Genomic DNA, 71,844 nt, shown 5'->3' with positions numbered 1-71,844 from the left:
AGAAGTGGGAAACACACGAGGCGAAGAAACAGGGGAGAAGAATACGAGGAGCAAGAAAAAAAAAGCAAAATACAAAAACGAGGAGAACACAAGGGGCGAAAATCAGAGGAGGATCAACAGTATGCCACTAGGTGGAGTAAGAGAAGTGTGAAAAACCCGTGGCGAAGAAACAGGGGAGAAGAATACGAGGAGCAAGAAAAAAAAAGCAAAATACAAAAACGAGGAGAACACAAGGGGCGAAAATCAGAGGAGGATCAAAAGTGTGGCACTAGGTGGAGTAAGAAAAGTGTGAAAAACCCGAGGCGAAGTAACAGGGGAGAAGAATACGAGGAGCAAGAAAAAAAAAGCAAAATACAAAAACGAGGAGAACACAAGGGGCGAAAATCAGAGAAGGATCAACAGTATGCCACTACGAGGAGTAAGAGAAGTGTGAAAAAGCTGATGTGAAGAAACAGGGGAGAAGAATACGAGGACCAAGAAAAAAAAAGCAAAATACAAAAACGAGGAGAACACAAGGGGCGAAAATCAGAGGAGGATCAACAGTATGCCACTACGAGGAGCAAGAGAAGAAGGAAAAACCCGAGGTGAAGAAACAGAGGAGAAGAATACGAGGAGCAAGAAAAAAAAGCAAAATACAAAAACGAGGAGAACACAAGGGGCGAAAATCAGAGGAGGATCAACCGTATGCCACTACGTGGAGTAAGAGAAGTGTGAAAAACCCGAGGCGAAGAAGCAGGGGAGAAGAATAAGAGGAGCAAGAAAAAAAAAGCAAAATACAAAAACGAGGAGAACACAAGGGGCGAAAATCAGAGGAGGATCAAAAGTGTGGCACTACGTGGAGTAAGAAAAGTGTGAAAAACTCGAGGCGAAGAAACAGGGGAGAAGAATACGAGGAGCAAGAAAAAAAAAGCAAAATACAAAAACGAGGAGAACACAAGTGGCGAAAATCAGAGGAGGATCAACAGTATGCCACTACGAGGAGCAAGAGAAGTGTGAAAAACCCGAGGTGAAGAAACAGGGGAGAAGAATACGAGGAGCAAGAAAAAAAAAGCAAAATACAAAAACGAGGAGAACACAAGGGGCGAAAATCAGAGTAGGATTAACAGTATGCCACTACGAGGAGTAAGAGAAGTGTGAAAAAGCTGATGTGAAGAAACAGGGGAGAAGAATACGAGGAGCAAGAAAAAAAAAGCAAAATACAAAAACGAGGAGAACACAAGTGGCGAAAATCAGAGGAGGATCAACGGTATGCCACTACGAGGAGCAAGAGAAGTGTGAAAAACCCGAGGCGAAGAAACAGGGGAGAAGAATACGAGGAGCAAGAAAAAAAAGCAAAATACAAAAACGAGGAGAACACAAGGGGCGAAAATCAGAGGAGGATCAAAAGTGTGGCACTACGTGGAGTAAGAGACGTGTGAAAAACCGAGCCAAAGAAACAGGGGAGAAGAATACGAGGAGCAAGAAAAAAAAAGCAAAATACAAAAACGAGGAGAACACAAGGGGCGAAAATCAGAGGAGGATCAAAAGTGTGGCACTCCGTGGAGTAAGAGAAGTGTGAAAAACCCGAGGCGAAGAAACAGGGGAGAAGAATACGAAGAGCAAGAAAAAAAAAGCAAAATACAAAAACGAGGAGAACAAAAGGGGTGAAAATCAGAGGAGGATCCAAAGTGTGGCACTACGTGGAGTAAGAGATGAGAAAAACCCGAGGCGAAGAAACAGGGGAGAAGAATACGAGGAGCAAGAAAAAAAAAGCAAAATACAAAAACGAGGAGAACACAAGGGGCGAAAATCAGAGGAGGATCAACAGTATGCCACTACGAGGAGTAAGAGAAGTGTGAAAAAGCTGATGTGAAGAAACAGGGGAGAAGAATACGAGGAGCAAGAAAAAAAAAGCAAAATACAAAATCGAGGAGAACACAAGAGACGAAAATCAGAGGAGGATCAACAGTATGCCACTACGAGGAGCAAGAGAAGTGTGAAAAACACGAGGTGAAGAAACAGAGGAGAAGAATACGAGGAGCAAGAAAAAAAAAGCAAAATACAAAAACGAGGAGAACACAAGGGGCGAAAATCAGAGGAGGATCAACCGTATGCCACTACGTGGAGTAAGAGAAGTGTGAAAAACCCGAGGCGAAGAAACAGGGGAGAAGAATACGAGGAGCAAGAAAAAAAAAGCAAAATACAAAAACGAGGAGAACACAAGGGGCGAAAATCAGAGGAGGATCAACAGTATGCCACTACGAGGAGCAAGAGAAGTGGGAAACACACGAGGCGAAGAAACAGGGGAGAAGAATACGAGGAGCAAGAAAAAAAAAGCAAAATACAAAAACGAGGAGAACACAAGGGGCGAAAATCAGAGGAGGATCAACAGTATGCCACTAGGTGGAGTAAGAGAAGTGTGAAAAACCCGAGGCGAAGAAACAGGGGAGAAGAATACGAGGAGCAAGAAAAAAAAAGCAAAATACAAAAACGAGGAGAACACAAGGGGCGAAAATCAGAGGAGGATCAAAAGTGTGGCACTAGGTGGAGTAAGAAAAGTGTGAAAAACCCGAGGCGAAGTAACAGGGGAGAAGAATACGAGGAGCAAGAAAAAAAAAGCAAAATACAAAAACGAGGAGAACACAAGGGGCGAAAATCAGAGGAGGATCAAAATGGTGGGACTACGTGGAGTAAGAGAAGTGTGAAAAACCCGAGGCGAAGAAACAGGGGAGAAGAATACAAGGAGCAAGAAAAAAAAAGCAAAATACAAAAACGAGGAGAACACAAGGGGCGAAAATCAGAGGAGGATCAACAGTATGCCACTACGAGAAGTAAGAGAAGTGTGAAAAAGCTGATGTGAAGAAACAGGGGAGAAGAATACGAGGAGCAAGAAAAAAAAAGCAAAATACAAAATCGAGGAGAACACAAGGGGCGAAAATCAGAGGAGGATCACCAGTATGCCACTACGAGGAGCAAGAGAAGTGTGAAAAACACGAGGTGAAGAAACAGAGGAGAAGAATACGAGGAGCAAGAAAAAAAAGCAAAATACAAAAACGAGGAGAACACAAGGGGCGAAAATCAGAGAAGGATCAAAATTGTGGCACTACGTGGAGTAAGAGAAGTGTGAAAAACCCGAAGGGAAGAAACAGGGGAGAAGAATACGAGGAGCAAGAAAAAAAAAGCAAAATACAAAAACGAGGAGAACACAAGGGGCGAAAATCAGAGGAGGATCAAAAGTGTGGCACTAGGTGGAGTAAGAGAAGTGTGAAAAACCCGAGGCGAAGAAACAGGGGAGAAGAATACGAGGAGCAAGAAAGAAAAGCAAAATACAAAAACGAGGAGAACACAAGGGGCGAAAATCAGAGGAGGATCAACAGTATGCCACTACGTGGAGTAAGAGAAGTGTGAAAAACCCGAGGCGAAGAAACAGGGGAGAAGAATACGAGGAGCAAGAAAAAAAAGCAAAATACAAAAACGAGGAGAACACAAGGGGCGAAAATCCGAGGAGGATCAAAACGGTGGCACTACGTGGAGTAAGAGAAGTGTGAAAAACTCGAGGCGAAGAAACAGGGGAGAAGAATACGAGGAGCAAGAAAAAAAAAGCAAAATACAAAAACGAGGAGAACACAAGGGGCGAAAATCAGAGGAGGATCAAAAGTGTGGAACTACGTGGAGTAAGAGAAGTGTGAAAAACCCGAGGCGAAGAAACAGGGGAGAAAAATACGAGGAGCAAGAAAAAAAAAGCAAAATACAAAAACGAGGAGAACACAAGGGGCGAAAATCAGAGGAGGATCACCAGTATGCCACTACGAGGAGTAAGAGAAGTGTGAAAAAGCTGATGTGAAGAAACAGGGGAGAAGAATACGAGGAGCAAGAAAAAAAAAGCAAAATACAAAAACGAGGAGAACACAAGGGGCGAAAATCAGAGGAGGATCAACAGTATGCCACTACGAGGAGCAAGAGAAGTGTGAAAAACACGAGGTGAAGAAACAGAGGAGAAGAATACGAGGAGCAAGAAAAAAAAGCAAAATACAAAAACGAGGAGAACACAAGGGGCGAAAATCAGAGGAGGATCTGAAGTGTGGCACTAGGTGGAGTAAGAGAAGTGTGAAAAACCCGAGGTGAAGAAACAGGGGAGAAGAATACGAGGAGCAAGAAAAAAAAAGCAAAATACAAAAACGAGGAGAACACAAGGGGCGAAAATCAGAGGAGGATCAACAGTATGCCACTAGGTGGAGTAAGAGAAGTGTGAAAAACCCGAGGCGAAGAAACAGGGGAGAAGAATACGAGGAGCAAGAAAAAAAAAGCAAAATACAAAAACGAGGAGAACACAAGGGGCGAAAATCAGAGGAGGATCAACAGTATGCCACTACGAGGAGTAACAGAAGTGTGAAAAAGCTGATGTGAAGAAACAGGGGAGAAGAATACGAGGAGCAAGAAAAAAAAAGCAAAATACAAAAACGAGGAGAACACAAGGGGCGAAAATCAGAGGAGGATCCAAAGTGTGACACTACGTGGAGTAAGAGAAGTGTGAAAAAGCTGATGTGAAGAAACAGGGGAGAAGAATACGAGGAGCAAGAAAAAAAAGCAAAATACAAAAACGAGGAGAACACAAGGGGCGAAAATCAGAGGAGGATCAACAGTATGCCACTACGAGGAGTAAGAGAAGTGTGAAAAACCCGAGGCGAAGAAACAGGGGAGAAGAATACGAGGAGCAAGAAGAAAAAGCAAAATACAAAAACGAGGAGAACACAAGGGGCGAAAATCAGAGGAGGATCAACCGTATGCCACTACGTGGAGTAAGAGAAGTGTGAAAAACCCGAGGCGAAGAAACAGGGGAGAAGAATAAGAGGAGCAAGGAAAAAAAAGCAAAAAAAAAAAACGAGGAGAACACAAGGGGCGAAAATCAGAGGAGGATCAACAGTATGCCACTACGAGGAGCAAGAGAAGTGTGAAAAACCCGAGGCGAAGAAACAGGGGAGAAGAATACGAGGAGCATGAAAAAAAAGCAAAATACAAAAACGAGGAGAACACAAGGGGCGAAAATCAGAGGAGGATCAACAGTATGCCACTACGTGGAGTAAGAGAAGTGTGAAAAACCCAAGGCGAAGAAACAGGGGAGAAGAATACGAGGAGCAATAAAAAAAAAGCAAAATACAAAAACGAGGAGAACACAAGTGGCGAAAATCAGAGGAGGATCAGAAGTGTGGCACTAGGTGGAGTAAGAGAAGTGTGAAAAACCCGAGGCGAAGAAACAGGGGAGAAGAATACGAGGAGCAAGAAAAAAAAAGCAAAATACAAAAACGAGGAGAACACAAGGGGCGAAAATCAGAGGAGGATCAACAGTATGCCACTACGAGGAGCAAGAGAAGTGGGAAACACACGAGGCGAAGAAACAGGGGAGAAGAATACGAGGAGCAAGAAAAAAAAAGCAAAATACAAAAACGAGGAGAACACAAGGGGCGAAAATCAGAGGAGGATCAACAGTATGCCACTACGAGGAGCAAGAGAAGAAGGAAAACCCCGAGGTGAAGAAACAGAGGAGAAGAATACGAGGAGCAAGAAAAAAAAGCAAAATACAAAAACGAGGAGAACACAAGGGGCGAAAATCAGAGGAGGATCAACCGTATGCCACTACGTGGAGTAAGAGAAGTGTGAAAAACCCGAGGCGAAGAAGCAGGGGAGAAGAATAAGAGGAGCAAGAAAAAAAAAGCAAAATACAAAAACGAGGAGAACACAAGGGGCGAAAATCAGAGGAGGATCAAAAGTGTGGCAATACGTGGAGTAAGAGAAGTGTGAAAAACTCGAAGCGAAGAAACAGGGGAGAAGAATACGAGGAGCAAGAAAAAAAAAGCAAAATACAAAAACGAGGAGAACACAAGTGGCGAAAACCAGAGGAGGATCAACAGTATGCCACTACGAGGAGCAAAAGAAGTGGGAAAAACCCGAGGCGAAGAAACAGGGGAGAAGAATACGAGGAGCAAGAAAAAAAAAGCAAAATACAAAAACGACGAGAACACAAGGGGCGAAAATCAGAGGAGGATCAACAGTATGCCACTACGAGAAGTAAGAGAAGTGTGAAAAAGCTGATATGAAGAAACAGGGGAGAAGAATACGAGGAGCAAGAAAAAAAAAGCAAAATACAAAAACGAGGAGAACACAAGTGGCGAAAATCAGAGGAGGATCAACAGTATGCCACTACGAGGAGCAAGAGAAGTGTGAAAAACCCGAGGCGAAGAAACAGGGGAGAAGAATACGAGGAGCAAGAAAAAAAAGCAAAATACAAAAACGAGGAGAACACAAGGGGCGAAAATCAGAGGAGGATCAAAAGTGTGGCACTACGTGGAGTAAGAGACGTGTGAAAAACCGAGCCAAAGAAACAGGGGAGAAGAATACGAGGAGCAAGAAAAAAAAAGCAAAATACAAAAACGAGGAGAACACAAGGGGCGAAAATCAGAGGAGGATCCAAAGTGTGGCACTACGTGGAGTAAGAGAAGTGTGAAAAAGCTGATGTGAAGAAACAGGGGAGAAGAATACGAGGAGCAAGAAAAAAAAAGCAAAATACATAAACGAGGAGAACACAAGGGGCGAAAATCAGAGGAGGATCCAAAGTGTGGCACTACGTGGAGTAAGAGAAGTGTGAAAAAGCTGATGTGAAGAAACAGGGGAGAAGAATACGAGGAGCAAGAAAAAAAAAGCAAAATACAAAAACGAGGAGAACACAAGGGGCGAAAATCAGAGGAGGATCAACAGTATGCCACTACGAGGAGCAAGAGAAGTGTGAAAAACACGAAGTGAAGAAACAGAGGAGAAGAATACGAGGAGCAAGAAAAAAAAGCAAAATACAAAAACGAGGAGAACACAAGGGGCGAAAATCAGAGGAGGATCAACCATATGCCACTACGTGGAGTAAGAGAAGTGTGAAAAACCCGAGGCGAAGAAACAGGGGAGAAGAATAAGAGGAGCAAGAAAAAAAAAGCAAAATACAAAAACGAGGAGAACACAAGGGGCGAAAATCAGAGGAGGATCTGAATTATGGCACTAGGTGGAGTAAGAGAAGTGTGAAAAACCCGAGGCGAAGAAACAGGGGAGAAGAATACGAGGAGCAAGAAAAAAAAAGCAAAATACAAAAACGAGGAGAACACAAGGGGCGAAAATCAGAGGAGGATCAACAGTATGCCACTACGAGGAGTAAGAGAAGTGTGAAAAAGCTGATATGAAGAAACAGGGGAGAAGAATACGAGGAGCAAGAAAAAAAAAGCAAAATACAAAAACGAGGAGAACACAAGGGGAGAAAATCAGAGGAGGATCAAAAGTGTGGCACTACGTGGAGTAAGAGAAGTGTGAAAAACCCGAGGCGAAGAAACAGGGGAGAAGAATACGAGGAGCAAGAAAAAAAAAGCAAAATACAAAAACGAGGAGAACACAAGGGGCGAAAATCAGAGGAGGATCAACAGTATGCCACTACGAGGAGTAAGAGAAGTGTGAAAAAGCTGATGTGAAGAAACAGGGGAGAAGAATACGAGGACCAAGAAAAAAAAAGCAAAATACAAAAACGAGGAGAACACAAGGGGCGAAAATCAGAGGAGGATCAACAGTATGCCACTACGAGGAGCAAGAGAAGAAGGAAAAACCCGAGGTGAAGAAACAGAGGAGAAGAGTACGAGGAGCAAGAAAAAAAAGCAAAATACAAAAACGAGGAGAACACAAGGGGCGAAAATCAGAGGAGGATCTGAATTATGGCACTAGGTGGAGTAAGAGAAGTGTGAAAAACACGAGGTGAAGAAACAGAGGAGAAGAATACGAGGAGCAAGAAAAAAAAAGCAAAATACAAAAACGAGGAGAACACAAGGGGCGAAAATCAGAGGAGGATCAACCGTATGCCACTACGTGGAGTAAGAGAAGTGTGAAAAACCCGAGGCGAAGAAACAGGGGAGAAGAATACGAGGAGCAAGAAAAAAAAAGCAAAATACAAAAACGAGGAGAACACAAGGGGCGAAAATCAGAGGAGGATCAACAGTATGCCACTACGAGGAGCAAGAGAAGTGGGAAACACACGAGGCGAAGAAACAGGGGAGAAGAATACGAGGAGCAAGAAAAAAAAAGCAAAATACAAAAACGAGGAGAACACAAGGGGCGAAAATCAGAGGAGGATCAACAGTATGCCACTAGGTGGAGTAAGAGAAGTGTGAAAAACCCGAGGCGAAGAAACAGGGGAGAAGAATACGAGGAGCAAGAAAAAAAAAGCAAAATACAAAAACGAGGAGAACACAAGGGGCGAAAATCAGAGGAGGATCAAAAGTGTGGCACTAGGTGGAGTAAGAAAAGTGTGAAAAACCCGAGGCGAAGTAACAGGGGAGAAGAATACGAGGAGCAAGAAAAAAAAAGCAAAATACAAAAACGAGGAGAACACAAGGGGCGAAAATCAGAGGAGGATCAAAATGGTGGGACTACGTGGAGTAAGAGAAGTGTGAAAAACCCGAGGCGAAGAAACAGGGGAGAAGAATACAAGGAGCAAGAAAAAAAAAGCAAAATACAAAAACGAGGAGAACACAAGGGGCGAAAATCAGAGGAGGATCAACAGTATGCCACTACGAGAAGTAAGAGAAGTGTGAAAAAGCTGATGTGAAGAAACAGGGGAGAAGAATACGAGGAGCAAGAAAAAAAAAGCAAAATACAAAATCGAGGAGAACACAAGGGGCGAAAATCAGAGGAGGATCACCAGTATGCCACTACGAGGAGCAAGAGAAGTGTGAAAAACACGAGGTGAAGAAACAGAGGAGAAGAATACGAGGAGCAAGAAAAAAAAGCAAAATACAAAAACGAGGAGAACACAAGGGGCGAAAATCAGAGAAGGATCAAAATTGTGGCACTACGTGGAGTAAGAGAAGTGTGAAAAACCCGAAGGGAAGAAACAGGGGAGAAGAATACGAGGAGCAAGAAAAAAAAAGCAAAATACAAAAACGAGGAGAACACAAGGGGCGAAAATCAGAGGAGGATCAAAAGTGTGGCACTAGGTGGAGTAAGAGAAGTGTGAAAAACCCGAGGCGAAGAAACAGGGGAGAAGAATACGAGGAGCAAGAAAGAAAAGCAAAATACAAAAACGAGGAGAACACAAGGGGCGAAAATCAGAGGAGGATCAACAGTATGCCACTACGTGGAGTAAGAGAAGTGTGAAAAACCCGAGGCGAAGAAACAGGGGAGAAGAATACGAGGAGCAAGAAAAAAAAGCAAAATACAAAAACGAGGAGAACACAAGGGGCGAAAATCCGAGGAGGATCAAAACGGTGGCACTACGTGGAGTAAGAGAAGTGTGAAAAACTCGAGGCGAAGAAACAGGGGAGAAGAATACGAGGAGCAAGAAAAAAAAAGCAAAATACAAAAACGAGGAGAACACAAGGGGCGAAAATCAGAGGAGGATCAAAAGTGTGGAACTACGTGGAGTAAGAGAAGTGTGAAAAACCCGAGGCGAAGAAACAGGGGAGAAAAATACGAGGAGCAAGAAAAAAAAAGCAAAATACAAAAACGAGGAGAACACAAGGGGCGAAAATCAGAGGAGGATCACCAGTATGCCACTACGAGGAGTAAGAGAAGTGTGAAAAAGCTGATGTGAAGAAACAGGGGAGAAGAATACGAGGAGCAAGAAAAAAAAAGCAAAATACAAAAACGAGGAGAACACAAGGGGCGAAAATCAGAGGAGGATCAACAGTATGCCACTACGAGGAGCAAGAGAAGTGTGAAAAACACGAGGTGAAGAAACAGAGGAGAAGAATACGAGGAGCAAGAAAAAAAAGCAAAATACAAAAACGAGGAGAACACAAGGGGCGAAAATCAGAGGAGGATCTGAAGTGTGGCACTAGGTGGAGTAAGAGAAGTGTGAAAAACCCGAGGTGAAGAAACAGGGGAGAAGAATACGAGGAGCAAGAAAAAAAAAGCAAAATACAAAAACGAGGAGAACACAAGGGGCGAAAATCAGAGGAGGATCAACAGTATGCCACTACGAGGAGTAACAGAAGTGTGAAAAAGCTGATGTGAAGAAACAGGGGAGAAGAATACGAGGAGCAAGAAAAAAAAAGCAAAATACAAAAACGAGGAGAACACAAGGGGCGAAAATCAGAGGAGGATCAACAGTATGCCACTACGAGGAGTAACAGAAGTGTGAAAAAGCTGATGTGAAGAAACAGGGGAGAAGAATACGAGGAGCAAGAAAAAAAAAGCAAAATACAAAAACGAGGAGAACACAAGGGGCGAAAATCAGAGGAGGATCCAAAGTGTGACACTACGTGGAGTAAGAGAAGTGTGAAAAAGCTGATGTGAAGAAACAGGGGAGAAGAATACGAGGAGCAAGAAAAAAAAGCAAAATACAAAAACGAGGAGAACACAAGGGGCGAAAATCAGAGGAGGATCAACAGTATGCCACTACGAGGAGTAAGAGAAGTGTGAAAAACCCGAGGCGAAGAAACAGGGGAGAAGAATACGAGGAGCAAGAAGAAAAAGCAAAATACAAAAACGAGGAGAACACAAGGGGCGAAAATCAGAGGAGGATCAACCGTATGCCACTACGTGGAGTAAGAGAAGTGTGAAAAACCCGAGGCGAAGAAACAGGGGAGAAGAATAAGAGGAGCAAGAAAAAAAAAGCAAAATAAAAAAACGAGGAGAACACAAGGGGCGAAAATCAGAGGAGGATCAACAGTATGCCACTACGAGGAGCAAGAGAAGTGTGAAAAACCCGAGGCGAAGAAACAGGGGAGAAGAATACGAGGAGCAAGAAAAAAAAGCAAAATACAAAAACGAGGAGAACACAAGGGGCGAAAATCAGAGGAGGATCAACAGTATGCCACTACGTGGAGTAAGAGAAGTGTGAAAAACCCAAGGCGAAGAAACAGGGGAGAAGAATACGAGGAGCAATAAAAAAAAAGCAAAATACAAAAACGAGGAGAACACAAGTGGCGAAAATCAGAGGAGGATCAGAAGTGTGGCACTAGGTGGAGTAAGAGAAGTGTGAAAAACCCGAGGCGAAGAAACAGGGGAGAAGAATACGAGGAGCAAGAAAAAAAAAGCAAAATACAAAAACGAGGAGAACACAAGGGGCGAAAATCAGAGGAGGATCAACAGTATGCCACTACGAGGAGCAAGAGAAGTGGGAAACACACGAGGCGAAGAAACAGGGGAGAAGAATACGAGGAGCAAGAAAAAAAAAGCAAAATACAAAAACGAGGAGAACACAAGGGGCGAAAATCAGAGGAGGATCAACAGTATGCCACTACGAGGAGCAAGAGAAGAAGGAAAACCCCGAGGCGAAGAAACAGGGGAGAAGAATACGAGGAGCAAGAAAAAAAAAGCAAAATACAAAAACGAGGAGAACACAAGGGGCGAAAATCAGAGGAGGATCAACCGTATGCCACTACGTGGAGTAAGAGAAGTGTGAAAAACCCGAGGCGAAGAAGCAGGGGAGAAGAATAAGAGGAGCAAGAAAAAAAAAGCAAAATACAAAAACGAGGAGAACACAAGGGGCGAAAATCAGAGGAGGATCAAAAGTGTGGCAATACGTGGAGTAAGAGAAGTGTGAAAAACTCGAAGCGAAGAAACAGGGGAGAAGAATACGAGGAGCAAGAAAAAAAAAGCAAAATACAAAAACGAGGAGAACACAAGTGGCGAAAATCAGAGGAGGATCAACAGTATGCCACTACGAGGAGCAAAAGAAGTGTGAAAAACCCGAGGCGAAGAAACAGGGGAGAAGAATACGAGGAGCAAGAAAAAAAAAGCAAAATACAAAAACGAGGAGAACACAAGGGGCGAAAATCAGAGGAGGATCAACAGTATGCCACTACGAGAAGTAAGAGAAGTGTGAAAAAGCTGATATGAAGAAACAGGGGAGAAGAATACGAGGAGCAAGAAAAAAAAAGCAAAATACAAAAACGAGGAGAACACAAGTGGCGAAAATCAGAGGAGGATCAACAGTATGCCACTACGAGGAGCAAGAGAAGTGTGAAAAACCCGAGGCGAAGAAACAGGGGAGAAGAATACGAGGAGCAAGAAAAAAAAGCAAAATACAAAAACGAGGAGAACACAAGGGGCGAAAATCAGAGGAGGATCAAAAGTGTGGCACTACGTGGAGTAAGAGACGTGTGAAAAACCGAGCCAAAGAAACAGGGGAGAAGAATACGAGGAGCAAGAAAAAAAAAGCAAAATACAAAAACGAGGAGAACACAAGGGGCGAAAATCAGAGGAGGATCAAAAGTGTGGCACTACGTGGAGTAAGAGATGTGTGAAAAACCCGAGGCGAAGAAACAGGGGAGAAAAATACGAGGAGCAAGAAAAAAAAAGCAAAATACATAAACGAGGAGAACACAAGGGGCGAAAATCAGAGGAGGATCACCAGTATGCCACTACGAGGAGTAAGAAAAGTGTGAAAAAGCTGATGTGAAGAAACAGGGGAGAAGAATACGAGGAGCAAGAAAAAAAAAGCAAAATACAAAAACGAGGAGAACACAAGGGGCGAAAATCAGAGGAGGATCAACAGTATGCCACTACGAGGAGCAAGAGAAGTGTGAAAAACACGAGGTGAAGAAACAGAGGAGAAGAATACGAGGAGCAAGAAAAAAAAGCAAAATACAAAAACGAGGAGAACACAAGGGGCGAAAATCAGAGGAGGATCAACCATATGCCACTACGTGGAGTAAGAGAAGTGTGAAAAACCCGAGGCGAAGAAACAGGGGAGAAGAATAAGAGGAGCAAGAAAAAAAAAGCAAAATACAAAAACGAGGAGAACACAAGGGGCGAAAATCAGAGGAGGATCTGAATTATGGCACTAGGTGGAGTAAGAGAAGTGTGAAAAACCCGAGGCGAAGAAACAGGGGAGAAGAATACGAGGAGCAAGAAAAAAAAAGCAAAATACAAAAACGAGGAGAACACAAGGGGCGAAAATCAGAGGAGGATCAACAGTATGCCACTACGAGGAGTAAGAGAAGTGTGAAAAAGCTGATATGAAGAAACAGGGGAGAAGAATACGAGGAGCAAGAAAAAAAAAGCAAAATACAAAAACGAGGAGAACACAAGGGGAGAAAATCAGAGGAGGATCAAAAGTGTGGCACTACGTGGAGTAAGAGAAGTGTGAAAAACCCGAGGCGAAGAAACAGGGGAGAAGAATACGAGGAGCAAGAAAAAAAAAGCAAAATACAAAAACGAGGAGAACACAAGGGGCGAAAATCAGAGGAGGATCAACAGTATGCCACTACGAGGAGTAAGAGAAGTGTGAAAAAGCTGATGTGAAGAAACAGGGGAGAAGAATACGAGGAGCAAGAAAAAAAAGCAAAATACAAAAACGAGGAGAACACAAGGGGCGAAAATCAGAGGAGGATCAACAGTATGCCACTACGAGGAGCAAGAGAAGAAGGAAAAACCCGAGGTGAAGAAACAGAGGAGAAGAGTACGAGGAGCAAGAAAAAAAAGCAAAATACAAAAACGAGGAGAACACAAGGGGCGAAAATCAGAGGAGGATCAACCGTATGCCACTACGTGGAGTAAGAGAAGTGTGAAAAACCCGAGGCGAAGAAGCAGGGGAGAAGAATAAGAGGAGCAAGAAAAAAAAAGCAAAATACAAAAACGAGGAGAACACAAGGGGCGAAAATCAGAGGAGGATCAAAAGTGTGGCAATACGTGGAGTAAGAAAAGTGTGAAAAACTCGAGGCGAAGAAACAGGGGAGAAGAATACGAGGAGCAAGAAAAAAAAAGCAAAATACAAAAACGAGGAGAACACAAGTGGCGAAAACCAGAGGAGGATCAACAGTATGCCACTACGAGGAGCAAGAGAAGTGTGAAAAACCCGAGGCGAAGAAACAGGGGAGAAGAATACGAGGAGCAAGAAAAAAAAAGCAAAATACAAAAACGAGGAGAACACAAGGGGCGAAAATCAGAGTAGGATCAACAGTATGCCACTACGAGGAGTAAGAGAAGTGTGAAAAAGCTGATGTGAAGAAACAGGGGAGAAGAATACGAGGAGCAAGAAAAAAAAAGCAAAATACAAAAACGAGGAGAACACAAGTGGCGAAAATCAGAGGAGGATCAACGGTATGCCACTACGAGGAGCAAGAGAAGTGTGAAAAACCCGAGGCGAAGAAACAGGGGAGAAGAATACGAGGAGCAAGAAAAAAAAGCAAAATACAAAAACGAGGAGAACACAAGGGGCGAAAGTCAGAGGAGGATCAAAAGTGTGGCACTACGTGGAGTAAGAGACGTGTGAAAAACCGAGCCAAAGAAACAGGGGAGAAGAATACGAGGAGCAAGAAAAAAAAAGCAAAATACAAAAACGAGGAGAACACAAGGGGCGAAAATCAGAGGAGGATCAAAGTGCGGCACTCCGTGGAGTAAGAGAAGTGTGAAAAACCCGAGGCGAAGAAACAGGGGAGAAGAATACGAAGAGCAAGAAAAAAAAAGCAAAATACAAAAACGAGGAGAACACAAGGGGTGAAAATCAGAGGAGGATCCAAAGTGTGGCACTACGTGGAGTAAGAGATGTGAAAAACCCGAGGCGAAGAAACAGGGGAGAAGAATACGAGGAGCAAGAAAAAAAAAGCAAAATACAAAAACGAGGAGAACACAAGGGGCGAAAATCAGAGGAGGATCAACAGTATGCCACTACGAGGAGTAAGAGAAGTGTGAAAAAGCTGATGTGAAGAAACAGGGGAGAAGAATACGAGGAGCAAGAAAAAAAAAGCAAAATACAAAAACGAGGAGAACACAAGGGGCGAAAATCAGAGGAGGATCAACAGTATGCCACTACGAGGAGCAAGAGAAGTGTGAAAAACACGAGGTGAAGAAACAGAGGAGAAGAATACGAGGAGCAAGAAGAAAAAGCAAAATACAAAAACGAGGAGAACACAAGGGGCGAAAATCAGAGGAGGATCAACCGTATGCCACTACGTGGAGTAAGAGAAGTGTGAAAAACCCGAGGCGAAGAAACAGGGGAGAAGAATACGAGGAGCAAGAAAAAAAAAGCAAAATACAAAAACGAGGAGAACACAAGGGGCAAAAATCAGAGGAGGATCCAAAGTGTGGCACTACGTGGAGTAAGAGAAGTGTGAAAAACCCGAGGCGAAGAAACAGGGGAGAAGAATACGAGGAGCAAGAAAAAAAAGCAAAATACAAAAACGAGGAGAACACAAGGGGCGAAAATCAGAGGAGGATCAACAGTATGCCACTACGAGGAGTAAGAGAAGTGTGAAAAACCCGAGGCGAAGAAACAGGGGAGAAGAATACGAGGAGCAAGAAGAAAAAGCAAAATACAAAAACGAGGAGAACACAAGGGGCGAAAATCAGAGGAGGATCAACCGTATGCCACTACGTGGAGTAAGAGAAGTGTGAAAAACCCGAGGCGAAGAAACAGGGGAGAAGAATAAGAGGAGCAAGAAAAAAAAAGCAAAATACAAAAACGAGGAGAACACAAGGGGCGAAAATCAGAGGAGGATCAACAGTATGCCACTACGAGGAGCAAGAGAAGTGTGAAAAACCCGAGGCGAAGAAACAGGGGAGAAGAATACGAGGAGCATGAAAAAAAAGCAAAATACAAAAATGAGGAGAACACAAGGGGCGAAAATCAGAGGAGGATCAACAGTATGCCACTACGTGGAGTAAGAGAAGTGTGAAAAACCCGAGGCGAAGAAACAGGGGAGAAGAATACGAGGAGCAATAAAAAAAAAGCAAAATACAAAAACGAGGAGAACACAAGTGGCGAAAATCAGAGGAGGATCAAAAGTGTGGCACTAGGTGGAGTAAGAGAAGTGTGAAAAACCCGAGGCGAAGAAACAGGGGAGAAGAATACGAGGAGCAAGAAAAAAAAAGCAAAATACAAAAACGAGGAGAACACAAGTGGCGAAAATCAGAGGAGGATCAACAGTATGCCACTACGAGGAGCAAGAGAAGTGGGAAACACACGAGGCGAAGAAACAGGGGAGAAGAATACGAGGAGCAAGAAAAAAAAAGCAAAATACAAAAACGAGGAGAACACAAGGGGCGAAAATCAGAGGAGGATCAACAGTATGCCACTAGGTGGAGTAAGAGAAGTGTGAAAAACCCGAGGCGAAGAAACAGGGGAGAAGAATACGAGGAGCAAGAAAAAAAAGCAAAATACAAAAACGAGGAGAACACAAGGGGTGAAAATCAGAGGAGGATCAAAAGTGTGGCACTAGGTGGAGTAAGAAAAGTGTGAAAAACCCGAGGCGAAGTAACAGGGGAGAAGAATACGAGAAGCAAGAAAAAAAAAGCAAAATACAAAAACGAGGAGAACACAAGGGGCGAAAATCAGAGAAGGATCAACAGTATGCCACTACGAGGAGTAAGAGAAGTGTGAAAAAGCTGATGTGAAGAAACAGGGGAGAAGAATACGAGGACCAAGAAAAAAAAAGCAAAATACAAAAACGAGGAGAACACAAGGGGCGAAAATCAGAGGAGGATCAACAGTATGCCACTACGAGGAGCAAGAGAAGAAGGAAAAACCCGAGGTGAAGAAACAGAGGAGAAGAATACGAGGAGCAAGAAAAAAAAGCAAAATACAAAAACGAGGAGAACACAAGGGGCGAAAATCAGAGGAGGATCAACCGTATGCCACTACGTGGAGTAAGAGAAGTGTGAAAAACCCGAGGCGAAGAAGCAGGGGAGAAGAATAAGAGGAGCAAGAAAAAAAAAGCAAAATACAAAAACGAGGAGAACACAAGGGGCGAAAATCAGAGGAGGATCAAAAGTGTGGCACTACGTGGAGTAAGAAAAGTGTGAAAAACGCGAGGCGAAGAAACAGGGGAGAAGAATACGAGGAGCAAGAAAAAAAAAGCAAAATACAAAAACGAGGAGAACACAAGTGGCGAAAATCAGAGGAGGATCAACAGTATGCCACTACGAGGAGCAAGAGAAGTGTGAAAAACCCGAGGTGAAGAAACAGGGGAGAAGAATACGAGGAGCAAGAAAAAAAAAGCAAAATACAAAAACGAGGAGAACACAAGGGGCGAAAATCAGAGTAGGATCAACAGTATGCCACTACGAGGAGTAAGAGAAGTGTGAAAAAGCTGATGTGAAGAAACAGGGGAGAAGAATACGAGGAGCAAGAAAAAAAAAGCAAAATACAAAAACGAGGAGAACACAAGTGGCGAAAATCAGAGGAGGATCAACGGTATGCCACTACGAGGAGCAAGAGAAGTGTGAAAAACCCGAGGCGAAGAAACAGGGGAGAAGAATACGAGGAGCAAGAAAAAAAAGCAAAATACAAAAACGAGGAGAACACAAGGGGCGAAAATCAGAGGAGGATCAAAAGTGTGGCACTACGTGGAGTAAGAGACGTGTGAAAAACCGAGCCAAAGAAACAGGGGAGAAGAATACGAGGAGCAAGAAAAAAAAAGCAAAATACAAAAACGAGGAGAACACAAGGGGCGAAAATCAGAGGAGGATCAAAAGTGTGGCACTAGGTGGAGTAAGAGAAGTGTGAAAAACCCGAGGCGAAGAAACAGGGGAGAAGAATACGAAGAGCAAGAAAAAAAAAGCAAAATACAAAAACGAGGAGAACACAAGGGGTGAAAATCAGAGGAGGATCCAAAGTGTGGCACTACGTGGAGTAAGAGATGTGAAAAAGCTGATGTGAAGAAACAGGGGAGAAGAATACGAGGAGCAAGAAAAAAAAAGCAAAATACAAAAACGAGGAGAACACAAGGGGCGAAAATCAGAGGAGGATCAACAGTATGCCACTACGAGGAGCAAGAGAAGTGTGAAAAACACGAGGTGAAGAAACAGAGGAGAAGAATACGAGGAGCAAGAAAAAAAAGCAAAATACAAAAACGAGGAGAACACAAGGGGCGAAAATCAGAGGAGGATCAACCGTATGCCACTACGTGGAGTAAGAGAAGTGTGAAAAACCCGAGGCGAAGAAACAGGGGAGAAGAATACGAGGAGCAAGAAAAAAAAAGCAAAATACAAAAACGAGGAGAACACAAGGGGCGAAAATCAGAGGAGGATCAAAAGTGTGGCACTAGGTGGAGTAAGAGAAGTGTGAAAAACCCGAGGCGAAGAAACAGGGGAGAAGAATACGAGGAGCAAGAAAAAAAGCAAAATACATAAACGAGGAGAACACAAGGGGCGAAAATCAGAGGAGGATCAAAAGGGTGGGACTACGTGGAGTAAGAGAAGTGTGAAAAACCCGAGGCGAAGAAACAGGGGAGAAGAATACGAGGAGCAAGAAAAAAAAAGCAAAATACAAAAACGAGGAGAACACAAGGGGCGAAAATCAGTGGAGGATCAAAAGTGTGGCACTACGTGGAGTAAGAGACGTGTGAAAAACCCGAGGCGAAGAAACAGGGGAGAAAAATACGAGGAGCAAGAAAAAAAAAGCAAAATACAAAAACGAGGAGAACACAAGGGGCGAAAATCAGAGGAGGATCACCAGTATGCCACTACGAGGAGTAAGAGAAGTGTGAAAAAGCTGATGTGAAGAAACAGGGGAGAAGAATACGAGGAGCAAGAAAAAAAAAGCAAAATACAAAAACGAGGAGAACACAAGGGGTGAAAATCAGAGGAGGATCAACAGTATGCCACTACGAGGAGCAAGAGAAGTGTGAAAAACACGAGGTGAAGAAACAGAGGAGAAGAATACGAGGAGCAAGTAAAAAAAGCAAAATACAAAAACGAGGAGAACACAAGAGGCGAAAATCAGAGGAGGATCAACCGTATGCCACTACGTGGAGTAAGAGAAGTGTGAAAAACCCGAGGCGAAGAAACAGGGGAGAAGAATAAGAGGAGCAAGAAAAAAAAAGCAAAATACAAAAACGAGGAGAACACAAGGGGCGAAAATCAGAGGAGGATCTGAATTGTGGCACTAGGTGGAGTAAGAGAAGTGTGAAAAACCCGAGGCGAAGAAACAGGGGAGAAGAATACGAGGAGCAAGAAAAAAAAAGCAAAATACAAAAACGAGGAGAACACAAGGGGCGAAAATCAGAGGAGGATCAACAGTATGCCACTACGAGGAGTAACAGAAGTGTGAAAAAGCTGATGTGAAGAAACAGGGGAGAAGAATACGAGGAGCAAGAAAAAAAAAGCAAAATACAAAAACGAGGAAAACACAAGGGGAGAAAATCAGAGGAGGATCAAAAGTGTGGCACTACGTGGAGTAAGAGAAGTGTGAAAAACCCGAGGCGAAGAAACAGGGGAGAAGAATACGAGGAGCAAGAAAAAAAAGCAAAATACAAAAACGAGGAGAACACAAGGGGCGAAAATCAGAGGAGGATCCAAAGTGTGGCACTACGTGGAGTAAGAGAAGTGTGAAAAACCCGAGGCGAAGAAACAGGGGAGAAGAATACGAGGAGCAAGAAAAAAAAGCAAAATACAAAAACGAGGAGAACACAAGGGGCGAAAATCAGAGGAGGATCAACAGTATGCCACTACGAGGAGTAAGAGAAGTGTGAAAAACCTGAGGCGAAGAAACAGGGGAGAAGAATACGAGGAGTAAGAAGAAAAAGCAAAATACAAAAACGAGGAGAACACAAGGGGCGAAAATCAGAGGAGGATCAACCGTATGCCACTACGTGGAGTAAGAGAAGTGTGAAAAACCCGAGGCGAAGAAACAGGGGAGAAGAATAAGAGGAGCAAGAAAAAAAAAGCAAAATACAAAAACGAGGAGAACACAAGGGGCGAAAATCAGAGGAAGATCAACAGTATGCCACTACGTGGAGTAAGAGAAGTGTGAAAAACCCGAGGCGAAGAAACAGGGGAGAAGAATACGAGGAGCAATAAAAAAAAAAGCAAAATACAAAAACGAGGAGAACACAAGGGGCGAAAATCAGAGGAGGATCAAAAGTGTGGCACTAGGTGGAGTAAGAGAAGTGTGAAAAACCCGAGGCGAAGAAACAGGGGAGAAGAATACGAGGAGCAAGAAAAAAAAAGCAAAATACAAAAACGAGGAGAACACAAGGGGCGAAAATCAGAGGAGGATCAACAGTATGCCACTACGAGGAGCAAGAGAAGTGGGAAACACACGAGGCGAAGAAACAGGGGAGAAGAATACGAGGAGCAAGAAAAAAAAAGCAAAATACAAAAACGAGGAGAACACAAGGGGCGAAAATCAGAGGAGGATCAACAGTATGCCACTATGTGGAGTAAGAGAAGTGTGAAAAACCCGAGGCGAAGAAACAGGGGAGAAGAATACGAGGAGCAAGAAAAAAAAAGCAAAATACAAAAACGAGGAGAACACAAGGGGCGAAAATCAGAGGAGGATCAAAAGTGTGGCACTAGGTGGAGTAAGAAAAGTGTGAAAAACCCGAGGCGAAGTAACAGGGGAGAAGAATACGAGGAGCAAGAAAAAAAAAGCAAAATACAAAAACGAGGAGAACACAAGGGGCGAAAATCAGAGGAGGATCAAAAGGGTGGGCCTACGTGGAGTAAGAGAAGTGTGAAAAACCCGAGGCGAAGAAACAGGGGAGAAGAATACAAGGAGCAAGAAAAAAAAAGCAAAATACAAAAACGAGGAGAACACAAGGGGCGAAAATCAGAGGAGGATCAACAGTATGCCACTACGAGGAGTAAGAGAAGTGTGAAAAAGCTGATGTGAAGAAACAGGGGAGAAGAATACGAGGAGCAAGAAAAAAAAGCAAAATACAAAAACGAGGAGAACACAAGGGGCGAAAATCAGAGGAGGATCAACCGTATGCCACTACGTGGAGTAAGATAAGTGTGAAAAACCCAAGGCGAAGAAACAGGGGAGAAGAATACGAGGAGCAAGAAAAAAAAAGCAAAATACAAAAACGAGGAGAACACAAGGGGCGAAAATCAGAGGAGGATCCAAAGTGTGGCACTACGTGGAGTAAGAGAAGTGTGAAAAACCCGAGGCGAAGAAACAGGGGAGAAGAATACGAGGAGCAAGAAAAAAAAGCAAAATACAAAAACGAGGAGAACACAAGGGGCGAAAATCAGAGGAGGATCAAAAGTGTGGCACTACGTGGAGTAAGAGACGTGTGTAAAACCGAGCCAAAGAAACAGGGGAGAAGAATACGAGGAGCAAGAAAAAAAAAGCAAAATACAAAAACGAGGAGAACACAAGGGGCGAAAATCAGAGGAGGATCAAAAGTGTGGCACTCCGTGGAGTAAGAGAAGTGTGAAAAACCCGAGGCGAAGAAACAGGGGAGAAGAATACTAAGAGCAAGAAAAAAAAAGCAAAATACAAAAACGAGGAGAACACAAGGGGTGAAAATCAGAGGAGGATCCAAAGTGTGGCACTACGTGGAGTAAGAGATGAGAAAAACCCGAGGCGAAGAAACAGGGGAGAAGAATACGAGGAGCAAGAAAAAAAAAGCAAAATACAAAAACGAGGAGAACACAAGGGGCGAAAATCAGAGGAGGATCAACAGTATGCCACTACGAGGAGTAAGAGAAGTGTGAAAAAGCTGATGTGAAGAAACAGGGGAGAAGAATACGAGGAGCAAGAAAAAAAAAGCAAAATACAAAATCGAGGAGAACACAAGGGGCGAAAATCAGAGGAGGATCAACAGTATGCCACTACGAGGAGCAAGAGAAGTGTGAAAAACACGAGGTGAAGAAACAGAGGAGAAGAATACGAGGAGCAAGAAAAAAAAGCAAAATACAAAAACGAGGAGAACACAAGGGGCGAAAATCAGAGGAGGATCAACCGTATGCCACTACGTGGAGTAAGAGAAGTGTGAAAAACCCGAGGCGAAGAAACAGGGGAGAAGAATACGAGGAGCAAGAGAAAAAAAGCAAAATACAAAAACGAGGAGAACACAAGGGGCGAAAATCAGAGGAGGATCAACAGTATGCCACTACGAGGAGCAAGAGAAGTGGGAAACACACGAGGCGAAGAAACAGGGGAGAAGAATACGAGGAGCAAGAAAAAAAAAGCAAAATACAAAAACGAGGAGAACACAAGGGGCGAAAATCAGAGGAGGATCAACAGTATGCCACTAGGTGGAGTAAGAGAAGTGTGAAAAACCCGAGGCGAAGAAACAGGGGAGAAGAATACGAGGAGCAAGAAAAAAAAAGCAAAATACAAAAACGAGGAGAACACAAGGGGCGAAAATCAGAGGAGGATCAAAAGTGTGGCACTAGGTGGAGTAAGAAAAGTGTGAAAAACCCGAGGCGAAGTAACAGGGGAGAAGAATACGAGGAGCAAGAAAAAAAAAGCAAAATACAAAAACGAGGAGAACACAAGGGGCGAAAATCAGAGGAGGATCAAAAGGGTGGGACTACGTGGAGTAAGAGACGTGTGAAAAACCCGAGGCGAAGAAACAGGGGAGAAGAATATAAGGAGCAAGAAAAAAAAAGCAAAATACAAAAAAGAGGAGAACACAAGGGGCGAAAATCAGAGGAGGATCAACAGTATGCCACTACGAGGAGTAAGAGAAGTGTGAAAAAGCTGATGTGAAGAAACAGGGGAGAAGAATACGAGGAGCAAGAGAAAAAAAGCAAAATACAAAAACGAGGAGAACACAAGGGGAGAAAATCAGAGGAGGATCAAAAGTGTGGCACTACGTGGAGTAAGAGAAGTGTGAAAAACCCGAGGCGAAGAAACAGGGGAGAAGAATACGAGGAGCAAGAAAAAAAAAGCAAAATACAAAAACGAGGAGAACACAAGGGGCGAAAATCAGAGGAGGATCCAAAGTGTGGCACTACGTGGAGTAAGAGAAGTGTGAAAAACCCGACGCGAAGAAACAGGGGAGAAGAATACGAGGAGCAAGAAAAAAAAGCAAAATACAAAAACGAGGAGAACACAAGGGACGAAAATCAGAGGAGGATCAACAGTATGCCACTACGAGGAGTAAGAGAAGTGTGAAAAACCCGAGGCGAAGAAAGAGGGGAGAAAAATACGAGGAGCAAGAAGAAAAAGCAAAATACAAAAACGAGGAGAACACAAGGGGCGAAAATCAGAGGAGGATCAACAGTATGCCACTACGAGGAGCAAGAGAAGTGTGAAAAACCCGAGGCGAAGAAACAGGGGAGAAGAATACGAGGAGCATGAAAAAAAAGCAAAATGCAAAAACGAGGAGAACACAAGGGGCGAAAATCAGAGGAGGATCAACAGTATGCCACTACGTGGAGTAAGAGAAGTGTGAAAAACCCGAGGCGAAGAAACAGGGGAGAAGAATACGAGGAGCAAGAAAAAAAAAGCAAAATACAAAAACGAGGAGAACACAAGGGGCGAAAATCAGAGTACGATCAACAGTATGCCACTACGAGGAGTAAGAGAAGTGTGAAAAAGCTGATGTGAAGAAACAGGGGAGAAGAATACGAGGAGCAAGAAAAAAAAAGCAAAATACAAAAACGAGGAGAACACAAGTGGCGAAAATCAGAGGAGGATCAACGGTATGCCACTACGAGGAGCAAGAGAAGTGTGAAAAACCCGAGGCGAAGAAACAGGGGAGAAGAATACGAGGAGCAAGAAAAAAAAGCAAAATACAAAAACGAGGAGAACACAAGGGGCGAAAATCAGAGGAGGATCAAAAGTGTGGCACTACGTGGAGTAAGAGACGTGTGAAAAACCGAGCCAAAGAAACAGGGGAGAAGAATACGAGGAGCAAGAAAAAAAAAGCAAAATACAAAAACGAGGAGAACACAAGGGGCGAAAATCAGAGGAGGATCAAAAGTGTGGCACTCCGTGGAGTAAGAGAAGTGTGAAAAACCCGAGGCGAAGAAACAGGGGAGAAGAATACGAAGAGCAAGAAAAAAAAAGCAAAATACAAAAACGAGGAGAACACAAGGGGTGAAAATCAGAGGAGGATCCAAAGTGTGGCACTACGTGGAGTAAGAGATGAGAAAAACCCGAGGCGAAGAAACAGGGGAGAAGAATACGAGGAGCAAGAAAAAAAAGCAAAATACAAAAACGAGGAGAACACAAGGGGCGAAAATCAGAGGAGGATCAACAGTATGCCACTACGAGGAGTAAGAGAAGTGTGAAAAAGCTGATGTGAAGAAACAGGGGAGAAGAATACGAGGAGCAAGAAAAAAAAAGCAAAATACAAAAACGAGGAGAACACAAGGGGCGAAAATCAGAGGAGGATCAACAGTATGCCACTACGAGGAGCAAGAGAAGTGTGAAAAACACGAGGTGAAGAAACAGAGGAGAAGAATACGAGGAGCAAGTAAAAAAAGCAAAATACAAAAACGAGGAGAACACAAGAGGCGAAAATCAGAGGAGGATCAACCGTATGCCACTACGTGGAGTAAGAGAAGTGTGAAAAACCCGAGGCGAAGAAACAGGGGAGAAGAATAAGAGGAGCAAGAAAAAAAAAGCAAAATACAAAAACGAGGAGAACACAAGGGGCGAAAATCAGAGGAGGATCTGAATTGTGGCACTAGGTGGAGTAAGAGAAGTGTGAAAAACCCGAGGCGAAGAAACAGGGGAGAAGAATACGAGGAGCAAGAAAAAAAAAGCAAAATACAAAAACGAGGAGAACACAAGGGGCGAAAATCAGAGGAGGATCAACAGTATGCCACTACGAGGAGTAACAGAAGTGTGAAAAAGCTGATGTGAAGAAACAGGGGAGAAGAATACGAGGAGCAAGAAAAAAAAAGCAAAATACAAAAACGAGGAAAACACAAGGGGAGAAAATCAGAGGAGGATCAAAAGTGTGGCACTACGTGGAGTAAGAGAAGTGTGAAAAACCCGAGGCGAAGAAACAGGGGAGAAGAATACGAGGAGCAAGAAAAAAAAAGCAAAATACAAAAACGAGGAGAACACAAGGGGCGAAAATCAGAGGAGGATCCAAAGTGTGGCACTACGTGGAGTAAGAGAAGTGTGAAAAACCCGAGGCGAAGAAACAGGGGAGAAGAATACGAGGAGCAAGAAAAAAAAGCAAAATACAAAAACGAGGAGAACACAAGGGGCGAAAATCAGAGGAGGATCAACAGTATGCCACTACGAGGAGTAAGAGAAGTGTGAAAAACCCGAGGCGAAGAAACAGGGGAGAAGAATACGAGGAGCAAGAAGAAAAAGCAAAATACAAAAACGAGGAGAACACAAGGGGCGAAAATCAGAGGAGGATCAACCGTATGCCACTACGTGGAGTAAGAGAAGTGTGAAAAACCCGAGGCGAAGAAACAGGGGAGAAGAATAAGAGGAGCAAGAAAAAAAAAGCAAAATACAAAAACGAGGAGAACACAAGGGGCGAAAATCAGAGGAGGATCAACAGTATGCCACTACGAGGAGCAAGAAGTGTGAAAAACCCGAGGCGAAGAAACAGGGGAGAAGAATACGAGGAGCATGAAAAAAAAGCAATATACAAAAACGAGGAGAACACAAGGGGCGAAAATCAGAGGAGGATCAACAGTGTGCCACTACGTGGAGTAAGAGAAGTGTGAAAAACCCGAGGCGAAGAAACAGGGGAGAAGAATACGAGGAGCAATAAAAAAAAAGCAAAATACAAAAACGAGGAGAACACAAGGGGCGAAAATCAGAGGAGGATCAAAAGTGTGGCACTACGTGGAGTAAGAGAAGTGTGAAAAACCCGAGGCGAAGAAACAGGGGAGAAGAATACGAGGAGCAAGAAAAAAAAAGCAAAATACAAAAACGAGGAGAACACAAGGGGCGAAAATCAGAGGAGGATCAACAGTATGCCACTACGAGGAGCAAGAGAAGTGGGAAACACACGAGGCGAAGAAACAGGGGAGAAGAATACGAGGAGCAAGAAAAAAAAAGCAAAATACAAAAACGAGGAGAACACAAGGGGCGAAAATCAGAGGAGGATCAACAGTATGCCACTACGAGGAGTAAGAGAAGTGTGAAAAAGCTGATGTGAAGAAACAGGGGAGAAGAATACGAGGAGCAAGAAAAAAAAGCAAAATACAAAAACGAGGAGAACACAAGGGGCGAAAATCAGAGCAGGATCAACCGTATGCCACTACGTGGAGTAAGAGAAGTGTGAAAAACCCGAGGCGAAGAAACAGGGGAGAAGAATACGAGGAGCAAGAAAAAAAAAGCAAAATACAAAAACGAGGAGAACAAAAGGGGCGAAAATCAGAGGAGGATCCAAAGTGTGGCACTACGTGGAGTAAGAGAAGTGTGAAAAACCCGAGGCGAAGAAACAGGGGAGAAGAATACGAGGAGCAAGAAAAAAAAGCAAAATACAAAAACGAGGAGAACACAAGGGGCGAAAATCAGAGGAGGATCAACAGTATGCCACTACGAGGAGTAAGAGAAGTGTGAAAAACCCGAGGCGAAGAAACAGGGGAGAAGAATACGAGGAGCAAGAAAAAAAAGCAAAATACAAAAACGAGGAGAACACAAGGGGCGAAAATCAGAGGAGGATCAACCGTATGCCACTACGTGGAGTAAGAGAAGTGTGAAAAACCCGAGGCGAAGAAACAGGGGAGAAGAATAAGAGGAGCAAGAAAAAAAAAGCAAAATACAAAAACGAGGAGAACACAAGGGGCGAAAATCAGAGGAGGATCAACAGTATGACACTACGAGGAGCAAGAGAAGTGGGAAAAACCCGAGGCGAAGAAACAGGGGAGAAGAATACGAGGAGCATGAAAAAAAAGCAAAATACAAAAACGAGGAGAACACAAGGGGCGAAAATCAGAGGAGGATCAACAGTATGCCACTACGTGGAGTAAGAGAAGTGTGAAAAACCCGAGGCGAAGAAACAGGGGAGAAGAATACGAGGAGCAAGAAAAAAAAAGCAAAATACAAAAATGAGGAGAACACAAGGGGCGAAAATCAGAGGAGGATCAAAAGTGTGGCACTAGGTGGAGTAAGAAAAGTGTGAAAAACCCGAGGCGAAGTAACAGGGGAGAAGAATACGAGGAGCAAGAAAAAAAAAGCAAAATACAAAAACGAGGAGAACACAAGGGGCGAAAATCAGAGGAGGATCAACAGTATGCCACTACGAGGAGTAAGAGAAGTGTGAAAAAGCTGATGTGAAGAAACAGGGGAGAAGAATACGAGGACCAAGAAAAAAAAAGCAAAATACAAAAACGAGGAGAACACAAGGGGCGAAAATCAGAGGAGGATCAACAGTATGCCACTACGTGGAGTAAGAGAAGTGTGAAAAACCCGAGGCGAAGAAACAGGGGAGAAGAATACGAGGAGCAAGAAAAAAAAAGCAAAATACAAAAACGAGGAGAACACAAGGGGTGAAAATCAGAGGAGGATCCAAAGTGTGGCACTCCGTGGAGTAAGAGAAGTGTGAAAAACCCGAGGCGAAGAAACAGGGGAGAAGAATACGAAGAGCAAGTAAAAAAAAAGCAAAATACAAAAACGAGGAGAACACAAGGGGTGAAAATCAGAGGAGGATCCAAAGTGTGGCACTACGTGGAGTAAGAGATGAGAAAAACCCGAGGCGAAGAAACAGGGGAGAAGAATACGAGGAGCAAGAAAAAAAAAGCAAAATACAAAAACGAGGAGAACACAAGGGGCGAAAATCAGAGGAGGATCAACAGTATGCCACTACGAGGAGTAAGAGAAGTGTGAAAAACCCGAGGCGAAGAAACAGGCGAGAAGAATACGAGGAGCAAGAAGAAAAAGCAAAATACAAAAACGAGGAGAACACAAGGGGCGAAAATCAGAGGAGGATCAACCGTATGCCACTACGTGGAGTAAGAGAAGTGTGAAAAACCCGCGGCGAAGAAACAGGGGAGAAGAATAAGAGGAGCAAGAAAAAAAAAGCAAAATACAAAAACGAGGAGAACACAAGGGGCGAAAATCAGAGGAGGATCAACAGTATGCCACTACGAGGAGCAAGAGAAGTGTGAAAAACCCGAGGCGAAGAAACAGGGGAGAAGAATACGAGGAGCATGAAAAAAAAGCAAAATACAAAAACGAGGAGAACACAAGGGGCGAAAATCAGAGGAGGATCAACAGTGTGCCACTACGTGGAGTAAGAGAAGTGTGAAAAACCCGAGGCGAAGAAACAGGGGAGAAGAATACGAGGAGCAATAAAAAAAAAGCAAAATACAAAAATGAGGAGAACACAAGGGGCGAAAATCAGAGGAGGATCAAAAGTGTGGCACTAGGTGGAGTAAGAGAAGTGTGAAAAACCCGAGGCGAAGAAACAGGGGAGAAGAATACGAGGAGCAAGAAAAAAAAAGCAAAATACAAAAACGAGGAGAACACAAGGGGCGAAAATCAGAGGAGGATCAACAGTATGCCACTACGAGGAGCAAGAGAAGTGGGAAACACACGAGGCGAAGAAACAGGGGAGAAGAATACGAGGAGCAAGAAAAAAAAAGCAAAATACAAAAACGAGGAGAATACAAGGGGCGAAAATCAGAGGAGGATCAACAGTATGCCACTAGGTGGAGTAAGAGAAGTGTGAAAAACCCGAGGCGAAGAAACAGGGGAGAAGAATACGAGGAGCAAGAAAAAAAAAGCAAAATACAAAAACGAGGAGAACACAAGGGGCGAAAATCAGAGGAGGATCAAAAGTGTGGCACTAGGTGGAGTATTAAAAGTGTGAAAAACCCGAGGCGAAGTAACAGGGGAGAAGAATACGAGGAGCAAGAAAAAAAAAGCAAAATATAAAAACGAGGAGAACACAAGGGGCGAAAATCAGAGGAGGATCAAAAGGGTGGGACTACGTGGAGTAAGAGAAGTGTGAAAAACCCGAGGCGAAGAAACAGGGGAGAAGAATACAAGGAGCAAGAAAAAAAAAGCAAAATACAAAAACGAGGAGAACACAAGGGGCGAAAATCAGAGGAGGATCAACAGTATGCCACTACGAGGAGTAAGAGAAGTGTGAAAAAGCTGATGTGAAGAAACAGGGGAGAAGAATACGAGGAGCAAGAAAAAAAAGCAAAATACAAAAACGAGGAGAACACAAGGGGCGAAAATCAGAGGAGGATCAACCGTATGCCACTACGTGGAGTAAGAGAAGTGTGAAAAACCCGAGGCGAAGAAACAGGGGAGAAGAATACGAGGAGCAAGAAAAAAAAAGCAAAATACAAAAACGAGGAGAACACAAGGGGCGAAAATCAGAGGAGGATCCAAAGTGTGGCACTACGTGGAGTAAGAGAAGTGTGAAAAACCCGAGGCGAAGAAACAGGGGAGAAGAATACGAGGAGCAAGAAAAAAAAGCAAAATACAAAAACGAGGAGAACACAAGGGGCGAAAATCAGAGGAGGATCAACAGTATGCCACTACGAGGAGTAAGAGAAGTGTGAAAAACCCGAGGCGAAGAAACAGGGGAGAAGAATACGAGGAGCAAGAAGAAAAAGCAAAATACAAAAACGAGGAGAACACAAGGGGCGAAAATCAGAGGAGGATCAACCGTATGCCACTACGTGGAGTAAGAGAAGTGTGAAAAACCCGAGGCGAAGAAACAGGGGAGAAGAATAAGAGGAGCAAGAAAAAAAAAGCAAAATACAAAAACGAGGAGAACACAAGGGGCGAAAATCAGAGGAGGATCAACAGTATGACACTACGAGGAGCAAGAGAAGTGTGAAAAACCCGAGGCGAAGAAACAGGGGAGAAGAATACGAGGAGCATGAAAAAAAAGCAAAATACAAAAATGAGGAGAACACAAGGGGCGAAAATCAGAGGAGGATCAACAGTATGCCACTACGTGGAGTAAGAGAAGTGTGAAAAACCCGAGGCGAAGAAACAGGGGAGAAGAATACGAGGAGCAAGAAAAAAAAAGCAAAATACAAAAATGAGGAGAACACAAGGGGCAAAAATCAGAGGAGGATCAAAAGTGTGGCACTAGGTGGAGTAAGAAAAGTGTGAAAAACCCGAGGCGAAGTAACAGGGGAGAAGAATACGAGGAGCAAGAAAAAAAAAGCAAAATACAAAAACGAGGAGAACACAAGGGGCGAAAATCAGAGAAGGATCAACAGTATGCCACTACGAGGAGTAAGAGAAGTGTGAAAAAGCTGATGTGAAGAAACAGGGGAGAAGAATACGAGGACCAAGAAAAAAAAAGCAAAATACAAAAACGAGGAGAACACAAGGGGCGAAAATCAGAGGAGGATCAACAGTATGCCACTACGTGGAGTAAGAGAAGTGTGAAAAACCCGAGGCGAAGAAACAGGGGAGAAGAATACGAGGAGCAAGAAAAAAAAAGCAAAATACAAAAACGAGGAGAACACAAGGGGTGAAAATCAGAGGAGGATCCAAAGTGTGGCACTCCGTGGAGTAAGAGAAGTGTGAAAAACCCGAGGCGAAGAAACAGGGGAGAAGAATACGAAGAGCAAGAAAAAAAAAGCAAAATACAAAAACGAGGAGAACACAAGGGGTGAAAATCAGAGGAGGATCCAAAGTGTGGCACTACGTGGAGTAAGAGATGAGAAAAACCCGAGGCGAAGAAACAGGGGAGAAGAATACGAGGAGCAAGAAAAAAAAAGCAAAATACAAAAACGAGGAGAACACAAGGGGCGAAAATCAGAGGAGGATCAACAGTATGCCACTACGAGGAGAAAGAGAAGTGTGAAAAACCCGAGGCGAAGAAACAGGGGAGAAGAATACGAGGAGCAAGAAGAAAAAGCAAAATACAAAAACGAGGAGAACACAAGGGGCGAAAATCAGAGGAGGATCAACCGTATGCCACTACGTGGAGTAAGAGAAGTGTGAAAAACCCGAGGCGAAGAAACAGGGGAGAAGAATAAGAGGAGCAAGAAAAAAAAAGCAAAATACAAAAACGAGGAGAACACAAGGGGCGAAAATCAGAGGAGGATCAACAGTATGCCACTACGAGGAGCAAGAGAAGTGTGAAAAACCCGAGGCGAAGAAACAGGGGAGAAGAATACGAGGAGCATGAAAAAAAAGCAAAATACAAAAACGAGGAGAACACAAGGGGCGAAAATCAGAGGAGGATCAACAGTGTGCCACTACGTGGAGTAAGAGAAGTGTGAAAAACCCGAGGCGAAGAAACAGGGGAGAAGAATACGAGGAGCAATAAAAAAAAAGCAAAATACAAAAACGAGGAGAACACAAGGGGCGAAAATCAGAGGAGGATCAAAAGTGTGGCACTAGGTGGAGTAAGAGAAGTGTGAAAAACCCGAGGCGAAGAAACAGGGGAGAAGAATACGAGGAGCAAGAAAAAAAAAGCAAAATACAAAAACGAGGAGAACACAAGGGGCGAAAATCAGAGGAGGATCAACAGTATGCCACTACGAGGAGCAAGAGAAGTGGGAAACACCCGAGGCGAAGAAACAGGGGAGAAGAATACGAGGAGCAAGAAAAAAAAAGCAAAATACAAAAACGAGGAGAACACAAGGGGCGAAAATCAGAGGAGGATCAACAGTATGCAACTAGGTGGAGTAAGAGAAGTGTGAAAAACCCGAGGCGAAGAAACAGGGGAGAAGAATACGAGGAGCAAGAAAAAAAAAGCAAAATACAAAAACGAGGAGAACACAAGGGGCGAAAATCAGAGGAGGATCAAAAGTGTGGCACTAGGTGGAGTATTAAAAGTGTGAAAAACCCGAGGCGAAGTAACAGGGGAGAAGAATACGAGGAGCAAGAAAAAAAAAGCAAAATACAAAAACGAGGAGAACACAAGGGGCGAAAATCAGAGGAGGATCAAAAGGGTGGGACTACGTGGAGTAAGAGAAGTGTGAAAAACCCGAGGCGAAGAAACAGGGGAGAAGAATACAAGGAGCAAGAAAAAAAAAGCAAAATACAAAAACGAGGAGAACACAAGGGGCGAAAATCAGAGGAGGATCAACAGTATGCCACTACGAGGAGTAAGAGAAGTGTGAAAAAGCTGATGTGAAGAAACAGGGGAGAAGAATACGAGGAGCAAGAAAAAAAAGCAAAATACAAAAACGAGGAGAACACAAGGGGCGAAAATCAGAGGAGGATCAACCGTATGCCACTACGTGGAGTAAGAGAAGTGTGAAAAACCCGAGGCGAAGAAACAGGGGAGAAGAATACGAGGAGCAAGAAAAAAAAAGCAAAATACAAAAACGAGGAGAACACAAGGGGCGAAAATCAGAGGAGGATCCAAAGTGTGGCACTACGTGGAGTAAGAGAAGTGTGAAAAACCCGAGGCGAAGAAACAGGGGAGAAGAATACGAGGAGCAAGAAAAAAAAGCAAAATACAAAAACGAGGAGAACACAAGGGGCGAAAATCAGAGGAGGATCAACAGTATGCCACTACGAGGAGTAAGAGAAGTGTGAAAAACCCGAGGCGAAGAAACAGGGGAGAAGAATACGAGGAGCAAGAAAAAAAAAGCAAAATACAAAATCGAGGAGAACACAAGGGGTGAAAATCAGAGGAGGATCAACAGTATGCCACTACGAGGAGCAAGAGAAGTGTGAAAAACACGAGGTGAAGAAACAGAGGAGAAGAATACGAGGAGCAAGAAAAAAAAGCAAAATACAAAAACGAGGAGAACACAAGGGGCGAAAATCAGAGGAGGATCAACCGTATGCCACTACGTGGAGTAAGAGAAGTGTGAAAAACCCGAGGCGAAGAAACAGGGGAGAAGAATACGAGGAGCAAGAAAAAAAAAGCAAAATACAAAAACGAGGAGAACACAAGGGGCGAAAATCAGAGGAGGATCAAAAGTGTGGCACTAGGTGGAGTAAGAGAAGTGTGAAAAACCCGAGGCGAAGAAACAGGGGAGAAGAATACGAGGAGCAAGAAAAAAAGCAAAATACATAAACGAGGAGAACACAAGGGGCGAAAATCAGAGGAGGATCAAAAGGGTGGGACTACGTGGAGTAAGAGAAGTGTGAAAAACCCGAGGCGAAGAAACAGGGGAGAAGAATACGAGGAGCAAGAAAAAAAAAGCAAAATACAAAAACGAGGAGAACACAAGGGGCGAAAATCAGTGGAGGATCAAAAGTGTGGCACTACGTGGAGTAAGAGAAGTGTGAAAAACCCGAGGCGAAGAAACAGGGGAGAAAAATATGAGGAGCAAAAAAAAAAAAGCAAAATACAAAAACGAGGAGAACACAAGGGGCGAAAATCAGAGGAGGATCACCAGTATGCCACTATGAGGAGCAAGAGTAGTGTGAAAAACACGAGGTGAAGAAACAGAAGAGAAGAATACGAGGAGCAAGTAAAAAAAGCAAAATACAAAAACGAGGAGAACACAAGGGGCGAAAATCAGAGGAGGATCTGCATTGTGGCACTAGGTGGAGTAAGAGAAGTGTGAAAAACCCGAGGCGAAGAAACAGGGGAGAAGAATACGAGGAGCAAGAAAAAAAAAGCAAAATACAAAAACGAGGAGAACACAAGGGGTGAAAATCAGAGGAGGATCAACAGTATGCCACTACGAGGAGTAACAGAAGTGTGAAAAAGCTGATGTGAAGAAACAGGGGAGAAGAATACGAGGAGCAAGAAAAAAAAAGCAAAATACAAAAACGAGGAAAACACAAGGGGAGAAAATCAGAGGAGGATCAAAAGTGTGGCACTACGTGGAATAAGAGAAGTGTGAAAAACCCGAGGCGAAGAAACAGGGGAGAAGAATACGAGGAGCAAGAAAAAAAAAGCAAAATACAAAAACGAGGAGAACACAAGGGGCGAAAATCAGAGGAGGATCCAAAGTGTGGCACTACGTGGAGTAAGAGAAGTGTGAAAAACCCGAGGCGAAGAAACAGGGGAGAAGAATACGAGGAGCAAGAAAAAAAAGCAAAATACAAAAACGAGGAGAACACAAGGGGCGAAAATCAGAGGAGGATCAACAGTATGCCACTACGAGGAGTAAGAGAAGTGTGAAAAACCCGAGGCGAAGAAACAGGGGAGAAGAATACGAGGAGCAAGAAAAAAAAGCAAAATACAAAAACGAGGAGAACACAAGGGGCGAAAATCAGAGGAGGATCAACCGTATGCCACTACGTGGAGTAAGAGAAGTGTGAAAAACCCGAGGCGAAGAAACAGGGGAGAAGAATAAGAGGAGCAAGAAAAAAAAAGCAAAATACAAAAACGAGGAGAACACAAGGGGCGAAAATCAGAGGAGGATCAACAGTATGCCACTACGAGGAGCAAGAGAAGTGTGAAAAACCCGAGGCGAAGAAACAGGGGAGAAGAATACGAGGAGCATGAAAAAAAAGCAAAATACAAAAACGAGGAGAACACAAGGGGCGAAAATCAGAGGAGGATCAACAGTATGCCACTACGTGGAGTAAGAGAAGTGTGAAAAACCCGAGGCGAAGAAACAGGGGAGAAGAATACGAGGAGCAATTAAAAAAAAGCAAAATACAAAAACGAGGAGAACACAAGGGGCGAAAATCAGAGGAGGATCAAAAGTGTGGCACTAGGTGGAGTAAGAGAAGTGTGAAAAACCCGAGGCGAAGAAACAGGGGAGAAGAATACGAGGAGCAAGAAAAAAAAAGCAAAATACAAAAACGAGGAGAACACAAGGGGCGAAAATCAGAGGAGGATCAACAGTATGCCACTACGAGGAGTAAGAGAAGTGGGAAAAACACGAGGCGAAGAAACAGGGGAGAAGAATACGAGGAGCAAGAAAAAAAAAGCAAAATACAAAAACGAGGAGAACACAAGGGGCGAAAATCAGAGGAGGATCAACAGTATGCCACTAGGTGGAGTAAGAGAAGTGTGAAAAACCCGAGGCGAAGAAACAGGGGAGAAGAATACGAGGAGCAAGAAAAAAAAAGCAAAATACAAAAACGAGGAGAACACAAGGGGCGAAAATCAGAGGAGGATCAAAAGTGTGGCACTAGGTGGAGTAAGAAAAGTGTGAAAAACCCGAAGCGAAATAACAGGGGAGAAGAATACGAGGAGCAAGAAAAAAAAAGCAAAATACAAAAACGAGGAGAACACAAGGGGCGAAAATCAGAGGAGGATCAAAAGGGTGGGACTACGTGGAGTAAGAGAAGTGTGAAAAACCCGAGGCGAAGAAACAGGGGAGAAGAATACAAGGAGCAAGAAAAAAAAAGCAAAATACAAAAACGAGGAGAACACAAGGGGCGAAAATCAGAGGAGGATCAACAGTATGCCACTACGAGGAGTAAGAGAAGTGTGAAAAAGCTGATGTGAAGAAACAGGGGAGAAGAATACGAGGAGCAAGAAAAAAAAGCAAAATACAAAAACGAGGAGAACACAAGGGGCGAAAATCAGAGGAGGATCAACCGTATGCCACTACGTGGAGTAAGAGAAGTGTGAAAAACCCGAGGCGAAGAAAAAGGGGAGAAGAAAACGAGGAGCAAGAAAAAAAAAGCAAAATACAAAAACGAGGAGAACACAAGGGGCGAAAATCAGAGGAGGATCCAAAGTGTTTCACTACGTGGAGTAAGAGAAGTGTGAAAAACCCGAGGCGAAGAAACAGGGGAGAAGAATACGAGGAGCAAGAAAAAAAAGCAAAATACAAAAACGAGGAGAACACAAGGGGCGAAAATCAGAGGAGGATCAACAGTATGCCACTACGAGGAGTAAGAGAAGTGTGAAAAACCCGAGGCGAAGAAACAGGGGAGAAGAATACGAGGAGCAAGAAGAAAAAGCAAAATACAAAAACGAGGAGAACACAAGGGGCGAAAATCAGAGGAGGATCAACCGTATGCCACTACGAGGAGCAAGAGAAGTGTGAAAAACCCGAGGCGAAGAAACAGGGGAGAAGAATACGAGGAGCAATAAAAAAAAAGCAAAATACAAAAACGAGGAGAACACAAGGGGCGAAAATCAGAGGAGGATCAAAAGTGTGGCACTAGGTGGAGTAAGAGAAGTGTGAAAAACCCGAGGCGAAGAAACAGGGGAGAAGAATACGAGGAGCAAGAAAAAAAAAGCAAAATACAAAAACGAGGAGAACACAAGGGGCGAAAATCAGAGGAGGATCAACAGTATGCCACTACGAGGAGCAAGAGAAGTGGGAAACACACGAGGCGAAGAAACAGGGGAGAAGAATACGAGGAGCAAGAAAAAAAAAGCAAAATACAAAAACGAGGAGAACACAAGGGGCGAAAATCAGAGGAGGATCAACAGTATGCCACTAGGTGGAGTAAGAGAAGTGTGAAAAACCCGAGGCGAAGAAACAGGGGAGAAGAATACGAGGAGCAAGAAAAAAAAAGCAAAATACAAAAACGAGGAGAACACAAGGGGCGAAAATCAGTGGAGGATCAAAAGTGTGGCACTAGGTGGAGTAAGAAAAGTGTGAAAAACCCGAGGCGAAGTAACAGGGGAGAAGAATACGAGGAGCAAGAAAAAAAAAGCAAAATACAAAAACGAGGAGAACACAAGGGGCGAAAATCAGAGAAGGATCAACAGTATGCCACTACGAGGAGTAAGAGAAGTGTGAAAAAGCTGATGTGAAGAAACAGGGGAGAAGAATACGAGGACCAAGAAAAAAAAAGCAAAATACAAAAACGAGGAGAACACAAGGGGCGAAAATCAGAGGAGTATCAACAGTATGCCACTACGAGGAGCAAGAGAAGAAGGAAAAACCCGAGGTGAAGAAACAGAGGAGAAGAATACGAGGAGCAAGAAAAAAAAGCAAAATACAAAAACGAGGAGAACACAAGGGGCGAAAATCAGAGGAGGATCAACCGTATGCCACTACATGGAGTAAGAGAAGTGTGAAAAACCCGAGGCGAAGAAGCAGGGGAGAAGAATAAGAGGAGCAAGAAAAAAAAAGCAAAATACAAAAACGAGGAGAACACAAGGGGCGAAAATCAGAGGAGGATCAAAAGTGTGGCACTACGTGGAGTAAGAGAAGTGTGAAAAACCCGAGGCGAAGAAACAGGGGAGAAGAATTCGAGGAGCAAGAAAAAAAAAGCAAAATACAAAAACGAGGAGAACACAAGGGGCGAAAATCAGAGGAGGATCAAAAGTGTGGCACTACGTGGAGTAAGAGAAGTGTGAAAAACCCGAGGCGAAGAAACAGGGGAGAAGAATACGAGGAGCAAGAAAAAAAAGCAAAATACAAAAACGAGGAGAACACAAGGGGCGAAAATCAGAGGAGGATCAACAGTATGCCACTACGAGGAGTAAGAGAAGTGTGAAAAACCCGAGGCGAAGAAACAGGGGAGAAGAATACGAGGAGCAAGAAAAAAAAGCAAAATACAAAAACGAGGAGAACACAAGGGGCGAAAATCAGAGGAGAATCAACCGTATGCCACTACGTGGAGTAAGAGAAGTGTGAAAAACCCGAGGCGAAGAAACAGGGGAGAAGAATAAGAGGAGCAAGAAAAAAAAAGCAAAATACAAAAACGAGGAGAACACAAGGGGCGAAAATCAGAGGAGGATCAACAGTATGCCACTACGAGGAGCAAGAGAAGTGTGAAAAACCCGAGGCGAAGAAACAGGGGAGAAGAATACGAGGAGCATGAAAAAAAAGCAAAATACAAAAACGAGGAGAACACAAGGGGCGAAAATCAGAGGAGGATCAACAGTATGCCACTACGTGGAGTAAGAGAAGTGTGAAAAACCCGAGGCGAAGAAACAGGGGAGAAGAATACGAGGAGCAATAAAAAAAAAGCAAAATACAAAAACGAGGAGAACACAAGGGGCGAAAATCAGAGGAGGATCAAAAGTGTGGCACTAGGTGGAGTAAGAGAAGTGTGAAAAACCCTAGGGGAAGAAACAGGGGAGAAGAATACGAGGAGCAAGAAAAAAAAAGCAAAATACAAAAACGAGGAGAACACAAGGGGCGAAAATCAGAGGAGGATCGACAGTATGCCACTACGAGGAGCAAGAGAAGTGGGATACACACGAGGCGAAGAAACAGGGGAGAAGAATACGAGGAGCAAAAAAAAAAAAGCAAAATACAAAAACGAGGAGAACACAAGGGGCGAAAATCAGAGGAGGATCAACAGTATGCCACTAGGTGGAGTAATAGAAGTGTGAAAAACCCGAGGCGAAGAAACAGGGGAGAAGAATACGAGGAGCAAGAAAAAAAAAGCAAAATACAAAAACGAGGAGAACACAAGGGGCGAAAATCAGAGGAGGATCAAAAGTGTGGCACTAGGTGGAGTAAGAAAAGTGTGAAAAACCCGAAGCGAAGTAACAGGGGAGAAGAATACGAGGAGCAAGAAAAAAAAAGCAAAATACAAAAACGAGGAGAACACAAGGGGCGAAAATCAGAGGAGGATCAAAAGGGTGGGACTCCGTGGAGTAAGAGAAGTGTGAAAAAGCCGAGGCGAAGAAACAGGGGAGAAGAATACAAGGAGCAAGAAAAAAAAAGCAAAATACAAAAACGAGGAGAACACAAGGGGCGAAAATCAGAGGAGGATCAACAGTATGCCACTACGAGGAGTAAGAGAAGTGTGAAAAAGCTGATGTGAAGAAACAGGGGAGAAGAATACGAGGAGCAAGAAAAAAAAGCAAAATACAAAAACGAGGAGAACACAAGGGGCGAAAATCAGAGGAGGATTAACCGTATGCCACTACGTGGAGTAAGAGAAGTGTGAAAAACCCGAGGCGAAGAAACAGGGGAGAAGAATACGAGGAGCAAGAAAAAAAAGCAAAATACAAAAACGAGGAGAACACAAGGGGCGAAAATCAGAGGAGGATCCAAAGTGTTTCACTACGTGGAGTAAGAGAAGTGTGAAAAACCCGAGGCGAAGAAACAGGGGAGAAGAATACGAGGAGCAAGAAAAAAAAGCAAAATACAAAAACGATGAGAACACAAGGGGCGAAAATCAGAGGAGGATCAACAGTATGCCACTACGAGGAGTAAGAGAAGTGTGAAAAACCCGAGGCGAAGAAACAGGGGAGAAGAATACGAGGAGCAAGAAGAAAAAGCAAAATACAAAAACGAGGAGAACACAAGGGGCGAAAATCAGAGGAGGATCAACCGTATGCCACTACGAGGAGCAAGAGAAGTGTGAAAAACCCGAGGCGAAGAAACAGGGGAGAAGAATAAGAGGAGCAAGAAAAAAAAAGCAAAATACAAAAACGAGGAGAACACAAGGGGCGAAAATCAGAGGAGGATCAACAGTATGACACTACGAGGAGCAAGAGAAGTGTGAAAAACCCGAGGCGAAGAAACAGGGGAGAAGAATACGAGGAGCATGAAAAAAAAGCAAAATACAAAAACGAGGAGAACACAAGGGGCGAAAATCAGAGGAGGATCAACAGTATGCCACTACGAGGAGTAAGAGAAGTGTGAAAAACCCGAGGCGAAGAAACAGGGGAGAAGAATACGAGGAGCAATAAAAAAAAAGCAAAATACAAAAACGAGGAGAACACAAGTGGCGAAAATCAGAGGAGGATCAAAAGTGTGGCACTAGGTGGAGTAAGAGAAGTGTGAAAAACCCGAGGTGAAGAAACAGGGGAGAAGAATACGAGGAGCAAGAAAAAAAAAGCAAAATACAAAAACGAGGAGAACACAAGTGGCGAAAATCAGAGGAGGATCAACAGTATGCCACTACGAGGAGCAAGAGAAGTGGGAAACACACGAGGCGAAGAAACAGGGGAGAAGAATACGAGGAGCAAGAAAAAAAAAGCAAAATACAAAAACGAGGAGAACACAAGGGGCGAAAATCAGAGGAGGATCAACAGTATGCCACTAGGTGGAGTAAGAGAAGTGTGAAAAACCCGAGGCGAAGAAACAGGGGAGAAGAATACGAGGAGCAAGAAAAAAAAAGCAAAATACAAAAACGAGGAGAACACAAGGGGCGAAAATCAGAGGAGGATCAAAAGTGTGGCACTAGGTGGAGTAAGAAAAGTGTGAAAAACCCGAGGCGAAGTAACAGGGGAGAAGAATACGAGGAGCAAGAAAAAAAAAGCAAAATACAAAAACGAGGAGAACACAAGGGGCGAAAATCAGAGAAGGATCAACAGTATGCCACTACGAGGAGTAAGAGAAGTGTGAAAAAGCTGATGTGAAGAAACAGGGGAGAAGAATACGAGGAGCAAGAAAAAAAAAGCAAAATACAAAAACGAGGAGAACACAAGGGGCGAAAATCAGAGGAGGATCAACAGTATGCCACTACGAGGAGCAAGAGAAGAAGGAAAAACCCGAGGTGAAGAAACAGAGGAGAAGAATACGAGGAGCAAGAAAAAAAAGCAAAATACAAAAACGAGGAGAACACAAGGGGCGAAAATCAGAGGAGGATCAACCGTATGCCACTACGTGGAGTAAGAGAAGTGTGAAAAACCCGAGGCGAAGAAGCAGGGGAGAAGAATAAGAGGAGCAAGAAAAAAAAAGCAAAATACAAAAACGAGGAGAACACAAGGGGCGAAAATCAGAGGAGGATCAAAAGTGTGGCACTACGTGGAGTAAGAAAAGTGTGAAAAACTCGAGGCGAAGAAACAGGGGAGAAGAATACGAGGAGCAAGAAAAAAAAAGCAAAATACAAAAACGAGGAGAACACAAGGGGCGAAAATCAGAGGAGGATCAACAGTATGCCACTACGAGGAGCAAGAGAAGTGTGAAAAACCCGAGGTGAAGAAACAGGGGAGAAGAATACGAGGAGCAAGAAAAAAAAAGCAAAATACAAAAACGAGGAGAACACAAGGGGCGAAAATCAGAGTAGGATTAACAGTATGCCACTACGAGGAGTAAGAGAAGTGTGAAAAAGCTGATGTGAAGAAACAGGGGAGAAGAATACGAGGAGCAAGAAAAAAAAAGCAAAATACAAAAACGAGGAGAACACAAGTGGCGAAAATCAGAGGAGGATCAACGGTATGCCACTACGAGGAGCAAGAGAAGTGTGAAAAACCCGAGGTGAAGAAACAGGGGAGAAGAATACGAGGAGCAAGAAAAAAAAGCAAAATACAAAAACGAGGAGAACACAAGGGGCGAAAATCAGAGGAGGATCAAAAGTGAGGCACTACGTGGAGTAAGAGACGTGTGAAAAACCGAGCCAAAGAAACAGGGGAGAAGAATACGAGGAGCAAGAAAAAAAAAGCAAAATACAAAAACGAGGAGAACACAAGGGGCGAAAATCAGAGGAGGATCAAAAGTGTGGCACTCCGTGGAGTAAGAGAAGTGTGAAAAACCCGAGGCGAAGAAACAGGGGAGAAGAATACGAAGAGCAAGAAAAAAAAAGCAAAATACAAAAACGAGGAGAACACAAGGGGTGAAAATCAGAGGAGGATCCAAAGTGTGGCACTACGTGGAGTAAGAGATGAGAAAAACCCGAGGCGAAGAAACAGGGGAGAAGAATACGAGGAGCAAGAAAAAAAAAGCAAAATACAAAAAACGAGGAGAACACAAGGGGCGAAAATCAGAGGAGGATCAACAGTATGCCACTACGAGGAGTAAGAGAAGTGTGAAAAAGCTGATGTGAAGAAACAGGGGAGAAGAATACGAGGAGCAAGAAAAAAAAAGCAAAATACAAAATCGAGGAGAACACAAGGGGCGAAAATCAGAGGAGGATCAACAGTATGCCACTACGAGGAGCAAGAGAAGTGTGAAAAACACGAGGTGAAGAAACAGAGGAGAAGAATACGAGGAGCAAGAAAAAAAAAGCAAAATACAAAAACGAGGAGAACACAAGGGGCGAAAATCAGAGGAGGATCAACCGTATGCCACTACGTGGAGTAAGAGAAGTGTGAAAAACCCGAGGCGAAGAAACAGGGGAGAAGAATACGAGGAGCAAGAAAAAAAAAGCAAAATACAAAAACGAGGAGAACACAAGGGGCGAAAATCAGAGGAGGATCAACAGTATGCCACTACGAGGAGCAAGAGAAGTGGGAAACACACGAGGCGAAGAAACAGGGGAGAAGAATACGAGGAGCAAGAAAAAAAAAGCAAAATACAAAAACGAGGAGAACACAAGGGGCGAAAATCAGAGGAGGATCAACAGTATGCCACTAGGTGGAGTAAGAGAAGTGTGAAAAACTCGAGGCGAAGAAACAGGGGAGAAGAATACGAGGAGCAAGAAAAAAAAAGCAAAATACAAAAACGAGGAGAACACAAGGGGCGAAAATCAGAGGAGGATCAAAAGTGTGGCACTAGGTGGATTAAGAAAAGTGTGAAAAACCCGAGGCGAAGTAACAGGGGAGAAGAATACGAGGAGCAAGAAAAAAAAAGCAAAATACAAAAACGAGGAGAACACAAGTGGCGAAAATCAGAGGAGGATCAAAATGGTGGGACTACGTGGAGTAAGAGAAGTGTGAAAAACCCGAGGCGAAGAAACAGGGGAGAAGAATACGAGGAGCAAGAAAAAAAAAGCAAAATACAAAAACGAGGAGAACACAAGGGGCGAAAATCAGAGGAGGATCAACAGTATGCCACTACGAGAAGTAAGAGAAGTGTGAAAAAGCTGATGTGAAGAAACAGGGGAGAAGAATACGAGGAGCAAGAAAAAAAAAGCAAAATACAAAATCGAGGAGAACACAAGGGGCGAAAATCAGAGGAGGATCACCAGTATGCCACTACGAGGAGCAAGAGAAGTGTGAAAAACACGAGGTGAAGAAACAGAGGAGAAGAATACGAGGAGCAAGAAAAAAAAGCAAAATACAAAAACGAGGAGAACACAAGGGGCGAAAATCAGAGGAGGATCAACCGTATGCCACTACGTGGAGTAAGAGAAGTGTGAAAAACCCGAGGCGAAGAAACAGGGGAGAAGAATACGAGGAGCAAGAAAAAAAAAGCAAAATACAAAAACGAGGAGAACACAAGGGGCGAAAATCAGAGGAGGATCAAAAGTGTGGCACTACGTGGAGTAAGAGAAGTGTGAAAAACCCGAGGCGAAGAAACAGGGGAGAAGAATACGAGGAGCAAGAAAAAAAGCAAAATACAAAAACGAGGAGAACACAAGGGGCGAAAACCAGAGGAGGATCAACAGTATGCCACTACGAGGAGTAACAGAAGTGTGAAAAAGCTGATGTGAAGAAACAGGGGAGAAGAATACGAGGAGCAAGAAAAAAAAAGCAAAATACAAAAACGAGGAGAACACAAGGGGAGAAAATCAGAGGAGGATCAAAAGTGTGGCACTACGTGGAGTAAGAGAAGTGTGAAAAACCCGAGGCGAAGAAACAGGGGAGAAGAATACGAGGAGCAAGAAAAAAAAAGCAAAATACAAAAACGAGGAGAACACAAGGGGCGAAAATCAGAGGAGGATCCAAAGTGTGGCCCTACGTGGAGTAAGAGAAGTGTGAAAAACCCGACGCGAAGAAACAGGGGAGAAGAATACGAGGAGCAAGAAAAAAAAGCAAAATACAAAAACGAGGAGAACACAAGGGACGAAAATCAGAGGAGGATCAACAGTATGCCACTACGAGGAGTAAGAGAAGTGTGAAAAACCCGAGGCGAAGAAACAGGGGAGAAGAATACGAGGAGCAAGAAGAAAAAGCAAAATACAAAAACGAGGAGAACACAAGGGGCGAAAATCAGAGGAGGATCAACCGTATGCCACTACGTGGAGTAAGAGAAGGGTGAAAAACCCGAGGCGAAGAAACAGGGGAGAAGAATAAGAGGAGCAAGAAAAAAAAAGCAAAATACAAAAACGAGGAGAACACAAGGGGCGAAAATCAGAGGTGGATCAACAGTATGCCACTACGAGGAGCAAGAGAAGTGTGAAAAACCCGAGGCGAAGAAACAGGGGAGAAGAATACGAGGAGCATGAAAAAAAAGCAAAATGCAAAAACGAGGAGAACACAAGGGGCGAAAATCAGAGGAGGATCAACAGTATGCCACTACGTGGAGTAAGAGAAGTGTGAAAAACCCGAGGCGAAGAAACAGGGGAGAAGAATACGAGGAGCAAGAAAAAAAAAGCAAAATACAAAAACGAGGAGAACACAAGGGGCGAAAATCAGAGTAGGATCAACAGTATGCAACTACGAGGAGTAAGAGAAGTGTGAAAAAGCTGATGTGAAGAAACAGGGGAGAAGAATACGAGGAGCAAGAAAAAAAAAGCAAAATACAAAAACGAGGAGAACACAAGTGGCGAAAATCAGAGGAGGATCAACGGTATGCCACTACGAGGAGCAAGAGAAGTGTGAAAAACCCGAGGCGAAGAAACAGGGGAGAAGAATACGAGGAGCAAGAAAAAAAAGCAAAATACAAAAACGAGGAGAACACAAGGGGCGAAAATCAGAGGAGGATCAAAAGTGTGGCACTACGTGGAGTAAGAGACGTGTGAAAAACCGAGCCAAAGAAACAGGGGAGAAGAATACGAGGAGCAAGAAAAAAAAAGCAAAATACAAAAACGAGGAGAACACAAGGGGCGAAAATCAGAGGAGGATCAAAAGTGTGGCACTCCGTGGAGTAAAGGAAGTGTGAAAAACCCGAGGTGAAGAAACAGGGGAGAAGAATACGAAGAGCAAGAAAAAAAAAGCAAAATACAAAAACGAGGAGAACACAAGGGGTGAAAATCAGAGGAGGATCCAAAGTGTGGCACTACGTGGAGTAAGAGATGAGAAAAACCCGAGGCGAAGAAACAGGGGAGAAGAATACGAGGAGCAAGAAAAAAAAAGCAAAATACAAAAACGAGGAGAACACAAGGGGCGAAAATCAGAGGAGGATCAACAGTATGCCACTACGAGGAGTAAGAGAAGTGTGAAAAAGCTGATGTGAAGAAACAGGGGAGAAGAATACGAGGAGCAAGAAAAAAAAAGCAAAATACAAAATCGAGGAGAACACAAGGGGCGAAAATCAGAGGAGGATCAACAGTATGCCACTACGAGGAGCAAGAGAAGTGTGAAAAACACGAGGTGAAGAAACAGAGGAGAAGAATACGAGGAGCAAGAAAAAAAAGCAAAATACAAAAACGAGGAGAACACAAGGGGCGAAAATCAGAGGAGGATCAACCGTATGCCACTACGTGGAGTAAGAGAAGTGTGAAAAACCCGAGGCGAAGAAACAGGGGAGAAGAATACGAGGAGCAAGAAAAAAAAAGCAAAATACAAAAACGAGGAGAACACAAGGGGCGAAAATCAGAGGAGGATCAAAAGTGTGGCACTAGGTGGAGTAAGAGAAGTGTGAAAAACCCGAGGCGAAGAAACAGGGGAGAAGAATACGAGGAGCAAGAAAAAAAGCAAAATACATAAACGAGGAGAACACAAGGGGCGAAAATCAGAGGAGGATCAAAAGGGTGGGACTACGTGGAGTAAGAGAAGTGTGAAAAACCCGAGGCGAAGAAACAGGGGAGAAAACTACGAGGAGCAAGAAAAAAAAAGCAAAATACAAAAACGAGGAGAACACAAGGGGCGAAAATCAGAGGAGGATCAACAGTATGCCACTACGAGGAATAAGAGAAGTGTGAAAAAGCTGATGTGAAGAAACAGGGGAGAAGAATACGAGGAGCAAGAAAAAAAAAGCAAAATACAAAAACGAGGAGAACACAAGGGGCGAAAATCAGAGGAGGATCAACAGTATGCCACTACGAGGAGCAAAAGAAGTGTGAAAAACACGAGGTGAAGAAACAGAGGAGAAGAATACGAGGAGCAAGTAAAAAAAGCAAAATACAAAAACGAGGAGAACACAAGAGGCGAAAATCAGAGGAGGATCAACCGTATGCCACTACGTGGAGTAAGAGAAGTGTGAAAAACCCGAGGCGAAGAAACAGGGGAGAAGAATAAGAGGAGCAAGAAAAAAAAAGCAAAATGCAAAAACGAGGAGAACACAAGGGGCGAAAATCAGAGGAGGATCTGAATTGTGGCACTAGGTGGAGTAAGAGAAGTGTGAAAAACCCGAGGCGAAGAAACAGGGGAGAAGAATACGAGGAGCAAGAAAAAAAAAGCAAAATACAAAAACGAGGAGAACACAAGGGGCGAAAATCAGAGGAGGATCAACAGTATGCCACTACGAGGAGTAACAGAAGTGTGAAAAAGCTGATGTGAAGAAACAGGGGAGAAGAATACGAGGAGCAAGAAAAAAAAAGCAAAATACAAAAACGAGGAAAACACAAGGGGAGAAAATCAGAGGAGGATCAAAAGTGTGGCACTACGTGGAGTAAGAGAAGTGTGAAAAACCCGAGGCGAAGAAACAGGGGAGAAGAATACGAGGAGCAAGAAAAAAAAAGCAAAATACAAAAACGAGGAGAACACAAGGGGCGAAAATCAGAGGAGGATCCAAAGTGTGGCACTACGTGGAGTAAGAGAAGTGTGAAAAACCCGAGGCGAAGAAACAGGGGAGAAGAATACGAGGAGCAAGAAAAAAAAGCAAAATACAAAAACGAGGAGAACACAAGGGGCGAAAATCAGAGGAGGATCAACAGTATGCCACTACGAGGAGTAAGAGAAGTGTGAAAAACCCGAGGCGAAGAAACAGGGGAGAAGAATACGAGGAGCAAGAAGAAAAAGCAAAATACAAAAACGAGGAGAACACAAGGGGCGAAAATCAGAGGAGGATCAACCGTATGCCACTACGTGGAGTAAGAGAAGTGTGAAAAACCCGAGGCGAAGAAACAGGGGAGAAGAATACGAGGAGCAAGAAAAAAAAAGCAAAATACAAAAACGAGGAGAACACAAGGGGCGAAAATCAGAGGAGGATCAAAAGTGTGGCACGAGGTGGAGTAAGAGAAGTGTGAAAAACCCGAGGCGAAGAAACAGGGGAGAAGAATACGAGGAGCAAGAAAAAAAGCAAAATACATAAACGAGGAGAACACAAGGGGCGAAAATCAGAGGAGGATCAAAAGGGTGGGACTACGTGGAGTAAGAGAAGTGTGAAAAACCCGAGGTGAAGAAACAGGGGAGAAGAATACGAGGAGCAAGAAAAAAAAAGCAAAATACAAAAACGAGGAGAACACAAGGGGCGAAAATCAGTGGAGGATCAAAAGTGTGGCACTACGTGGAGTAAGAGAAGTGTGAAAAACCCGAGGCGAAGAAACAGGGGAGAAGAATACGAGGAGCAAGAAAAAAAAAGCAAAATACAAAAACGAGGAGAACACAAGGGGCGAAAATCAGAGGAGGATCACCAGTATGCCACTACGAGGAGCAAGAGTAGTGTGAAAAACACGAGGTGAAGAAACAGAGGAGAAGAATACGAGGAGGAAGTAAAAAAAGCAAAATACAAAAACGAGGAGAACACAAGGGGCGAAAATCAGAGGAGGATCAACAGTATGCCACTACGAGGAGCAAGAGTAGTGTGAAAAACACGAGGTGAAGAAACAGAGGAGAAGAATACGAGGAGCAAGTAAAAAAAGCAAAATACAAAAACGAGGAGAACACAAGGGGCGAAAATCAGAGGAGGATCAACAGTATGCCACTACGAGGAGTAACAGAAGTGTGAAAAAGCTGATGTGAAGAAACAGGGGAGAAGAATACGAGGAGCAAGAAAAAAAAAGCAAAATACAAAAACGAGGAAAACACAAGGGGAGAAAATCAGAGGAGGATCAAAAGTGTGGCACTACGTGGAGTAAGAGAAGTGTGAAAAACCCGAGGCGAAGAAACAGGGGAGAAGAATACGAGGAGCAAGAAAAAAAAAGCAAAATACAAAAACGAGGAGAACACAAGGGGCGAAAATCAGAGGAGGATCCAAAGTGTGGCACTAGGTGGAGTAAGAGAAGTGTGAAAAACCCGAGGCGAAGAAACAGGGGAGAAGAATACGAGGAGCAAGAAAAAAAAGCAAAATACAAAAACGAGGAGAACACAAGGGGCGAAAATCAGAGGAGGATCAACAGTATGCCACTACGAGGAGTAAGAGAAGTGTGAAAAACCCGAGGCGAAGAAACAGGGGAGAAGAATACGAGGAGCAAGAAAAAAAAGCAAAATACAAAAACGAGGAGAACACAAGGGGCGAAAATCAGAGGAGGATCAAAAGTGTGGCACTACGTGGAGTAAGAGACGTGTGAAAAACCGAGCCAAAGAAACAGGGGAGAAGAATACGAGGAGCAAGAAAAAAAAAGCAAAATACAAAAACGAGGAGAACACAAGGGGCGAAAATCAGAGGAGGATCAAAAGTGTGGCACTCCGTGGAGTAAGAGAAGTGTGAAAAACCCGAGGCGAAGAAACAGGGGAGAAGAATACGAAGAGCAAGAAAAAAAAAGCAAAATACAAAAACGAGGAGAACACAAGGGGTGAAAATCAGAGGAGGATCCAAAGTGTGGCACTACGTGGAGTAAGAGATGAGAAAAACCCGAGGCGAAGAAACAGGGGAGAAGAATACGAGGAGCAAGAAAAAAAAAGCAAAATACAAAAACGAGGAGAACACAAGGGGCGAAAATCAGAGGAGGATCAACAGTATGCCACTACGAGGAGTAAGAGAAGTGTGAAAAAGCTGATGTGAAGAAACAGGGGAGAAGAATACGAGGAGCAAGAAAAAAAAAGCAAAATACAAAATCGAGGAGAACACAAGGGGCGAAAATCAGAGGAGGATGAACAGTATGCCACTACGAGGAGCAAGAGAAGTGTGAAAAACACGAGGTGAAGAAACAGAGGAGAAGAATACGAGGAGCAAGAAAAAAAAAGCAAAATACAAAAACGAGGAGAACACAAGGGGCGAAAATCAGAGGAGGATCAACCGTATGCCACTACGTGGAGTAAGAGAAGTGTGAAAAACCCGAGGCGAAGAAACAGGGGAGAAGAATACGAGGAGCAAGAAAAAAAAAGCAAAATACAAAAACGAGGAGAACACAAGGGCGAAAATCAGAGGAGGATCAACAGTATGCCACTACGAGGAGCAAGAGAAGTGGGAAACACACGAGGCGAAGAAACAGGGGAGAAGAATACGAGGAGCAAGAAAAAAAAAGCAAAATACAAAAACGAGGAGAACACAAGGGGCGAAAATCAGAGGAGGATCAACAGTATGCCACTAGGTGGAGTAAGAGAAGTGTGAAAAACCCGAGGCGAAGAAACAGGGGAGAAGAATACGAGGAGCAAGAAAAAAAAAGCAAAATACAAAAACGAGGAGAACACAAGGGGCGAAAATCAGAGGAGGATCAAAAGTGTGGCACTAGGTGGAGTAAGAAAAGTGTGAAAAACCCGAGGCGAAGTAACAGGGGAGAAGAATACGAGGAGCAAGAAAAAAAAAGCAAAATACAAAAACGAGGAGAACACAAGGGGCGAAAATCAGAGAAGGATCAACAGTATGCCACTACGAGGAGTAAGAGAAGTGTGAAAAAGCTGATGTGAAGAAACAGGGGAGAAGAATACGAGGACCAAGAAAAAAAAAGCAAAATACAAAAACGAGGAGAACACAAGGGGCGAAAATCAGAGGAGGATCAACAGTATGCCACTACGAGGAGCAAGAGAAGAAGGAAAAACCCGAGGTGAAGAAACAGAGGAGAAGAATACGAGGAGCAAGAAAAAAAAGCAAAATACAAAAACGAGGAGAACACAAGGGGCGAAAATCAGAGGAGGATCAACCGTATGCCACTACGTGGAGTAAGAGAAGTGTGAAAAACCCGAGGCGAAGAAGCAGGGGAGAAGAATAAGAGGAGCAAGAAAAAAAAAGCAAAATACAAAAACGAGGAGAACACAAGGGGCGAAAATCAGAGGAGGATCAAAAGTGTGGCACTACGTGGAGTAAGAAAAGTGTGAAAAACTCGAGGCGAAGAAACAGGGGAGAAGAATACGAGGAGCAAGAAAAAAAAAGCAAAATACAAAAACGAGGAGAACACAAGTGGCGAAAATCAGAGGAGGATCAACAGTATGCCACTACGAGGAGCAAGAGAAGTGTGAAAAACACGAGGCGAAGAAACAGGGGAGAAGAATACGAGGAGCAAGAAAAAAAAAGCAAAATACAAAAACGAGGAGAACACAAGGGGCGAAAATCAGAGTAGGATTAACAGTATGCCACTACGAGGAGTAAGAGAAGTGTGAAAAAGCTGATGTGAAGAAACAGGGGAGAAGAATACGAGGAGCAAGAAAAAAAAAGCAAAATACAAAAACGAGGAGAACACAAGTGGCGAAAATCAGAGGAGGATCAACCGTATGCCACTACGAGGAGCAAGAGAAGTGTGAAAAACCCGAGGCGAAGAAACAGGGGAGAAGAATACGAGGAGCAAGAAAAAAAAGCAAAATACAAAAACGAGGAGAACACAAGGGGCGAAAATCAGAGGAGGATCAAAAGTGTGGCACTACGTGGAGTAAGAGACGTGTGAAAAACCGAGCCAAAGAAACAGGGGAGAAGAATACGAGGAGCAAGAAAAAAAAAGCAAAATACAAAAACGAGGAGAACACAAGGGGCGAAAATCAGAGGAGGATCAAAAGTGTGGCACTCCGTGGAGTAAGAGAAGTGTGAAAAACCCGAGGCGAAGAAACAGGGGAGAAGAATACGAAGAGCAAGAAAAAAAAAGCAAAATACAAAAACGAGGAGAACACAAGGGGTGAAAATCAGAGGAGGATCCAAAGTGTGGCACTACGTGGAGTAAGAGATGAGAAAAACCCGAGGCGAAGAAACAGGGGAGAAGAATACGAGGAGCAAGAAAAAAAAAGCAAAATACAAAAACGAGGAGAACACAAGGGGCGAAAATCAGAGGAGGATCAACAGTATGCCACTACGAGGAGTAAGAGAAGTGTGAAAAAGCTGATGTGAAGAAACAGGGGAGAAGAATACGAGGAGCAAGAAAAAAAAAGCAAAATACAAAATCGAGGAGAACACAAGGGGCGAAAATCAGAGGAGGATCAACAGTATGCCACTACGAGGAGCAAGAGAAGTGTGAAAAACACGAGGTGAAGAAACAGAGGAGAAGAATACGAGGAGCAAGAAAAAAAAAGCAAAATACAAAAACGAGGAGAACACAAGGGGCGAAAATCAGAGGAGGATCAACCGTATGCCACTACGTGGAGTAAGAGAAGTGTGAAAAACCCGAGGCGAAGAAACAGGGGAGAAGAATACGAGGAGCAAGAAAAAAAAAGCAAAATACAAAAACGAGGAGAACACAAGGGGCGAAAATCAGAGGAGGATCAACAGTATGCCACTACGAGGAGCAAGAGAAGTGGGAAACACACGAGGCGAAGAAACAGGGGAGAAGAATACGAGGAGCAAGAAAAAAAAAGCAAAATACAAAAACGAGGAGAACACAAGGGGCGAAAATCAGAGGAGGATCAACAGTATGCCACTAGGTGGAGTAAGAGAAGTGTGAAAAACCCGAGGCGAAGAAACAGGGGAGAAGAATACGAGGAGCAAGAAAAAAAAAGCAAAATACAAAAACGAGGAGAACACAAGGGGCGAAAATCAGAGGAGGATCAAAAGGGTGGGACTACGTGGAGTAAGAGAAGTGTGAAAAACCCGAGGCGAAGAAACAGGGGAGAAGAATACAAGGAGCAAGAAAAAAAAAGCAAAATACAAAAACGAGGAGAACACAAGGGGCGAAAATCAGAGGAGGATCAACAGTATGCCACTACGAGGAGTAAGAGAAGTGTGAAAAAGCTGATGTGAAGAAACAGGGGAGAAGAATACGAGGAGCAAGAAAAAAAAAGCAAAATACAAAATCGAGGAGAACACAAGGGGCGAAAATCAGAGGAGGATCACCAGTATGCCACTACGAGGAGCAAGAGAAGTGTGAAAAACACGAGGTGAAGAAACAGAGGAGAAGAATACGAGGAGCAAGAAAAAAAAGCAAAATACAAAAACGAGGAGAACACAAGGGGCGAAAATCAGAGGAGGATCAACCGTATGCCACTACGTGGAGTAAGAGAAGTGTGAAAAACCCGAGGCGAAGAAACAGGGGAGAAGAATACGAGGAGCAAGAAAAAAAGCAAAATACATAAACGAGGAGAACACAAGGGGCGAAAATCAGAGGAGGATCAAAAGGGTGGGACTACGTGGAGTAAGAGAAGTGTGAAAAACCCGAGGCGAAGAAACAGGGGAGAAAAATACGAGGAGCAAGAAAAAAAAAGCAAAATACAAAAACGAGGAGAACACAAGGGGCGAAAATCAGAGGAGGATCAACAGTATGCCACTACGAGGAATAAGAGAAGTGTGAAAAAGCTGATGTGAAGAAACAGGGGAGAAGAATACGAGGAGCAAGAAAAAAAAAGCAAAATACAAAAACGAGGAGAACACAAGGGGCGAAAATCAGAGGAGGATCAACAGTATGCCACTACGAGGAGCAAAAGAAGTGTGAAAAACACGAGGTGAAGAAACAGAGGAGAAGAATACGAGGAGCAAGTAAAAAAAGCAAAATACAAAAACGAGGAGAACACAAGAGGCGAAAATCAGAGGAGGATCAACCGTATGCCACTACGTGGAGTAAGTGAAGTGTGAAAAACCCGAGGCGAAGAAACAGGGGAGAAGAATAAGAGGAGCAAGAAAAAAAAAGCAAAATACAAAAACGAGGAGAACACAAGGGGCGAAAATCAGAGGAGGATCTGAATTGTGGCACTAGGTGGAGTAAGAGAAGTGTGAAAAACCCGAGGCGAAGAAACAGGGGAGAAGAATACGAGGAGCAAGAAAAAAAAAGCAAAATACAAAAACGAGGAGAACACAAGGGGCGAAAATCAGAGGAGGATCAACAGTATGCCACTACGAGGAGTAACAGAAGTGTGAAAAAGCTGATGTGAAGAAACAGGGGAGAAGAATACGAGGAGCAAGAAAAAAAAAGCAAAATACAAAAACGAGGAAAACACAAGGGGAGAAAATCAGAGGAGGATCAAAAGTGTGGCACTACGTGGAGTAAGAGAAGTGTGAAAAACCCGAGGCGAAGAAACAGGGGAGAAGAATACGAGGAGCAAGAAAAAAAAAGCAAAATACAAAAACGAGGAGAACACAAGGGGCGAAAATCAGAGGAGGATCCAAAGTGTGGCACTACGTGGAGTAAGAGAAGTGTGAAAAACCCGAGGCGAAGAAACAGGGGAGAAGAATACGAGGAGCAAGAAAAAAAAGCAAAATACAAAAACGAGGAGAACACAAGGGGCGAAAATCAGAGGAGGATCAACAGTATGCCACTACGAGGAGTAAGAGAAGTGTGAAAAACCCGAGGCGAAGAAACAGGGGAGAAGAATACGAGGAGCAAGAAGAAAAAGCAAAATACAAAAACGAGGAGAACACAAGGGGCGAAAATCAGAGGAGGATCAACCGTATGCCACTACGTGGAGTAAGAGAAGTGAGAAAAACCCGAGGCGAAGAAACAGGGGAGAAGAATACGAGGAGCAAGAAAAAAAAAGCAAAATACAAAAACGAGGAGAACACAAGGGGCGAAAATCAGAGGAGGATCAAAAGTGTGGCACTAGGTGGAGTAAGAGAAGTGTGAAAAACCCGAGGCGAAGAAACAGGGGAGAAGAATACGAGGAGCAAGAAAAAAAGCAAAATACATAAACGAGGAGAACACAAGGGGCGAAAATCAGAGGAGGATCAAAAGGGTGGGACTACGTGGAGTAAGAGAAGTGTGAAAAACCCGAAGTGAAGAAACAGGGGAGAAGAATACGAGGAGCAAGAAAAAAAAAGCAAAATACAAAAACGAGGAGAACACAAGGGGCGAAAATCAGTGGAGGATCAAAAGTGTGGCACTACGTGGAGTAAGAGAAGTGTGAAAAACCCGAGGCGAAGAAACAGGGGAGAAAAATACGAGGAGCAAGAAAAAAAAAGCAAAATACAAAAACGAGGAGAACACAAGGGGCGAAAATCAGAGGAGGATCACCAGTATGCCACTACGAGGAGCAAGAGTAGTGTGAAAAACACGAGGTGAAGAAACAGAGGAGAAGAATACGAGGAGCAAGTAAAAAAAGCAAAATACAAAAACGAGGAGAACACAAGGGGCGAAAATCAGAGGAGGATCAACAGTATGCCACTACGAGGAGCAAGAGTAGTGTGAAAAACACGAGGTGAAGAAACAGAGGAGAAGAATACGAGGAGCAAGTAAAAAAAGCAAAATACAAAAACGAGGAGAACACAAGGGGCGAAAATCAGAGGAGGATCAACAGTATGCCACTACGAGGAGTAACAGAAGTGTGAAAAAGCTGATGTGAAGAAACAGGGGAGAAGAATACGAGGAGCAAGAAAAAAAAAGCAAAATACAAAAACGAGGAAAACACAAGGGGAGAAAATCAGAGGAGGATCAAAATTGTGGCACTACGTGGAGTAAGAGAAGTGTGAAAAACCCGAGGCGAAGAAACAGGGGAGAAGAATACGAGGAGCAAGAAAAAAAAAGCAAAATACAAAAACGAGGAGAACACAAGGGGCGAAAATCAGAGGAGGATCCAAAGTGTGGCACTAGGTGGAGTAAGAGAAGTGTGAAAAACCCGAGGCGAAGAAACAGGGGAGAAGAATACGAGGAGCAAGAAAAAAAAGCAAAATACAAAAACGAGGAGAACACAAGGGGCGAAAATCAGAGGAGGATCAACAGTATGCCACTACGAGGAGTAAGAGAAGTGTGAAAAACCCGAGGCGAAGAAACAGGGGAGAAGAATACGAGGAGCAAGAAAAAAAAGCAAAATACAAAAACGAGGAGAACACAAGGGGCGAAAATCAGAGGAGGATCAACCGTATGCCACTACGTGGAGTAAGAGAAGTGTGAAAAACCCGAGGCGAAGAAACAGGGGAGAAGAATACGAGGAGCAAGAAAAAAAAAGCAAAATACAAAAACGAGGAGAACACAAGGGGCGAAAATCAGAGGAGGATCAACAGTACGCCACTACGAGGAGCAAGAGAAGTGTGAAAAACCCGAGGCGAAGAAACAGGGGAGAAGAATACGAGGAGCATGAAAAAAAAGCAAAATACAAAAACGAGGAGAACACAAGGGGCGAAAATCAGAGGAGGATCAAAAGGGTGGCACTACGTGGAGTAAGAGAAGTGTGAAAAACCCGAGGCGAAGAAACAGGGGAGAAGAATACGAGGAGCAATTAAAAAAAAGCAAAATACAAAAACGAGGAGAACACAAGGGGCGAAAATCAGAGGAGGATCAAAAGTGTGGCACTAGGTGGAGTAAGAGAAGTGTGAAAAACCCGAGGCGAAGAAACAGGGGAGAAGAATACGAGGAGCAAGAAAAAAAATGCAAAATACAAAAACGAGGAGAACACAAGGGGCGAAAATCAGAGGAGGATCAACAGTATGCCACTACGAGGAGCAAGAGAAGTGGGAAACACACGAGGCGAAGAAACAGGGGAGAAGAATACGAGGAGCAAAAAAAAAAAAGCAAAATACAAAAACGAGGAGAACACAAGGGGCGAAAATCAGACGAGGATCAACAGTATGCCACTAGGTGGAGTAAGAGAAGTGTGAAAAACCCGAGGCGAAGAAACAGGGGAGAAGAATACGAGGAGCAAGAAAAAAAAAGCAAAATACAAAAACGAGGAGAACACAAGGGGCGAAAATCAGAGGAGGATCAAAAGTATGGCACTAGGTGGAGTAAGAAAAGTGTGAAAAACCCGAAGCGAAGTAACAGGGGAGAAGAATACGAGGAGCAAGAAAAAAAAAGCAAAATACAAAAACGAGGAGAACACAAGGGGCGAAAATCAGAGGAGGATCAAAAGTGTGGCACTACGTGGAGTAAGAGACGTGTGAAAAACCGAGCCAAAGAAACAGGGGAGAAGAATACGAGGAGCAAGAAAAAAAAAGCAAAATACAAAAACGAGGAGAACACAAGGGGCGAAAATCAGAGGAGGATCAAAAGTGTGGCACTCCGTGGAGTAAGAGAAGTGTGAAAAACCCGAGGTGAAGAAACAGGGGAGAAGAATACGAAGAGCAAGAAAAAAAAAGCAAAATACAAAAACGAGGAGAACACAAGGGGTGAAAATCAGAGGAGGATCCAAAGTGTGGCACTACGTGGAGTAAGAGATGAGAAAAACCCGAGGCGAAGAAACAGGGGAGAAGAATACGAGGAGCAAGAAAAAAAAAGCAAAATACAAAAACGAGGAGAACACAAGGGGCGAAAATCAGAGGAGGATCAACAGTATGCCACTACGAGGAGTAAGAGAAGTGTGAAAAAGCTGATGTGAAGAAACAGGGGAGAAGAATACGAGGAGCAAGAAAAAAAAAGCAAAATACAAAATCGAGGAGAACACAAGGGGCGAAAATCAGAGGAGGATCAACAGTATGCCACTACGAGGAGCAAGAGAAGTGTGAAAAACACGAGGTGAAGAAACAGAGGAGAAGAATACGAGGAGCAAGAAAAAAAAGCAAAATACAAAAACGAGGAGAACACAAGAGGCGAAAATCAGAGGAGGATCAACCGTATGCCACTACGTGGAGTAAGAGAAGTGTGAAAAACCCGAGGCGAAGAAACAGGGGAGAAGAATACGAGGAGCAAGAAAAAAAAAGCAAAATACAAAAACGAGGAGAACACAAGGGGCGAAAATCAGAGGAGGATCAAAAGTGTGGCACTAGGTGGAGTAAGAGAAGTGAGAAAAACCCGAGGCGAAGAAACAGGGGAGAAGAATACGAGGAGCAAGAAAAAAAGCAAAATACATAAACGAGGAGAACACAAGGGGCGAAAATCAGAGGAGGATCAAAAGGGTGGGACTACGTGGAGTAAGAGAAGTGTGAAAAACCCGAGGCGAAGAAACAGGGGAGAAGAATACGAGGAGCAAGAAAAAAAAAGCAAAATACAAAAACGAGGAGAACACAAGGGGCGAAAATCAGTGGAGGATCAAAAGTGTGGCACTACGTGGAGTAAGAGAAGTGTGAAAAACCCGAGGCGAAGAAACAGGGGAGAAAAATACGAGGAGCAAGAAAAAAAAAGCAAAATACAAAAACGAGGAGAACACAAGGGCCGAAAATCAGAGGAGGATCAACAGTATGCCACTACGAGGAGTAAGAGAAGTGTGAAAAAGCTGATGTGAAGAAACAGGGGAGAAGAATACGAGGAGCAAGAAAAAAAAAGCAAAATACAAAAACGAGGAGAACACAAGGGGCGAAAATCAGAGGAGGATCAACAGTATGCCACAACGAGGAGCAAAAGAAGTGTGAAAAACACGAGGTGAAGAAACAGAGGAGAAGAATACGAGGAGCAAGTAAAAAAAGCAAAATACAAAAACGAGGAGAACACAAGAGGCGAAAATCAGAGGAGGATCAACCGTATGCCACTACGTGGAGTAAGAGAAGTGTGAAAAACCCGAGGCGAAGAAACAGGGGAGAAGAATAAGAGGAGCAAGAAAAAAAAAGCAAAATACAAAAACGAGGAGAACACAAGGGGCGAAAATCAGAGGAGGATCTGAATTGTGGCACTAGGTGGAGTAAGAGAAGTGTGAAAAACCCGAGGCGAAGAAACAGGGGAGAAGAATACGAGGAGCAAGAAAAAAAAAGCAAAATACAAAAACGAGGAGAACACAAGGGGCGAAAATCAGAGGAGGATCAACAGTATGCCACTACGAGGAGTAACAGAAGTGTGAAAAAGCTGATGTGAAGAAACAGGGGAGAAGAATACGAGGAGCAAGAAAAAAAAAGCAAAATACAAAAACGAGGAAAACACAAGGGGAGAAAATCAGAGGAGGATCAAAAGTGTGGCACTACGTGGAGTAAGAGAAGTGTGAAAAACCCGAGGCGAAGAAACAGGGGAGAAGAATACGAGGAGCAAGAAAAAAAAAGCAAAATACATAAACGAGGAGAACACAAGGGGCGAAAATCAGAGGAGGATCCAAAGTGTGGCACTACGTGGAGTAAGAGAAGTGTGAAAAACCCGAGGCGAAGAAACAGGGGAGAAGAATACGAGGAGCAAGAAAAAAAAGCAAAATACAAAAACGAGGAGAACACAAGGGGCCAAAATCAGAGGAGGATCAACAGTATGCCACTACGAGGAGTAAGAGAAGTGTGAAAAACCCGAGGCGAAGAAACAGGGGAGAAGAATACGAGGAGCAAGAAGAAAAAGCAAAATACAAAAACGAGGAGAACACAAGGGGCGAAAATCAGAGGAGGATCAACCGTATGCCACTACGTGGAGTAAGAGAAGTGTGAAAAACCCGAGGCGAAGAAACAGGGGAGAAGAATAAGAGGAGCAAGAAAAAAAAAGCAAAATACAAAAACGAGGAGAACACAAGGGGCGAAAATCAGAGGAGGATCAACAGTATGCCACTACGAGGAGCAAGAGAAGTGTGAAAAACCCGAGGCGAAGAAACAGGGGAGAAGAATGCGAGGAGCATGAAAAAAAAGCAAAATACAAAAACGAGGAGAACACAAGGGGCGAAAATCAGAGGAGGATCAACAGTGTGCCACTACGTGGAGTAAGAGAAGTGTGAAAAACCCGAGGCGAAGAAACAGGGGAGAAGAATACGAGGAGCAATAAAAAAAAAGCAAAATACAAAAACGAGGAGAACACAAGGGGCGAAAATCAGAGGAGGATCAAAAGTGTGGCACTAGGTGGAGTAAGAGAAGTGTGAAAAACCCGAGGCGAAGAAACAGGGGAGAAGAATACGAGGAGCAAGAAAAAAAAAGCAAAATACAAAAACGAGGAGAACACAAGGGGCGAAAATCAGAGGAGGATCAACAGTATGCCACTACGAGGAGCAAGAGAAGTGGGAAACACACGAGGCGAAGAAACAGGGGAGAAGAATACGAGGAGCAAGAAAAAAAAAGCAAAATACAAAAACGAGGAGAACACAAGGGGCGAAAATCAGAGGAGGATCAACAGTATGCCACTAGGTGGAGTAAGAGAAGTGTGAAAAACCCGAGGCGAAGAAACAGGGGAGAAGAATACGAGGAGCAAGAAAAAAAAAGCAAAATACAAAAACGAGGAGAACACAAGGGGCGAAAATCAGAGGAGGATCAAAAGTGTGGCACTAGGTGGAGTAAGAAAAGTGTGAAAAACCCGAGGCGAAGTAACAGGGGAGAAGAATACGAGGAGCAAGAAAAAAAAAGCAAAATACAAAAACGAGGAGAACACAAGGGGCGAAAATCAGAGGAGGATCAAAAGGGTGGGACTACGTGGAGTAAGAGAAGTGTGAAAAACCCGAGGCGAAGAAACAGGGGAGAAGAATACAAGGAGCAAGAAAAAAAAAGCAAAATACAAAAACGAGGAGAACACAAGGGGCGAAAATCAGAGGAGGATCAACAGTATGCCACTACGAGGAGTAAGAGAAGTGTGAAAAAGCTGATGTGAAGAAACAGGGGAGAAGAATACGAGGAGCAAGAAAAAAAAGCAAAATACAAAAACGAGGAGAACACAAGGGGCGAAAATCAGAGGAGGATCAACCGTATGCCACTACGTGGAGTAAGAGAAGTGTGAAAAACCCGAGGCGAAGAAACAGGGGAGAAGAATACGAGGAGCAAGAAAAAAAAAGCAAAATACAAAAACGAGGAGAACACAAGGGGCGAAAATCAGAGGAGGATCCAAAGTGTGGCACTACGTGGAGTAAGAGAAGTGTGAAAAACCCGAGGCGAAGAAACAGGGGAGAAGAATACGAGGAGCAAGAAAAAAAAGCAAAATACAAAAACGAGGAGAACACAAGGGGCGAAAATCAGAGGAGGATCAACAGTATGCCACTACGAGGAGAAAGAGAAGTGTGAAAAACCCGAGGCGAAGAAACAGGGGAGAGGAATACGAGGAGCAAGAAGAAAAAGCAAAATACAAAAACGAGGAGAACACAAGGGGCGAAAATCAGAGGAGGATCCACCGTATGCCACTACGTGGAGTAAGAGAAGTGTGAAAAACCCGAGGCGAAGAAACAGGGGAGAAGAATAAGAGGAGCAAGAAAAAAAAAGCAAAATACAAAAACGAGGAGAACACAAGGGGCGAAAATCAGAGGAGGATCAACAGTATGCCACTACGAGGAGCAAGAGAAGTGTGAAAAACCCGAGGCGAAGAAACAGGGGAGAAGAATACGAGGAGCATGAAAAATTAGCAAAATACAAAAATGAGGAGAACACAAGGGGCGAAAATCAGAGGAGGATCAACAGTATGCCACTACGTGGAGTAAGAGAAGTGTGAAAAACCCGAGGAGAAGAAACAGGGGAGAAGAATACGAGGAGCAAGAAAAAAAAAGCAAAATACAAAAACGAGGAGAACACAAGGGGCGAAAATCAGAGGAGGATCAAAAGTGTGGCACTAGGTGGAGTAAGAAAAGTGTGAAAAACCCGAGGCGAAGTAACAGGGGAGAAGAATACGAGGAGCAAGAAAAAAAAAGCAAAATACAAAAACGAGGAGAACACAAGGGGCGAAAATCAGAGAAGGATCAACAGTATGCCACTACGAGGAGTAAGAGAAGTGTGAAAAAGCTGATGTGAAGAAACAGGGGAGAAGAATACGAGGACCAAGAAAAAAAAAGCAAAATACAAAAACGAGGAGAACACAAGGGGCGAAAATCAGAGGAGGATCAACAGTATGCCACTACGTGGAGTAAGAGAAGTGTGAAAAACCCGAGGCGAAGAAACAGGGGAGAAGAATACGAGGAGCAAGAAAAAAAAAGCAAAATACAAAAACGAGGAGAACACAAGGGGCGAAAATCAGAGGAGGATCCAAAGTGTGGCACTACGTGGAGTAAGAGAAGTGTGAAAAACCCGAGGCGAAGAAACAGGGGAGAAGAATACGAGGAGCAAGAAAAAAAAGCAAAATACAAAAACGAGGAGAACACAAGGGGCGAAAATCAGAGGAGGATCAACAGTATGCCACTACGAGGAGTAAGAGAAGTGTGAAAAACCCGAGGCGAAGAAACAGGGGAGAGGAATACGAGGAGCAAGAAGAAAAAGCAAAATACAAAAACGAGGAGAACACAAGGGGCGAAAATCAGAGGAGGATCAACCGTATGCCACTACGTGGAGTAAGAGAAGTGTGAAAAACCCGAGGCGAAGAAACAGGGGAGAAGAATAAGAGGAGCAAGAAAAAAAAAGCAAAATACAAAAACGAGGAGAACACAAGGGGCGAAAATCAGAGGAGGATCAACAGTATGCCACTACGAGGAGCAAGAGAAGTGTGAAAAACCCGAGGCGAAGAAACAGGGGAGAAGAATACGAGGAGCATGAAAAATTAGCAAAATACAAAAATGAGGAGAACACAAGGGGCGAAAATCAGAGGAGGATCAACAGTATGCCACTACGTGGAGTAAGAGAAGTGTGAAAAACCCGAGGAGAAGAAACAGGGGAGAAGAATACGAGGAGCAAGAAAAAAAAAGCAAAATACAAAAACGAGGAGAACACAAGGGGCGAAAATCAGAGGAGGATCAAAAGTATGGCACTAGGTGGAGTAAGAAAAGTGTGAAAAACCCGAGGCGAAGTAACAGGGGAGAAGAATACGAGGAGCAAGAAAAAAAAAGCAAAATACAAAAACGAGGAGAACACAAGGGGCGAAAATCAGAGAAGGATCAACAGTATGCCACTACGAGGAGTAAGAGAAGTGTGAAAAAGCTGATGTGAAGAAACAGGGGAGAAGAATACGAGGACCAAGAAAAAAAAAGCAAAATACAAAAACGAGGAGAACACAAGGGGCGAAAATCAGAGGAGGATCAACAGTATGCCACTACGTGGAGTAAGAGAAGTGTGAAAAACCCGAGGCGAAGAAACAGGGGAGAAGAATACGAGGAGCAAGAAAAAAAAAGCAAAATACAAAAACGAGGAGAACACAAGGGGTGAAAATCAGAGGAGGATCCAAAGTGTGGCACTCCGTGGAGTAAGAGAAGTGTGAAAAACCCGAGGCGAAGAAACAGGGGAGAAGAATACGAAGAGCAAGAAAAAAAAAGCAAAATACAAAAACGAGGAGAACACAAGGGGTGAAAATCAGAGGAGGATCCAAAGTGTGGCACTACGTGGAGTAAGAGATGAGAAAAACCCGAGGCGAAGAAACAGGGGAGAAGAATACGAGGAGCAAGAAAAAAAAAGCAAAATACAAAAACGAGGAGAACACAAGGGGCGAAAATCAGAGGAGGATCAACAGTATGCCACTACGAGGAGTAAGAGAAGTGTGAAAAAGCTGATGTGAAGAAACAGGGGAGAAGAATACGAGGAGCAAGAAAAAAAAAGCAAAATACAAAATCGAGGAGAACACAAGGGGCGAAAATCAGAGGAGGATCAACAGTATGCCACTACGAGGAGCAAGAGAAGTGTGAAAAACACGAGGTGAAGAAACAGAGGAGAAGAATACGAGGAGCAAGAAAAAAAAGCAAAATACAAAAACGAGGAGAACACAAGGGGCGAAAATCAGAGGAGGATCAACCGTATGCCACTACGTGGAGTAAGAGAAGTGTGAAAAACCCGAGGCGAAGAAACAGGGGAGAAGAATAAGAGGAGCAAGAAAAAAAAAGCAAAATACAAAAACGAGGAGAACACAAGGGGCGAAAATCAGAGGAGGATCAAAAGTGTGGCACTAGGTGGAGTAAGAGAAGTGTGAAAAACCCGAGGCGAAGAAACAGGGGAGAAGAATACGAGGAGCAAGAAAAAAAGCAAAATACATAAACGAGGAGAACACAAGGGGCGAAAATCAGAGGAGGATCAAAAGGGTGGGACTACGTGGAGTAAGAGAAGTGTGAAAAACCCGAGGCGAAGAAACAGGGGAGAAGAATACGAGGAGCAAGAAAAAAAAAAGCAAAATACAAAAACGAGGAGAACACAAGGGGCGAAAATCAGTGGAGGATCAAAAGTGTGGCACTACGTGGAGTAAGAGAAGTGTGAAAAACCCGAGGCGAAGAAACAGGGGAGAAAAATACGAGGAGCAACAAAAAAAAAGCAAAATACAAAAACGAGGAGAACACAAGGGGCGAAAATCAGAGGAGGATCACCAGTATGCCACTACGAGGAGTAAGAGAAGTGTGAAAAAGCTGATGTGAAGAAACAGGGGAGAAGAATACGAGGAGCAAGAAAAAAAAAGCAAAATACAAAAACGAGGAGAACACAAGGGGCGAAAATCAGAGGAGGATCAACAGTATGCCACTAGGTGGAGTAAGAGAAGTGTGAAAAACACGAGGTGAAGAAACAGAGGAGAAGAATACGAGGAGCAAGTAAAAAAAGCAAAATACAAAAACGAGGAGAACACAAGAGGCGAAAATCAGAGGAGGATCAACCGTATGCCACTACGTGGAGTAAGAGAAGTGTGAAAAACCCGAGGCAAAGAAACAGGGGAGAAGAATAAGAGGAGCAATAAAAAAAAAGCAAAATACAAAAACGAGTAGAACACAAGGGGCGAAAATCAGAGGAGGATCTGCATTGTGGCACTAGGTGGAGTAAGAGAAGTGTGAAAAACCCGAGACGAAGAAACAGGGGAGAAGAATACGAGGAGCAAGAAAAAAAAAGCAAAATACAAAAACGAGGAGAACACAAGGGGCGAAAATCAGAGGAGGATCAACAGTATGCCACTACGAGGAGTAACAGAAGTGTGAAAAAGCTGATGTGAAGAAACAGGGGAGAAGAATACGAGGAGCAAGAAAAAAAAAGCAAAATACAAAAACGAGGAAAACACAAGGGGAGAAAATTAGAGGAGGATCAAAAGTGTGGCACTACGTGGAGTAAGAGAAGTGTGAAAAACCCGAGGCGAAGAAACAGGGGAGAAGAATACGAGGAGCAAGAAAAAAAAAGCAAAATACAAAAACGAGGAGAACACAAGGGGCGAAAATCAGAGGAGGATCCAAAGTGTGGCACTACGTGGAGTAAGAGAAGTGTGAAAAACCCGAGGCGAAGAAACAGGGGAGAAGAATACGAGGAGCAAGAAAAAAAAGCAAAATACAAAAACGAGGAGAACACAAGGGACGAAAATCAGAGGAGGATCAACAGTATGCCACTACGAGGAGTAAGAGAAGTGTGAAAAACCCGAGGCGAAGAAACAGGGGAGAAGAATACGAGGAGCAAGAAGAAAAAGCAAAATACAAAAACGAGGAGAACACAAGGGGCGAAAATCAGAGGAGGATCAACCGTATGCCACTACGTGGAGTAAGAGAAGTGTGAAAAACCCGAGGCGAAGAAACAGGGGAGAAGAATACGAGGAGCAAGAAAAAAAAAGCAAAATACAAAAACGAGGAGAACACAAGGGGCGAAAATCAGAGGAGGATCAACAGTATGCCACTACGAGGAGCAAGAGAAGTGTGAAAAACCCGAGGCGAAGAAACAGGGGAGAAGAATACGAGGAGCATGAAAAAAAAGCAAAATACAAAAACGAGGAGAACACAAGGGGCGAAAATCAGAGGAGGATCAACAGTATGCCACTACGTGGAGTAAGAGAAGTGTGAAAAACCCGAGGCGAAGAAACAGGGGAGAAGAATACGAGGAGCAATAAAAAAAAAGCAAAATACAAAAACGAGGAGAACACAAGGGGCGAAAATCAGAGGAGGATCAAAAGTGTGGCACTAGGTGGAGTAAGAGAAGTGTGAAAAACCCGAGGCGAAGAAACAGGGGAGAAGAATACGAGGAGCAAGAAAAAAAAAGCAAAATACAAAAACGAGGAGAACACAAGGGGCGAAAATCAGAGGAGGATCAAAAGGGTGGGACGACGTGGAGTAAGAGAAGTGTGAAAAACCCGAGGCGAAGAAACAGGGGAGAAGAATACGAGGAGCAAGAAAAAAAAAGCAAAATACAAAAACGAGGAGAACACAAGGGGCGAAAATCAGAGGAGGATCAACAGTATGCCACTACGAGGAGTAAGAGAAGTGTGAAAAAGCTGATGTGAAGAATCAGGGGAGAAGATACGAGGAGCAAGAAAAAAAAAGCAAAATACAAAATCGAGGAGAACACAAGGGGCGAAAATCAGAGGAGGATCAACAGTATGCCACTACGAGGAGCAAGAGAAGTGTGAAAAACACGAGGTGAAGAAACAGAGGAGAAGAATACGAGGAGCAAGAAAAAAAAGCAAAATACAAAAACGAGGAGAACACAAGGGGCGAAAATCAGAGGAGGATCAACCGTATGCCACTACGTGGAGTAAGAGAAGTGTGAAAAACCCGAGGCGAAGAAACAGGGGAGAAGAATACGAGGAGCAAGAAAAAAAAAGCAACATACAAAAACGAGGAGAACACAAGGGGCGAAAATCAGAGGAGGATCCAAAGTGTGGCACTACGTGGAGTAAGAGAAGTGTGAAAAACCCGAGGCGAAGAAACAGGGGAGAAGAATACGAGGAGCAAGAAAAAAAAGCAAAATACAAAAACGAGGAGAACACAAGGGACGAAAATCAGAGGAGGATCAACAGTATGCCACTACGAGGAGTAAGAGAAGTGTGAAAAACCCGAGGCGAAGAAACAGGGGAGAAGAATACGAGGAGCAAGAAGAAAAAGCAAAATACAAAAACGAGGAGAACACAAGGGGCGAAAATCAGAGGAGGATCAACCGTATGCCACTACGTGGAGTAAGAGAAGTGTGAAAAACCCGAGGCGAAGAAACAGGGGAGAAGAATAAGAGGAGCAAGAAAAAAAAAGCAAAATACAAAAACGAGGAGAACACAAGGGGCGAAAATCAGAGGAGGATCAACAGTATGCCACTACGAGGAGCAAGAGAAGTGTGAAAAACCCGAGGCGAAGAAACAGGGGAAAAGAATACGAGGAGCATGAAAAAAAAGCAAAATACAAAAACGAGGAGAACACAAGGGGCGAAAATCAGAGGAGGATCAACAGTATGCCACTACGTGGAGTAAGAGAAGTGTGAAAAACCCGAGGCGAAGAAACAGGGGAGAAGAATACGAGGAGCAATAAAAAAAAAGCAAAATACAAAAACGAGGAGAACACAAGTGGCGAAAATCAGAGGAGGATCAAAAGTGTGGCACTAGGTGGAGTAAGAGAAGTGTGAAAAACCCGAGGCGAAGAAACAGGGGAGAAGAATACGAGGAGCAAGAAAAAAAAAGCAAAATACAAAAACGAGGAGAACACAAGGGGCGAAAATCAGAGGAGGATCAACAGTATGCCACTACGAGGAGCAAGAGAAGTGGGAAACACACGAGGCGAAGAAACAGGGGAGAAGAATACGAGGAGCAAGAAAAAAAAAGCAAAATACAAAAACGAGGAGAACACAAGGGGCGAAAATCAGAGGAGGATCAACAGTATGCCACTACGAGGAGTAACAGAAGTGTGAAAAAGCTGATGTGAAGAAACAGGGGAGAAGAATACGAGGAGCAAGAAAAAAAAAGCAAAATACAAAAACGAGGAAAACACAAGGGGAGAAAATCAGAGGAGGATCAAAAGTGTGGCACTACGTGGAGTAAGAGAAGTGTGAAAAACCCGAGGCGAAGAAACAGGGGAGAAGAATACGAGGAGCAAGAAAAAAAAAGCAAAATACAAAAACGAGGAGAACACAAGGGGCGAAAATCAGAGGAGGATCCAAAGTGTGGCACTACGTGGAGTAAGAGAAGTGTGAAAAACCCGAGGAGAAGAAACAGGGGAGAAGAATACGAGGAGCAAGAAAAAAAAGCAAAATACAAAAACGAGGAGAACACAAGGGGCGAAAATCAGAGGAGGATCAACAGTATGCCACTACGAGGAGTAAGAGAAGTCTGAAAAACCCGAGGCGAAGAAACAGGGGAGAAGAATACGAGGAGCAAGAAGAAAAAGCAAAATACAAAAACGAGGAGAACACAAGGGGCGAAAATCAGAGGAGGATCAACCGTATGCCACTACGTGGAGTAAGAGAAGTGTGAAAAACCCGAGGCGAAGAAACAGGGGAGAAGAATAAGAGGAGCAAGAAAAAAAAAGCAAAATACAAAAACGAGGAGAACACAAGGGGCGAAAATCAGAGGAGGATCAACAGTATGCCACTACGAGGAGCAAGAGAAGTGTGAAAAACCCGAGGCGAAGAAACAGGGGAGAAGAATACGAGGAGCATGAAAAAAAAGCAAAATACAAAAACGAGGAGAACACAAGGGGCGAAAATCAGAGGAGGATCAACAGTGTGCCACTACGTGGAGTAAGAGAAGTGTGAAAAACCCGAGGCGAAGAAACAGGGGAGAAGAATACGAGGAGCAATAAAAAAAAAGCAAAATACAAAAACGAGGAGAACACAAGGGGCGAAAATCAGAGGAGGATCAAAAGTGTGGCACTAGGTGGAGTAAGAGAAGTGTGAAAAACCCGAGGCGAAGAAACAGGGGAGAAGAATACGAGGAGCAAGAAAAAAAAAGCAAAATACAAAAACGAGGAGAACACAAGGGGCGAAAATCAGAGGAGGATCAACAGTATGCCACTACGAGGAGCAAGAGAAGTGGGAAACACACGAGGCGAAGAAACAGGGGAGAAGAATACGAGGAGCAAGAAAAAAAAGCAAAATACAAAAACGAGGAGAACACAAGGGGCGAAAATCAGAGGAGGATCAACCATATGCCACTACGTGGAGTAAGAGAAGTGTGAAAAACCCGAGGCGAAGAAACAGGGGAGAAGAATACGAGGAGCAAGAAAAAAAAAGCAAAATACAAAAACGAGGAGAACACAAGGGGCGAAAATCAGAGGAGGATCCAAAGTGTGGCACTACGTGGAGTAAGAGAAGTGTGAAAAACCTGAGGCGAAGAAACAGGGGAGAAGAATACGAGGAGCAAGAAAAAAAAGCAAAATACAAAAACGAGGAGAACACAAGGGGCGAAAATCAGAGGAGGATCAACAGTATGCCACTACGAGGAGTAAGAGAAGTGTGAAAAACCCGAGGCGAAGAAACAGGGGAGAGGAATACGAGGAGCAAGAAGAAAAAGCAAAATACAAAAACGAGGAGAACACAAGGGGCGAAAATCAGAGGAGGATCAACCGTATGCCACTACGTGGAGTAAGAGAAGTGTGAAAAACCCGAGGCGAAGAAACAGGGGAGAAGAATAAGAGGAGCAAGAAAAAAAAAGCAAAATACAAAAACGAGGAGAACACAAGGGGCGAAAATCAGAGGAGGATCAACAGTATGCCACTACGAGGAGCAAGAGAAGTGTGAAAAACCCGAGGCGAAGAAACAGGGGAGAAGAATACGAGGAGCATGAAAAAAAAGCAAAATACAAAAATGAGGAGAACACAAGGGGCGAAAATCAGAGGAGGATCAACAGTATGCCACTACGTGGAGTAAGAGAAGTGTGAAAAACCCGAGGAGAAGAAACAGGGGAGAAGAATACGAGGAGCAAGAAGAAAAAGCAAAATACAAAAACGAGGAGAACACAAGGGGCGAAAATCAGAGGAGGATCAAAAGTGTGGCACTAGGTGGAGTAAGAAAAGTGTGAAAAACCCGAGGCGAAGTAACAGGGGAGAAGAATACGAGGAGCAAGAAAAAAAAAGCAAAATACAAAAACGAGGAGAACACAAGGGGCGAAAATCAGAGAAGGATCAACAGTATGCCACTACGAGGAGTAAGAGAAGTGTGAAAAAGCTGATGTGAAGAAACAGGGGAGAAGAATACGAGGACCAAAAAAAAAAAAGCAAAATACAAAAACGAGGAGAACACAAGGGGCGAAAATCAGAGGAGGATCAACAGTATGCCACTACGTGGAGTAAGAGAAGTGTGAAAAACCCGAGGCGAAGAAACAGGGGAGAAGAATACGAGGAGCAAGAAAAAAAAAGCAAAATACAAAAACGAGGAGAACACAAGGGGTGAAAATCAGAGGAGGATCCAAAGTGTGGCACTCCGTGGAGTAAGAGAAGTGTGAAAAACCCGAGGCAAAGAAACAGGGGAGAAGAATACGAAGAGCAAGAAAAAAAAAGCAAAATACAAAAACGAGGAGAACACAAGGGGTGAAAATCAGAGGAGGATCCAAAGTGTGGCACTACGTGGAGTAAGAGATGAGAAAAACCCGAGGCGAAGAAACAGGGGAGAAGAATACGAGGAGCAAGAAAAAAAAAGCAAAATACAAAAACGAGGAGAACACAAGGGGCGAAAATCAGAGGAGGATCAACAGTATGCCACTACGAGGAGTAAGAGAAGTGTGAAAAAGCTGATGTGAAGAAACAGGGGAGAAGAATACGAGGAGCAAGAAAAAAAAAGCAAAATACAAAATCGAGGAGAACACAAGGGGCGAAAATCAGAGGAGGATCAACAGTATGCCACTACGAGGAGCAAGAGAAGTGTGAAAAACACGAGGTGAAGAAACAGAGGAGAAGAATACGAGGAGCAAGAAGAAAAAGCAAAATACAAAAACGAGGAGAACACAAGGGGCGAAAATCAGAGGAGGATCAACCGTATGCCACTACGTGGAGTAAGAGAAGTGTGAAAAACCCGAGGCGAAGAAACAGGGGAGAAGAATACGAGGAGCAAGAAAAAAAAAGCAAAATACAAAAACGAGGAGAACACAAGGGGCGAAAATCAGAGGAGGATCAAAAGTGTGGCACTAGGTGGAGTAAGAGAAGTGTGAAAAACCCGAGGCGAAGAAACAGGGGAGAAGAATACGAGGAGCAAGAAAAAAAGCAAAATACATAAACGAGGAGAACACAAGGGGCGAAAATCAGAGGAGGATCAAAAGGGTGGGACTACGTGGAGTAAGAGAAGTGTGAAAAACCCGAGGCGAAGAAACAGGGGAGAAGAATACGAGGAGCAAGAAAAAAAAAGCAAAATACAAAAACGAGGAGAACACAAGGGGCGAAAATCAGTGGAGGATCAAAAGTGTGGCACTACGTGGAGTAAGAGAAGTGTGAAAAACCCGAGGCGAAGAAACAGGGGAGAAAAATACGAGGAGCAACAAAAAAAAAGCAAAATACAAAAACGAGGAGAACACAAGGGGCGAAAATCAGAGGAGGATCACCAGTATGCCACTACGAGGAGTAAGAGAAGTGTGAAAAAGCTGATGTGAAGAAACAGGGGAGAAGAATACGAGGAGCAAGAAAAAAAAAGCAAAATACAAAAACGAGGAGAACACAAGGGGCGAAAATCAGAGGAGGATCAACAGTATGCCACTAGGTGGAGTAAGAGAAGTGTGAAAAACACGAGGTGAAGAAACAGAGGAGAAGAATACGAGGAGCAAGTAAAAAAAGCAAAATACAAAAACGAGGAGAACACAAGAGGCGAAAATCAGAGGAGGATCAACCGTATGCCACTACGTGGAGTAAGAGAAGTGTGAAAAACCCGAGGCGAAGAAACAGGGGAGAAGAATAAGAGGAGCAATAAAAAAAAAGCAAAATACAAAAACGAGTAGAACACAAGGGGCGAAAATCAGAGGAGGATCTGCATTGTGGCACTAGGTGGAGTAAGAGAAGTGTGAAAAACCCGAGACGAAGAAACAGGGGAGAAGAATACGAGGAGCAAGAAAAAAAAAGCAAAATACAAAAACGAGGAGAACACAAGGGGCGAAAATCAGAGGAGGATCAACAGTATGCCACTACGAGGAGTAACAGAAGTGTGAAAAAGCTGATGTGAAGAAACAGGGGAGAAGAATACGAGGAGCAAGAAAAAAAAAGCAAAATACAAAAACGAGGAAAACACAAGGGGAGAAAATCAGAGGAGGATCAAAAGTGTGGCACTACGTGGAGTAAGAGAAGTGTGAAAAACCCGAGGCGAAGAAACAGGGGAGAAGAATACGAGGAGCAAGAAAAAAAAAGCAAAATACAAAAACGAGGAGAACACAAGGGGCGAAAATCAGAGGAGGATCCAAAGTGTGGCACTACGTGGAGTAAGAGAAGTGTGAAAAACCCGAGGCGAAGAAACAGGGGAGAAGAATACGAGGAGCAAGAAAAAAAAGCAAAATACAAAAACGAGGAGAACACAAGGGACGAAAATCAGAGGAGGATCAACAGTATGCCACTACGAGGAGTAAGAGAAGTGTGAAAAACCCGAGGCGAAGAAACAGGGGAGAAGAATACGAGGAGCAAGAAGAAAAAGCAAAATACAAAAACGAGGAGAACACAAGGGGCGAAAATCAGAGGAGGATCAACCGTATGCCACTACGTGGAGTAAGAGAAGTGTGAAAAACCCGAGGCGAAGAAACAGGGGAGAAGAATACGAGGAGCAAGAAAAAAAAAGCAAAATACAAAAACGAGGAGAACACAAGGGGCGAAAATCAGAGGAGGATCAACAGTATGCCACTACGAGGAGCAAGAGAAGTGTGAAAAACCCGAGGCGAAGAAACAGGGGAGAAGAATACGAGGAGCATGAAAAAAAAGCAAAATACAAAAACGAGGAGAACACAAGGGGCGAAAATCAGAGGAGGATCAACAGTATGCCACTACGTGGAGTAAGAGAAGTGTGAAAAACCCGAGGCGAAGAAACAGGGGAGAAGAATACGAGGAGCAAGAAAAAAAAAGCAAAATACAAAAACGAGGAGAACACAAGGGGCGAAAATCAGAGGAGGATCAAAAGTGTGGCACTAGGTGGAGTAAGAGAAGTGTGAAAAACCCGAGGCGAAGAAACAGGGGAGAAGAATACGAGGAGCAAGAAAAAAAAAGCAAAATACAAAAACGAGGAGAACACAAGGGGCGAAAATCAGAGGAGGATCAAAAGGGTGGGACGACGTGGAGTAAGAGAAGTGTGAAAAACCCGAGGCGAAGAAACAGGGGAGAAGAATACGAGGAGCAAGAAAAAAAAAGCAAAATACAAAAACGAGGAGAACACAAGGGGCGAAAATCAGAGGAGGATCAACAGTATGCCACTACGAGGAGTAAGAGAAGTGTGAAAAAGCTGATGTGAAGAAACAGGGGAGAAGATACGAGGAGCAAGAAAAAAAAAGCAAAATACAAAATCGAGGAGAACACAAGGGGCGAAAATCAGAGGAGGATCAACAGTATGCCACTACGAGGAGCAAGAGAAGTGTGAAAAACACGAGGTGAAGAAACAGAGGAGAAGAATACGAGGAGCAAGAAAAAAAAGCAAAATACAAAAACGAGGAGAACACAAGGGGCGAAAATCAGAGGAGGATCAACCGTATGCCACTACGTGGAGTAAGAGAAGTGTGAAAAACCCGAGGCGAAGAAACAGGGGAGAAGAATACGAGGAGCAAGAAAAAAAAAGCAACATACAAAAACGAGGAGAACACAAGGGGCGAAAATCAGAGGAGGATCAAAAGTGTGGCACTACGTGGAGTAAGAGAAGTGTGAAAAACCCGAGGCGAAGAAACAGGGGAGAAGAATACGAGGAGCAAGAAAAAAAGCAAAATACAAAAACGAGGAGAACACAAGGGGCGAAAATCAGAGGAGGATCAACAGTATGCCACTACGAGGAGCAAGAGAAGTGTGAAAAACCCGAGGCGAAGAAACAGGGGAGAAGAATACGAGGAGCATGAAAAAAAAGCAAAATACAAAAACGAGGAGAACACAAGGGGCGAAAATCAGAGGAGGATCAACAGTATGCCACTACGTGGAGTAAGAGAAGTGTGAAAAACCCGAGGCGAAGAAACAGGGGAGAAGAATACGAGGAGCAATAAAAAAAAAGCAAAATACAAAAACGAGGAGAACACAAGTGGCGAAAATCAGAGGAGGATCAAAAGTGTGGCACTAGGTGGAGTAA

This window comes from Cervus elaphus, chromosome 22, assembly GCF_910594005.1.
Source record: "Cervus elaphus chromosome 22, mCerEla1.1, whole genome shotgun sequence".
In the NCBI taxonomy this organism is placed as follows: domain Eukaryota; kingdom Metazoa; phylum Chordata; class Mammalia; order Artiodactyla; family Cervidae; genus Cervus; species Cervus elaphus.
The sequence above is the reverse complement of the archived record's forward strand: the minus strand, read 5'-3'. Positions refer to the sequence as shown.